Genomic DNA, 60,948 nt, shown 5'->3' on the forward strand with positions numbered 1-60,948 from the left:
GTTACCGGTCGTTTCCTCTATAGATGCCGCCAGAGCTGCTCAGTTTCTCCAGCATATTTCGAATCTCCAACACAACAAGATTGGGCTGGGTGGCTGGGAGGGGAAGGAATGAAGCCAAATCAGTGATACATCCCACTGAAATGTAGCCCGTCATTTTGTCGGTGAGTACACCATAATGGAACACACGTGTAAAGGAGGGCAATTTTGACTTCAACAATAAATGGCACAAAAATCTCACGATTGAGGGTAATTTTATTACACGATACAAGTTGCAAGAAGATACTGTTAGATGAGTAGGTTATCGTGCATTATACACGTGGAATATCCGACTTCAGTGTAACAACGTGTACATATAGAAACACTAAATATATCGTTGACATTTGCTTATTTTGTGCTTTACCAAAGGCTGACTGCATTGCTTATCTCTGAGCAGCTCCTGTCCGGGAATTTCCCGTTCTAAAAATGGTGACAAAGACAGCATCTAAGTCAGAGGACTGCAAACAAAACATGAACCCCTCACAACTCTCAGTGATTTATAATAATATTACTCTTACACCCTTTAATTTCCAAATTGTCAACTTTATTCAATGCTAATGTAAATACACAGGAGAAGTCTGAAGCCCCGAGAACTACGTCACTCGAACAACAATTTGTTCAATTCAAAAGACCGACCTTTTGCGACTATTCGATTTACAACATTTGGAAATTCGCCATAAACGGAATTTTGCTGTGGCCCAATATCCGCGATGGCGTCCTACAGGCAGCATCAAACCTTTTCCCCTTTCATTCCTTCGGCGAAACATCTGTATTGTTTAGCAATACCTCATGAATGTTACCCCATGACACATATAAGGGAGGTCAATTCGTGAAAGAACTACCCTTTGTACTAATATCAATGCCTGAACGCCCAGAAATTTTACAATAAATTTTTGCTGGAAATGTGTGAATTAAAGGAGCATTCCAGCAATGTGACAGCAAGGATAAAAATAGAGTTAATAAATTACATTAGATTAGATTACTTACAGTTTGGAAACAGGCCCTTCGGCCTAACAAGTCCACACCGACCCTCTGAAGAGCAACCCACCCAAACCCATTCCCCTACATTTACCGCTTCATTTAACACTACGGGCAATTTCGCATGGCCAATTCACCTAATCTGCACATTTTTGGACTGTGGTTAATTATTTTTAATCTTGGATATTTCAGATGAGTGAATTCAATCCATCTACCTTTATGCACTAACTGCTTTTTAAAAATGGAAGGTTAGAATTTTATAAATTTTTCAGTAAATGACAGTTGCGGTACCATGCACTTTCCACACGATTAAAACACCTCGGTGCCTCACTCCATATTTTAAGTGTAAAATACACGGTACTAATGTTGATAAGGGACAATCGATTCAAAGTATAAGATATGATCAAATTTTAGGTTTTACAAAATATGAGCTTGGAACTATTTCAGCCTTTGGACTTTTGTTAAAGTCACAGCGATAATGTAACGGGGAACGTCTCAGCGAGGAGGAGGGAGAGTGGACAAGCTGAATTCTATCGTGTGACTTTGCTGTTTGGAATCATTGTGACTGATACAATTGGTTACAAGAACCTGAATGCTGCTCAGGTGGCCAATCGACGCTTTCGGGAAAACACTATATTTGCATATTTAATAAGACGGTGATATTTAAATTGGTCCAACCTTTGATATAAAAGTTTACATTCACTGATCAGAAGCATTGGATATTCATACTTCAACAGCACCGTCACGATGGCCGCTGCTCTTGTTCTGCTTTTGCTCACGATTGGTCTGACCTGTAAGTGTCATCGAAAATTTGTAATTTCTTTAGCGTTAGGATTTTTTTTCAAGTAAAGCCTAGGCCTAATCCACAGTCTGATATGATCTGAATGTAACGTCGTCGATGGATGTTCATTTTTACCGGGGGAATTTTAACCATGAAATGGTTTATCTGTTTTACAGACACGAGCGCGGAGGTCCGCTTGGTCCAACCAGCTTCCGAGTCCACAACACCTGGAGAAACTGTCCGCCTGACCTGTACAGTCCACGGAATCAGCCTTTCAAAGAATTATGTTAATTGGTATCACCAGAAACGGGACAGCGCCCCAAGGTTTATTCTGTATGGGACTGATAACAGAGGTGAGGGGATCTCGGACAGATTTACCGGCTTAGAAGATGAATCAACCAACGTGGGATATTTGACCATCACTAACGTGCAGCCGGAGGACGCTGGCGATTATTACTGTTTATCACAAGACACAAGCGACTTGTGGCACTTCGGGAGCGGAACCAGGCTAAATATTCCGAGTAAGTGACTTATTCTTTACGCCTCTAAATCAAATTGCTTTTCAGCACATAAATGCAAAGTTTGTTTTGTCAATTTCCGACAAAAGTGTTCCTCTGAGACTGAATCTGTTTGGCCCGCTGTTCCAACAAGCAAACTATTGGATCAGTTTTTTTTAAATTTAAAATTACAATGCGATGTCAAAGGAGTAATGTTCCCAGAGGACGGTTCACACATTAACGAGAGAGAGAGGGAAGTGGAACTGGTTTAACCTGAGAGGCATCAGGTGAGGGGAGAGGTCGAAAAGCTGGACCTTTCCTGGTAACCTCAATTGGTCCAAAATTGAACCCCCGCTTAACAGCCATCCAGGCAACTGAATTAACTGACACCCTATATAGAAGTAACTCGATGTTGAATGCATTCTCTGTCTACCTGGTTCCCTTTGGGAGCTCGAGCCTATCACGCAATCAAAGAGGAAGCTTATCGCTGCTTGTAACTGGAGGACACAATGATTAGCATTTGTACTTCGAATTTGCCCTCTTTCCATTACTGCTCCTTCTCCATATTCGGTGATTGTGAGTTGACCTGCACTGTACGAACCAAATATATTGTTTGTACTGGATGAGGTAAGCCTAAACTATATTCAAATCGTCACTTTAGGTAAACAGTCCCATGCTGTTGCTCAGGTTAAAACTGCTATTTTAAGAGCTACTGGTAGTCCAGGAGGAAAAGACGATTTGTCGCTAAAATTGCAATGCCACGTTGAATTGTATGTGAGCAGCAACTCGGAGATAGTGAGGACTGCAGACGCTGAAGAGTCAGAGTCCATAAAATGTGGCGCTGCAAAAAGCACAGCAGGTCAGGCAGCACACGGGGAGTCCTGATGAAGGACTTATGCCCGAAAAGTTGACTGTCCTGCTCCTCAGATGTTTCCTGACCTGCTGTGCTTTTTCCAGCGCCACACTTTATGGACTCTCGATTGTATGTGATAATATTTAATAGATCAGATACTATTATAATATTATGAAGTTTTTTTGAAGTCCCAGCATGTGTTCTCCAAAAACCAATGACATGGACCGGTTTCAATCCAAGTATTTTAAAATGAGGTGAAGGTTGGAAATGGAAACGTATTTTCGCACTGGAACTCGGAATTTCTCTCAACTTAGCGTAAACTAAACGTTCAGTCGTGTTCCAAGCCTCTTCCAATCCTCAATAATTCTCTGCAGTCAGTCACTCAACTAAAGACCACAGATTATTTTAACTTTCCAGGCGAAGGTCGGGAACAGCGCCGGGTCCCGAGCCCGCCTGTTAGAGCCGCACACTCGCTAGGGTATCGTTACGCCAAGCAGCCGCTGAGTGACCCCTCTCTCCAGCCCCTCGGAGTTACCTTCTGTTTGAAGCTATTGGAGTTGGTGGGTGGGGGCAAGGTGGTTTCGGGCGGCCGCCATGGGGGGAGGTGAGAGCTGTGAGGCACATGGAGAGCTGTATTATGAAGCGATCGCCAAAGTTGCTTCGGTCACACAGACGGAGGGGTCTGTTCGCCTCCTGCGTAGAAAAGCACCACAGTGCCGACTAAGAGCTAATTCTCCTCTCCGCTCCGCTCCCCACCACTGCCTGAGCGGACAGCTAATAACGCTGGGGAGCCGTCTGGGAAAAGCCCATGTTGACGGGAACCAGTCAGGGGACCATCCGACACGTTATATTCCGAATGTCCCGGCGTCACTCCCCTCCCCTGCCAAAACCACATCCAAGGGTTAGTAAAATACCAGAGTTAGGCCGATCTCCCCTCAAAACTTCTGGAATACGAAGGGAAGCCATGTAGAAATGGGCTAAACATTGTTTCGTTTTGCATACCATCGGTGTAAATTGTAACATGAGAATTCATGGCAATGTTGCGCATCGGCAGGTAGAATTGGAGTGACTAGTAACCTCCAGATGAATCCCGGAAGGAAACGTGTCCCAGAAACGGCGCCTGGGCTGGCCTTGCTCCAAATTCAACAAAATAGTATCCCACATATTTTGAAACAGGACTAAACTGTTTCTGTTATCAGACAACATATGCTGGCCTTTTGAAAAATCAGGCACCGAGATGATGGGCTTGCCAAAGTGAAACCCATGATCTAAAAGGAATAGCGCGGTCAGGGAGTGGATTGGACGTCAGCCTACTGAGTTCGGGTGAAGGGTTACTTTCTGGGCTACAGGAGTGTATACAGTGCAGTCCCCCTGAGATTGTTGCTTACTGTATCTGTAGGGATAAAGTGGACTTTGGTATACTCGACACATTTTCAACGTTTGGCTGAGGAAAAGGCTTGCGACTGTTGTGAGTTGTGAGGAAGGGAATGAGAAATTCCAAGTCTGACGAGGCTGATGGCCGTGAATGGAGGGAGGTGTGAAGTTTTACATGTGAGGGGGAGTAGGATGAAGCAATACGAAACAGTGGATGTAATTGTACAGTGGGGCATAGAAACAGAGAGAGGCACTGGGAGTTGAGGACACAAGATGGATATTTAAAGACCGGGCAGGCTGAGCATCTTTTTTTTAATAAAAAGAAGTTTTTCGGAATTCTGGGCTTGAAAATCGACAAAAGCAAGGAAATTATGATCAACTTTCATAAAACACTGAACTGGCTACATCAGGTGCTTTTGGATCAAGTTGGCAGGAATGGTGGGGGTTTTAGAGGGTGATAAGCAAAGAAACCTTTCGTGAAAATGGCTCCACTATTAAGGAGGTTTAGTGAGGCAGTTTCATTGAAGCAGCAGAGAGTGTTCTCCTGAAAGAAAATGAGGAGTTGACAGGATTTGATGGGGACGTCGAGAACCATACAATGTCTAGGCTGGATCCATTGGGAGAAATCGTTGCCATTGCTCGAATAATGGCAAACCAGACAACACAGATTTACGGTGAAACGCGAAAGAACCATGGGTGACGCGAGGAGAAACATTGTAGACACGGTGTGTTCAGGGAATATGTGCTGTCTGAGGCTGTAGTGGAGGCATATCCAATTCTGACTTTCTGAGGAATTTGGGGGTGCGTGAGAGTGGGGGGGGCGGGTCTCTCGCAGGGGCATTCCCCCTCTCCCGCTGTAATTTGGGACTTATCTCCGGAAAATCGGGGCCCTCAGCAGAATTTGGCAACATCTGGCCGATTGGAATGGGTATGGTGATGCCAGTAACGTATTTTACTGGTAAAAGTAAGATAAATTGCACAATGTAGTTTGGGATTTACTGAGTCAAAGTCGTGACGCTAGGGAAAACTGATAATTGAAAACATATATTCTTAGTCAACACAAATAATTTAAAAACGTTTCTGCTACAGTTACAGGTGTATGTATGAAAAGGTGTTCAGTAATTTTCTCGTGAAATTCTTAGATAAAGGAATAGCCATACACAACTGATGATTCTCTCTAGATAACTCTGCCCAACTTTGTTCAGTCATTGTTAGTAGTCAAATAGTCAGAAGTTTTCATAGATGTAAACACAATTCAATCGAGTGATGTCTGGGATAATCAATCTAAAATATAACTAAAGCAATTTAAAAGTGCTCGTGAAGGACTATTCATATTGAGAATATTAGGTTGTATTGGATCAAAAGTCGAATTGATGCAATCCGTTGCAGATCATTATTGTTTCGAAGTGTGATTATACACCCCCGGAGTTGGACACAGGCTCAGAGGTCGGGGCACTGCATCACAGAACTCTAGTTGCTACCCTTTACCGCATTTAATTGCCGACATGTGTGAACATCCAGAAACCAAGTCTCCTGTCATTCGAAGTTAATTTGTGATTACATCACCATCCTGAAGCATTATTGTCCAATTATCCTAAAAATTGATTAATGATATCAGTTATCAGCACACATCACAATAGAGTTGAAATAGATATTACAAATGTTTAGTTTCACATCAATTCAGGCTGACCGGACTAAGGGTATGTCAAAAGTACAATGTTGGGGAAAGCTGTCTTTGCTTGATATCAGTGGAAGTCTGTGCACATTACTAGCGCAATGCAAGTCAGTCTCTGTCACGAGCAGTCAAGTTTAAAATAGCATCCTCGTGGTATAGACGTATTTCCTGCTTGAAATTGTCTACACAAATACATAAGGGATGTTTATTAGGAAAGCTGGTGAGTACGAGGGACTCCGAGTGTGAAGTATCTTTGGAAAGAATGCAGAGTGAACGTCCCAATGGCCCTTCTTTGGTTCGGCCAGACCTGCTGAGTTTTCCCAGCAATTTCCGTTTTTGAATTTAAAAAAGGACTTTGCGCTAGCTTTTGTTCCCTGATTGCCAACAAGCAGACTGTCAGTTTATTACATACTACCCGAGTGATTCGGACTTGAAACTGAGTCCCCTAGCCTCAAGAGAGAGGGACACGGCCACTGCGCCATAACCAAGCGGAGCCTTGATGATTTTGGCTTGATTTTGAATTGGCCTCCTTTCACCTCACATGGTGGAAAGTCATGACCACCACTTTAGTGGGACACAGCGTTCAATACTGCAGTGATCTCAACACGCAGCCTCCCAGAATCTGACGCTTTACCAGTGCACATATGTACTTGGATTTTTGAGAGCTAGTTCCCCAAAATGAACTCTTTTTTTTAACCGAAGTATATTTCCAGACCCTCCGGCCTTCTCCAGCAAGACATTAAGTGACAGAAGGCTTCTTTGTCTCTATGCAGTTTAAGGAAATTCGGTTTTCTACATGTTCCTTGAATGTGCTAACAAGTACATTTGTACTCAAGTGAAATTTCTCAGAAACATAAACCTCTGGCGGGTACACGTCTCTGCAGCTCAGAATTAAATACATTTTGGTGTTTCAATGTGAGTGTTTGACACAGTTCATAATTCAAGTGTGTATGTGAACTCATAAGCAGTCTTTCATCTTTCGCTTCTAGGTCGTCAGCCAAACAAGCCCACAGTGTTGCTCCTCCCCCCGTCAGAACAGCAGATTGCAAAAGCCAATGAGGCGACGCTGGTGTGTATGGTCAGTCATTTCTACCCGGAGTCGGTGACGCTGGTGTGGAGTGTGGACGGCAAAGTCAGGCAGACCGGCATCCAGACGAGCTCAACCCTACAGGACTCTGACCAGACATACAGCGTAAGCAGTTACCTCACCCTGTCAGCTTCTGAGTGGACCTCACACGAGCTTTATTCCTGCGGAGTGCAACACCAGACCCTCAGCTCCACACTTGAGCAAAGCATCAGGAAATCAAGCTGCATCTGATGAAGATGTTAAAATGCTTTATTGTTAAAAACGTATTTTCTGTATTATTGTTAAAAAAAACTTTCCATGTTCCTTGATATGAATTTCATGCAATTTTTACAATGTTAACTTTTTGAAAAGGGTGCTTGACCCTCACACCTTAAAGCAAAATAACGTCATTGTATTTCCGTGTACTCTATTAATGTCTTATTTTTGGCCCTGATTAAATAATCAAATACTTGTGAGTACGCAAAATGTTGTATAGCTCGCAACACGAAGGCCAAATTCACCAGGAGGGTTTCAAAGGGAGAGTGTCAGAAAGGGACGGCAGACAGGCAGATACCGAGTGACTTCTGTGTGTACCTCCAACAGTTGCTGCTTTCTTGTTAGCTTATGGATTTGCAAGAGTTTGTTGGATTTGTGATCTAATCCTGGGCATCCTTCTCCATTCCCTGCAAGGGAACCCGTCTGCTGGACAGTTGTGAAAAATACAGAGAAATAAAATCACATATTTAAATATTGACTTCTCGACATTCTAAAAATAAATTGGGTCTCAAGGGAGTTCAAGCAACACAATGAGAGAAGTGAGCAGATGTTATTTTGAGAGGCACATTAAGTGGAGAGAGTGTAAAAATGAGAGGCGAAAATGTGGACTTGTTGTTTTCTCATATTTTTTGGAATTCTCTGCCCCAGACAGCACTGACAGGCTGGATCACTATATATTTTTAAGCATGAGGTAAATAAAGGGGAATGAATAGTTGTCGGGAATAGATGGCAAAGTGGAGTTGAGGCCACAGTTAGACAGTATTTCATTGGCGATGAAACCTGGCCACGTTCCAAAGCTGTGAACAGCGCAAGATAAACATGGGTCATTTCTTTACACTCCCCAATCCCAAAATGGCAATCCTTTTTGATTGCCTTGCTATTTAATCAGAATGACTCAATGGAAAAAGAATATTTTTTAAATATGCTGTAGTTTCTAGTTCAAGACCAAGTGAGTATTCCAAAAGTGTTGAATTTTCCACCAGTGTCAGGCAACTTGCCTTTCAGGGTTTTCACTCCATACAGTTCATTATCAGGCCCATTGACACAAACTTGCCTCCTACTGAAACCCAGCATCAGTTAATACATACCGCACATTTTAAAGCAGAGCAGGGCCATATAAAAGTTTTCTTAGAGGAATGACAGAAGGTTCTCTTCAACTTGTTCAGAATCATGGTTAGACTACACTGACGGAACTATCAACATTTGTGATCTCCAAGTTGATAAAAGAAGTAAAAGGACAGAAGGTGCATGAAAGTTGTCAGTTAAATAGCCCATTAAAAGATGCATGTTGTGTTATTGTATCACACATAAAAGTTTTAAACGAAACACATCAAATTGAAATCACATTTCCAAGGGTAAGCATGCACTGTAGTATCCATCAACCTTGGAAGATCTCGAGCATATCAGGAACTATTTTTTAGTCATTGGATGTGGGTGCCACTAGCTAGGCCAGCATTTATTGCCTATCCCCAATTACCCAGAGGCTAATTAAGAGTCAGCCACATTGCTGTACGCTATTCCAGGTAAGGAAGGCAGTTTCCTTCCCTAAATGATATTTGTGAACTGGATCAGGTTTCCCAGCAATTGACAATGGTTCCATGTTTATCATTAAACCCTTAATTTCAGATTAATATTGAGTTCAAATTCCACCATTTGCCATGTTGAGATTTGAGCCAAGGACCAAAATTGGAGGTATAGTGGACAGCGAAGAGGGTTACCTCAGATTACAACAGGATCTTGACCAGATGGGCTAATGGGCTGAGAAGTGGCAGATGGAGTTTAATTCAGATAAATGTGAGATGCTACATTTTGGGAAAGCAAACCTCAGCAGGGTGAGAAGGAAAAGATATAAAAGTGACCTTTGGAGCAACTTTTTTATACAGAGGATGGTATGTGTATGGAATAAGCTGCCAGAGGAAGTGGCGGAGGCTGGTACAACTGCAACATTGAAGAGGCATTTGGATGGGTATATGAACAGGAAGGGTTTGGAGGGATATGGGCTGGGTGCTGGCAGGTGGGATTAGATTGGGTTGGGATATCTGGTCAGCATGCACTGGTTGGACCGAAGGATCTGTTTCCATGCTGTACATCTCGATGACCCCAGAACATTACTTGGGTCTCTGGATTAATAACACCATTAGACCAACAGCTTCTCAATTTTCCCAGTGTTGGTCAATAGTTGGCAGCCTTTGCATTTGCCAGAGGATAGCAGTCAGCCACAAGAGAGCAAAGAAGGTGTGGGCCAAACACAGGCAAGTGGGACTAGTTTGTTTGGGAAAGAGTTGGCATTAACGAGTTTGAGCAAAGGGTTTGTTTACGTGCTATTTTGATTCTATGACTCTATAATTCTAAGTCAGAGGCATTGAAAGGAGGGCTGGCCATCACTGACCAAGTGGTGGAAATAAAAAAGCTGATAGCTTTTGGAGATGGCAACATAATGATAAGGTCATTGAATTAATAATGTTAAGGCCTCGGCAAAGATGCTGGGGACATGGAATCAAATCTCATCAAATCAAATCAAATAGCAGCTGATGGAATTTGAACTCAATGAATACATTTGAATGTGTGTCTCAACATTGCTGATGATGGATTCTGTCATTCTTTCTCATTAAATCCCATGTGGCTCACTAATGGTCTTAAGGGAAGGAAATCTGCCATCCTTACTCCGTCCTGCCTGACATATAACTGCAAATCTCTGAAACGGTCTCAGAAACCATTCCATTTATGAGGACGATTAATAAACATTGGGCTCACCAGTACTCCCCAGCTGTAATGGCTGATAAACAGTCAGGGCAGGACACTGGAGTCTGTCTCAAATTGAACACCTGGACAGGGCAACAAGCAACTTTGGCCCAACTGACTGAATAAAATAGAAGTGGAACACAAGCTAAGGGAAAGTAAAGGATCAATAAGTGAGAGAAAGTGAGAGGATGAGGCCAAAAGTCTATGCCACACGACGGCAATCTCATGGTAATATTGCTGGGCTAGTCTTCCAAAGGCCCAGAGTAATGCTCTGGGGGGTGTTCACATTCAAATGAAATGGCAGCTTGAGGAATTAAGTGCAGTTTAATTTAAACATCTAGATTATGGATCTGGTCTCAGTAATGGCGACCACAACAACTACTATCAAATGTTTTCAAATTCCTGTGGTTTACTAATATCCCTTAAAGAAGAAAATCTGTGAACCTTTCCTGGTGTGGCCAACAAGTGACACCAGACCAACACCAATGTGATTGAGTCTTGCTGTCCTCTGAAATGGCCCAGTAAGTCATTCAGTTCATGGGCAGTTGGAGATGGGCAGTCATTGCTGGTCTTTTCAGCGAAACCCAGGCATAGACATGAAAGCATAACAAGAAATAAAACCACTTAAAGCATCAATCAGCAAGGCCAATACCTCAAAATGAATGTATTTGCTTCCCGTGTGCTACTTTAGACCGTTACCTTTTTTAAGACTTTATATGATCAGATAATGGCACTCGGATCCACATGCTGCTAGGAAAATGTTGGTTTTTAGTTCCTCAATGGCTCACAATTAGCATCCTACCACTGCCATTTTGTAGCCAGCCCACTCATGGGGAGAATTACAGTTGGAGGTGATAACATGCACCATCCCTTGCCACCACAAGAGGTGAGAAACCTACACCCACACCTCCCCCTCACCTCCATCCAAGCCTCCAAAGGATCCTTCCACATTTGACAGAGATTTTCCTGCACATCCAAACAATTCTGGGTCATCCAAGATGGAGGACCGCAAACATTTCTGGCTATAACAATGGCTCCTTTTTTGAGGTATTTTAGGTGCTGGAGGTGATTTCCTCGAATTGCAGGAGCAATTCTCTAGTCTGAGGAGCAGCATTGTCTTGGAACTTTGGGGAAAAAAATGTCAAAACGACAGGCGTTTTAAAAGGGAGAAGAACAGACAAAGGAAGCACATGGTGAGGTCAGTGCAGGAGGGAGAGAGAGAGAAAAAAAGAAAGAAACTGACACCAGAGTGAACCCGGCACAGTACTGCCTTTGCTGTTTAAATTCATGTATCGCTGGACATCAGAAAGCATCTGAGAAAATTAACAAATTGATCTTGGAGGAATTGTTTGGGTGAAGTTCACAGCACAGATTGGATAAGTTAATTGGTTTAAGTGGCCGACGGAAAGTCTGCAGTAGTGAGTAGAGTGCATTCTTTCTTGATTATATGTTTTTTTGAGATTTGTCTCTTGATTAAACTTAAAATATAAGCTGTAACTATCAATCTAACCTGGGGCAGTGTTTTGTAGAGGAATAAGACGATGTTATTTTCTGGGTCGGTAGATTGTGTAGGAGCAAAAATGGTCTTTAGTAGAGTGATATGTGCTTCTTGTCAGACGTGGGAGTTTAAACAGAGTTTAAGGGTTACTGCAGATTATATCTGCCATAAATGCTGTAGGATGCGAATCTTATCAGATCGAATGGATCGGTTGGAGAGACAGTTAGAAGCAATGAGGAATTTGCAACAGCAACAGTATGTGATGGATGGCAGTTATAGGAAGGGGGACAGTCTCAGATACAGTCACATAGATGGTTTAACTCCAGGAAAGGTAAGAGAGGGAGGCACCTAGCGTAGGTGTATTCTGTGACGATACCCATTTCAAACAAGTATGCAGTTTTGGAAAATGTAGGGGGTGATGGATTCTCAGGGGAACGTAGCATGAACAGCCAAATTTCTAGTATTGAGACTGGCTCTAATGCAACGAGGGGTACGTTGGGTTCCAAGAGATCAATTGTGTTAGGGGATTCTCTAGTCTGAGGTACAGGCAGACTTTTCTGCAGCCAGCAGCAAAAAATCAGAATGGTGTGCTGCTTCCCTGGTGCCAGATCAAGGATGTCTCAGAGAAGGTGGAGAATGTTCTCAAGAGGGAGAGGGGCCAGCAAGAGGTTATTTCCACATTGGAATCAATGACATAGGAAGGGAAAAGGTTGAGATTCTGAAGGGTGATTACAAAGAGTTAGGCAGGACTTTAAAAAGGAGATCCTCAAGAGTAGTAATACCTGGAATACTCCCAGTACTATGAGCTAGTGAGGACAGGAATAGGATGATAGAGCAGATGAATGCATGACTGAGAAGCTAGTGTATGGGAGAAGGATTTATAGTTTTGGATCATTGGAATCACTTTTGGGGTAGAAGTGACCTGTACAAGAAGGATGGATTGCACCTTAATTGGAAGGAGACTAATATATTGGTAGGGAAATTTGCTAGAGCTGCTCAGGAGGATTTAAACTACCAAGGTGTGTGTGTGTGTGTGTGTGTGTGTGTGTGTCGGGGGGGGGGGGGGGGGTGGGGTGGTGCTGGTACAGTTGAGTACAGAAGAGAGTCAAACAGTCAGGGCAGGCAGGGACAAGATAGTAATGATAAATTAAACTGCATTTATTTCAATACAAGGGGCCTAACGGGGAAGGCAGATGAAGTCAGGGCATGGTTAGGAACATGGGACTGGGATATCATAGCAATTACAGAAACATGGCTCAGGGATGGGCAGGACTCGCATCTTAATGTTCCAGGATACAAAAGCTACAGGAAGGACAGAAAAGGTGGCAAGAGAGGAGGGGGAGTAGCATTTTTGATAAGGGATAGCACTACAGCTGTGCTGAGGTAAGGTATTCCCGGAAATACATCCAGGGAAGTTATTTGGATGGAACATGAGAAATAAGAAAGGGATTGATCACCTTATTGGGATTGCATTATAGACCCCCTAATAGTCAGAGGGAAATTGAGAAACAAACTTGTAAGGAGATCTCCGCTATCTGTAAGAATAATAGGGTGGTTATGGTCAGGGATTTTAACTTTCCAAACATAGACTGGGACTGCCATAGTGTTAAGGGTTTAGATGAAGAGGAATTTGTTTAGTATGTACAAGAAAAGTTCCTGATTCAGTACATGGATATACCTATTAGAGAAGATGCAAAACTTGACCTACCCTTGGGAAATAATGCAGAGCAGGTGACTGAGGTGTCAGTGGGAGAGAACTTTGGGGCCAGCAACTATAATTCCATTAGATTTAAAATAGTGATGGAAAAGGATAGACCAGATCTAAACGTTGAAGTACTAAATTAGAGAAAGGCTAATTCTGACAGTATTAGGCAAGAACTTTCAAAAGCTGACTGGAGCAGATGTTCATAGGTAAAGGAACAGCTGGAAAATGTGAAGCCTTCAGGAATGAAGTAATGAGAATCCAGAAAAAGTATATTACTGTCAGGGTGAAAGGAAAGGTTGGGAGGGATAGGGAATGGTGGATGACGAAAGAAATTGAGTGTTTGGTTAAGAAAAAGAAGGAAACATATGTAAGGTATAGACAGGATAGATCGAGTGAATCCTTAGAAGAGTATAAAGGCAGTATGAGTATACTTAAAAGGGAAATCAGGAGGGCAAAAAGGGGAATGAGATAGCTTTGGCAAATAGAGTTAAGGAGAATCCAAAGAGTTTTTACAAATACATTAAGGACAAAAGGGTAACTAGGGAGAGAATAGGGCTCCTCAAAGATCAACAAGGCGGCCTTTGTGTGGAGCGGCAGAAAATGGGGAGATACGAAACGAGTATTTTGCATCAATATTTACTATGGAAAAGGATATGGAAGATATAGAATGTAGGGAAATAGATGGTGACACCTTGCAAAATGTCCATATTACAAAAGAGGAAGTGCTGGATGTCTTGAAACTCATAAAGGTGAATAAATCCCCAGGACCTGATCAGGTGTACCCTAGAACTCTGTGGGAAGATAGAGAAGTGATTGCTGGACCTCCTGCTGAGATATTTGTATCATCGATAGTCACAGGTGAGGTGTTGGAAGACTGGAGGTTGATTAACATGGTGCCACTGTTTAAGAAGGGAAAGCCAGGGAACTATAGACCAGTGAGCATGATGTCAGTGGTGGGTGAGTTGTTGGAGGGAATCCTGAGGGACAGGATGTACATGTATTTGGAAAGGCAAGGTCTGATTAGAGATAGTCAACATGGTTTTGACGTGGAAAATCATGTCTCACAAACTTGATTGGGCTTTTTTAAGAAGTAACAAAGAGGATTGATGAGGGCAGAGCAGTAGATGTGATCTATATGGACTTCAGTAAGGCATTTGACAAGGTTCCCCATTGGAGATTGGTTAGCAAGGGTAGATCTCATGGAATAAAGGGAGAACTAGTCATTTGGATACAGAATTGGCTCAAAGGTAGAAGATGGAGAGTGGTGTTGGAGGGTTGTTTTTCAGACTGGAGGCTTGTGGCAAGTGGAGTGTCACAAAGATTGGTGCTGGGTCCACTACATTTTGTCATTTACATAAATGATTTGGATGCGAGCATAACAGGTTAATAAGTTTGCAGATGACGCCAACATTGGAGGTGTAGTGGACAGTGAAGAAGGTTACCTCAGATTACAACAGGATCTTGATCAGATGGGCCAAATGGGCTGAGAAGGGGCAGGTGGTGTTTAATTCAGCTAAATTTGAGGTGCTGCATTTTGGGAAAGCAAATCTTAGCAGGACCTATGTGCTTAATGGTAAGGTCCTAGGGAATATTGCTGAACAAAGAGACCTTAGAGTGCAGGTTCATATCTCCTTGAAAGTGGAATCACAGGTAGATAGGATTGTAAAGAAGGCGTTTGGGATGGTTTCTTTTATTGGTCAGAATATTGAGTACAGGAGTTGTGGCTGTACAGGATATTGGTTAGGCCACTGTTGGAATATTGTGTGCAATTCTGGTCTCCTTCCTATCGGAAGGATGTTGTGAAACTTGAAAAGGTTCAGAAAAGATTTACAAGGATGTTGCCAGGGTTGGAGGATTTGAGCTATAGGGAGAGGCTGAACAGGCTGGGGCTGTTAGATCTCATGGAATACAGGGAGAACTAGCCATTTGGATACAGAATTGGCTCAAAGGTAGAAGACGGAGAGTGGTGGTGGAGGGTTGTTTTTCAGACTGGAGGCCTGTGACCTGGAGCATCGAAGGTTGAGGGGTGACCTTATAGAGGTTTACAAAATCATGAGGGGCATGGTGTGGGGGGGTTCAGAACTAGAGGGCATAGGTTTAGGATGAGAGCGGAAAGATATAAAAGAGACATAAGGGGCAACATTTTCATACAGAGGGTGTTACTTGTATGGAATGAGCTGCCAGAGGAAGTGATGGAGGCTGATACAATTGCAACATTTAAAAGTCATTTGGATGAGTATACAAATAGGAAGGGTTTGGACGGATATGGGCCAGGTCCTGGCAGGTGGGATTAGATTGGGTTGGAATATCTGGTCGACATGGACAGGTTGGACTGAAGGGTCTGTTTCCATGCTGAACATCTCTATGACTCAATGACCTCATGTATTGTGCCCGTTGTTCTGGATATGGGTTCCTCTACATTGGGGAGACAGGACATCAACTTGCAGAACAGTTCAGGCAACAACTCCAGGATGCATGCACCATATATCCCCTCACCCAGTGGCCAACAACTTTAACTCCCCCTCCCACTCCACCAAGGATATGCAAGTCCTGTGCCTCCTCCACCACCAAATCCTAGCCACCCAATGACTGGAGGAGGAAGTCCTCACCTTCTGCCTTGGGACTGTCTAACTTCATGGCATCAATGTCAATTTCACCAGTTTCTCATCTCCCCTTATCCCAGATCCAAGCCTCCAACTTGGCATTGCCCTCATGAACTGTCCATTTTCCTTCCCACCTATCTGCTCTGACATATCACTATCACGCCTCGAGTTCATCTACCTATTGCTACTCACCCCCAGCCCCAACCCTCTCCCATTTATCTCTCAGCCCCCTTGGGGCTACACCTCCACATTCCTGATGAAGGGCTTATGCCCAAAATGTCAACTGTTTTGCTCCTCGGGTGCTGCCTGACCTGGTGTGCTTTCCTGGCACCACAATTTTTGACAAAATGTCATGGGTTAGCTCTAATGCGTCTCTTTCAGACTCTTTGCATCACATTCTCTTCCTTCACTGCCTTCTTCTCCTCCCAAAACAGCACCTCCATAGGGCTGGAGAAAATCAGGCTATGACACCTTTATTGCAGAAAATTCAAGCTTGTACTGTTTATATTTGTAAATCTAAGTAAGGGATAAATAATATTAATATAAAGAGGTATCAGGAATAAACATTTTATATACATTTCAACTGATTCAAAAAGTTTTCTTATGTGTGATGTGATGATGGAATATGCATCTACTCATTGTAAATTTGTTCACCACCACCAGAGGACACCAAAGCTTTTTGTACGTCTTTGCCACTGGTCCAGCAAACTAAGGCATTGTCAAAAAAAGCATCAACTGTGAGAGCTGTGTTCTTATGACGAAGTGATAATGTCCCTATGTGTAGGTTCAGTCTAATGTGCCATGCAGATAGCCTGTCCAAATAGACTGATTTCTGAAAAAAGCTGTGAAAACTTAAAATGTTAAAGGTGGCACAGTGTCCCTACAGATTTTGGAGGTCTTCCCTCCTTACCTGGTCTGGCCAAATTGTGACTCCAGACCCACAGCAACATGGTTGATTGTTCGGTCCTCAGAAAAGGCGTAAACAGCCTCTCAGCTCAAGGACAATAAGGACATATATCAAAGGCTGGCCTGGCCTTTAACATCCATATTCTACAAAAGTATTTTAAAATATTCAAAGCTGAGAAGAGCAATAGGAGCACTGATAACATGTGACATTTTCAGGTGATTGTAATGCATTTGAAAATGTTTTAAATCTGCAGCAAAAATATTAAGTTTTGTATTTCAGTTGCAATCACACATGAGAAGATTATAATCACTGGCTCTGTCAGTTGATGAGTCAGGAGTTGACTGTTTTTTGAGCAATTACTGCTTGAGACAATGTTTCAACTCCAATAATTTTGAAAAGTATAAATTTTGAAGCTCGTGCATGGCTGACGCCATCAATAAAGAGTTTATAGGCATGGATAGTCATGGATAGGTGTGCAGATGAGTTTATCCTCATATATGAGTTGATGTAGCTTAGACTACCAGCATCCATCACTTACTATTGCTGTTGCAAATTCCTCATCGCTTCTATCTGTCTCTCCAACCAATCCATTCGATCTGATAAGATTCACATCCAAGAGCATTTATGGCAAATATAATCCACAGTAACACTTAAACTCTCTTTAAACTCCCACATCTGACAAGATATACCATTTATTTCAATGCAAGGGGCCTAACAGGGAAGGCAGATGAAGTCAGGGCATGGTTAGGAACATGGGACAGGGATATCATAGCAATTACAGAAACATGGCTCAGGGATGGGCAGGACTCGCAGCTTAATGTTCCAGGATACAAATGCTACAGGAAGGATAGAAAGGGAGGCAAGAGAGGAGGGGGAGCAGTATTTTTGATAAGGGATAGCACTACAGCTGTGCTGAGGGAAGATATTCCCGGAAATACATCCAGGGAAGTTATTTGGGTGGAACTGAGAAATAAGAAAGGGATTGATCACCTTATTGGGATTGCATTATAGACCCCCTAATAGTCAGAGGGAAATTGAGAAACAACCTTGTAAGGAGATCACAGTAAGAATAATAGGGTAGTTATGGTCAGGGATTTTAACTTTCCAAACATTGACTGGGACTGCGTTAAGGGTTTAGATGTAGACAAATTTCTTAAGTCTGTACAAGACAATTTTCTGATTCAGTATGTGGATGGACCTACTAGAGAAGGTGCAAAACTTGACCTACCCTTGGGAAATAAGGCAGGGCAGGTGACTGAGGTGTCAGTGGGGGAGCACTTTGGGGCCAGCGACCATAATTCCAATCGGTTTAAAATAGTGATGGAAAAGGATAGACCAGATCTAAAAGTTGAAGTTCTAAATTGGAGAAAGACCAATTTTGACGGAATTAGGCAAGAATTTTCAAAAGCTGATTAGAGGCAGATGTTCACAGGTAAAGGGACGGCTGGAAAATGGGAAGCCTTCAGAAATGAGATAACAAGAATCCAGAGAAAGTATATTCTTGTCAGGGTGAAAGGGAAGGCTGGTAGGTATAGGGAATGTTGGATGACTAAAGAAATTGAGGGTTTGGTTAAGAAAAGGAAGGAAGCATATGTCAGGTATAGACAGGATAAATCAAGTGAATCCTTAGAAGAGTGTAAAGGAAGTAGGAGTATACTTAAAAGGGAAATCAGGAAGGCAAAAAGGGGACATGAGATAGCTTTGGCAAATAGAATTAAGAAGAATCCAAAGGGTTTTTACAATTACATTAAGGACAAAAGGGTAACTAGGGAGAGAATAGGGCTCCTCAAAGATCAGCAAGACGGCCTTTATGTGGAGCCACAGAAAATGGGGGAGATACTAAATGAATATTTTGCATCATACTGTGGAAAAGGATATGGAAGATATAGAATGTAGGGAAATAGATGGTGACATCTTGCAAAATATCCAGATTACAGAGGAGGAAGTGCTGGGTGTCTTGAAACAGTTAAAAATGGATAAATCCCCAGGACCTGATCAGGTGTACCCGAGAACTCTGTGGGAAGCTAGAGAAGTGATTGCTGGGCCTCTTGCTGAGATATTTGTATCATCGATAGTCACAGGTGAGGTGCCAGAAGATTGGAGGTTGGCAAATGTGGTGTCCTTGTTTAAGAAAGGCGGTAAAGATAAGCCAGGGAACTATAGACCGGTGAGCCTGACCTCGGTGGTGGGCAAGTTGTTGGAGGGAATCCTGAGGGATAGAATGTACATGTATTTGGAAAGGCAAGGACTGATTCGGGATAGTCAACATGGCTTTGTGTGTGGGAAGTCATGTCTCACAAACTTGATTGAGTTTTTTGAAGAAGTAACAAAGATGATTGATGAGGGCAGAGCGGTAGATGTGATCGATGTGGACTTCAGTAAGGCATTCGACAAGGTTCCCCATGGGAGACTGGTTAGCAAGGATAGATCTCATGGAATACAGGGAGAACGAGCCAGTTGGATACAGAACTGGCTCAAAGGTAGAAGACAGAGGGTGGTGGTGGACGGTTGCTTTTCAGACTGGAGGCATGTGACCAGTGGAGTGCCACTAGTATCAGTGCTGGGCCCTCTACGTTTTGTCATTTACCTAAATGATTTGGATGTGAGCATAAGAGGTGTAGTTAGTAAGTTTGCAGATGACACCAAAATTGGAGGTGTAGTGGACAGCAAAGAGGGTTACCTCAGATTGCAACAGGATCTGGACCAGATGGGCCAATGGGCTGAGAAGTGGCAGCTGGAGTTTAATTCAGATAAATGCAAGGTGCTGCATTTTGGGAAAGCAAATCTTAGCAGGACTTATACACTTAATGGTAAGGTCCTAGGGAGTGTTGCTGAACAAAGAGACCTTGGAGTGCAGGTTCATAGCTCCTTGAAAGGAGAGTCGCAGGTAGATATGATAGTGAAGAAGGCGTTTGGTATGCTTTCCTTTATTGGTCAGAGTATTGAGTATAGGAGTTGGGAGGTCATGTTGCGCCTGAACAGGACATTGGTTAGGCCACTGTTCGAATATTGCGTGCAATTCTGGTCTTCGTCCTATCGGAAAGATGTTGTGAAACTTGATAGGGTTCAGACACGATTTACAAGGATGTTGCCAGGGTTGGAGGATCTGAGCTAAAGGGAAAGGCTGAACAGGCTTGGGCTGTTTTCCCTGGAGTGTCGGAGGCTGAGGGGTGACCTTATGGAAGTTTACAAAATTATGAGGAGCATGGATAGGATAAATAGACAAAGTCTTTTCCCTGGGGTCGGGGAGTCCAGAATTAGAAGGCATAGGTTGAGGGTGAGAGGGGAAAGATATAAAAGAGACCTAAGGGGCAACTTTTTCATGCAGAGGGTGCTATATGTATGGAATGAGCTGCCAGAGGATGTGGTGGAGGCTGGTAAATTGCAACATTTAAGAGGCATTTGGATGGGTATATGAATAGGAAGGGTTTGGAGGGGTATGGGCAGGGTGCTGGCAGGTGGGATGAGATTGGGTTGGGATATCTGGTCAGCATGGACGGGTTAGACCAAAGGGTCTGTTTCCATGCTGTACATCTCTGTGACTCTATGACTCTATGACTCAAAGCCTTTGGCAAGATCTTACACAGGATCCAGGCTAACTTTATAAGATGGATAGACCTTTCTGGAAAGAAACAAAAATGCTTATAGAGGCTGCCTTTTTAATTCATTCACAGTATATGGATGTCACTGGCCAGTGTTTATTGTTTATTCTTTAGAATCAACCACATTGCTGTGGGCCTGAAGCCACATGTAGGCCAGACTGGGTAAGGACAGCAGTTTCCTTCCATACATGGCCTAGGTAAACCCGATGGATAATTACGCTGACCATTAAATTCTTAATTCCAGACTTTCATTGAACTCAAATGCCATTATCTACTATGGCAGGATTTGAACCCAGGCTCCAGAACCCTACTAGGATTGCTGCATTAATCATTTAGAGATAGCACTACTAGGCCATTCCCAGTCCTAATTTGACTGGATGCCTGTGTCCAGTGGTATACCACAAGAATTAGTACTGGGTCCCTCTTTGTCCAGGATATACCAACAATACAGAACACAAAGTAGAGGGAGCAAGATAGCATGTAAGGCATGAAAATCGTGGAAGGCATGAAAATTGGCCAGGTCCCTGTCTGTCAAGAAAACCGCCTTAGAGTGCAGGAAGATATAGACAGGTTGGCCAGAAACACGGATAAACAGCAGGTGCAGTTTAACCCTAGAAAGTGACAGAGGATGCAACTTTGAAGAAATAGAAGACAAAGGAGCACTCAGTGAATGACAGGGCACTAGGAAGCTCAGAAAAACAAAGAGATCTTGGGGTGCATCTCCACGCATCCCTAAAGGCAGCAAGGCAGCTTCATAGGGTGGTTAAGAAAGCAGAAAGGCACTTACCTTTATAAATCAAGGCATAGATTATAAGACAGGGAGGTTATGTTGGAGCTGTACAAAACTTTGGTTAGAACAGTCTGTCTAACATCATTAGTAGGGAAACATGTGGAAAAATGTCTGAAAGACAGAAGTAAACTCAACTTGGAAAGGCAAGAATTAATCAAGCACAGTCAGCATGGCTTGACTTGATCGAAGCTTATCAGGACTTATCAACTTTCATCCCATTAGTATCCCCAACATAATTTCCCTACCAACACTTCTTTTTTCCAATTTCTCCTTCCCATTAGTCTTTTCATCCCCCATGATATTGGGAAGTACATGTGTCTTCCGTTGTGAAGACAGAACTGAAGTAAGTATTTAATTACCATCTGCTTGTTCTCCATTATAAATTCCATTGTTTCTGGCTGTAGGGGACTGATATTCATCTTCACCAATCACTTTCTGTTCATGTACCAATTGAGGCTTTTTACTATTGGTCTATATATTACCTGCAAATGCCCACTCTCACATTCTATTTTCTCCTTCTTAATTAGTCTATTTTTTTTCCTTTGCGAGAATTCAAAATCTTCCCAATGTTTAAGTCTGTTGTTCATTTGGTCACTTTTTATGCCTCTTCTTTGAGGTTAATACCATCCCAATTTTCTCTTGCTAGCCATAGTTTGAGGATATTTCCCATTTCATTTGTATGCAGGACTTTTTTTTAAAATTTTTTTTAGATTAGATTACTTACAGTGTGGAAACAGGCCCTTCGGCCCAACAAGTCCACACCGCCCCGCCGAAGCGTACCCACCCATACCCCTACATCTACCCCTTACCTAACACTACGGGCAATTTAGCATGGACAATTCACCTGACCTGCACATCTTTTGGAGTGTGGGAGGAAACTGGAGCACCCGGAGGAAACCCACGCAGACACGGGGAGAACGTGCAAACTCCACACAGTCAGTCGCCTGAGGCGGGAATTGAACCCGGGTCTCCGGCACTGTGAGGCAGCAGTACTAACCACTGTGCCACCGTGCCGCCCACATGAATGAATAACTCTCATAGTTCATCCATGGACTATTTAATTGTTTGCCATTGCCAATCTAGTGACATCCTAACAGTCCCCAATTTATCATGGCCAGCTCACACCATTTACAATCATGGTTTGGTTCCCTTTATTTAAATTCAGGACCCTGGTCTGAGAAACAACCATGTGACTTTTCATGTTAATGAAGCATTTTATCCTTTGTGATCACTCCTCCCTAAGGGCCCACACACAATTAGATTGCCAACTATTCCTTCCACATTGCCTAGTACACAGTTAAGAATGGCCTTTTCTTGAGTTGGTTCGTCAACATATTGACTCATCAAATATACACTTCAACAATTCCTTCCCTACTGTATTGTTACTGATTTAATTTGCCGAATCTAAATGCAGATTGAAGTCACCTGTAATTGCAGCTGTACCTGTATTACTTACATTCTTATTTAATAATTTATTCACTATCACTACTCCAGTTTGGGAGTCTATATTCAACTCCTACTATCCTTTTCCTTAGAGCAAGGAAAGGGGAGGGAAGAACTGATTGAGGTGTACAAAAATATGAGAGGCATGGTTATCACAGATAGGGAAAAGTGTTTTCCATATTCACCAGGTCATTAATCGAGGGCAGGAGAATGTAGAAAATAATTTCTTTTTGCAGACAGTGATGAATATCTAGAGCACAGTGCCAAAAAAGGTGGTAGAAGTGGGAACCATCACAACTTTTAGGGAATATTTTTTGACAATCATTTGAAATGCCAAAGCATTGAAGGCTGCGAGCCAAGTGCTGGAAAATGTAAATGTACGTGTAGCCCAGATTAGGAAAGAATGGCAATTTTGCATTGTTATATTTTCTTTATAGATAAGATCACCACTGAATAGTAACGACCATGATTGCAATGTTAAGGGTGAAGCAGGTTTGCTTACATCTCTCCACAAGGCTCTGAGTAGAAATTTATTTTCACCTTCCTATGGAAGGGGAAGGAAAAGGCCTGTTCCTTGTGAACTCCCACAAAGAAACTCCATTGGTTTGACCAGTCTGCAGAGAAATTAAAGTTCAAAGTTTTGGTGGATTAGGAGCCACTGTAAGTAGAAAGTAAAGGGTAAGTGGGAATTGGTACCAATTGAGTAATCTACAGTAGAGTTTGGGCTTGAAGTTGAAGTTTGTGGAAAACGGAATATGCTAGACTTTGCCAGAGGAATATTGTGCAGCCAATACTGGAGGTAACAACAGCAGGACTGAAAGTTTGGGCAGGAGGGTGCAGGGACTTGAAAGATCTAAGTACTGAACTTTGTGATGGAGACGACTTGGATTCAAGGTGCAGCATAATGATGAGAATACAACTCAAGTGCAAATATAACACCTCCCTGATGCCAGACCTTGATGTCCTCCACTTATTTTTGTAAAATTCACACTTTAATCATGTATAGGCTTTTTAGAAATTGTTCTGATCAGGAAACAGTCTGCATATCACGTTGTGGTTTCTGTTTTGCAATCAGAAGATGCGGCATACAATTGCAGATCAGCAGCTGTGACCTTTAAGATGTGTCTTGCTATTACTAAGCTACCATTGATGGCACAAGCACACCTAAGCCCCATGCTATAATGGGAACTGTGTTGCGGTGAGATGTTGTTATCTTTTCGCCATCGTTATTTCGCCATCGTTATTAAATTCTCAGCTTCGGACGCATATGTAACAATTTATTCCCACCTTAAGCAAAAAATGAAAGTCTTGCCCTGCATTGCAGCATTAATTTGCAGTCCTGCTTCACCCGAAGAAACCACATGTCACCTTTATTCAGCTTTTTAAAATATATATAAATGTAATGTCTCTAATTCTCTACAGCGCCCATATAGTTGCTTTTGCTCCCGATTATCGACATTTACAATGCAAAGTATCATTAACGTGATAACCGTCTTGATTTGATGGAACAAGGCTTTTGGAGAACATAATGAAATACATTTAGATGTGTTTTAGGTTTAAGCTAGTGAGTTGGATGTGGATGCAACAGCAAATTAATGAGTTTTTTGTTTATGAACATAAACTGTTTCCACTGGCAAACTCGGCCTTCAAACGAACCAGTTCGAATGCAAACTATACCATAACTGAGATTGTGACAGTGATATTAGATTAGATTCCCTACAGTGTGGAAACAACCCTTCAGCCCAACTAGTCCACACCGACCCTCCAAAGAGTAACTCACCCAGACCCATTCCCCCTAACTAATGCACCTAACTCTACGGGCAATTTAGTATGACCAATTCATCTAACCTGCACATCTGTTGGAGAACGTGCAAACTCCACACAGACAGTCGCCCGAGGATGGAATCGAATCTGGGGACCCTGGCGCTGCGAAGCAGTGCTAACCACCGAGCCATGTCCCTACGTTATTTGACGCCCTTCGGTTGTTTACCGTCTTTCATTCTCGCATCGATGTTTCCAATGCATAATTTTCCCCGGTCCTCTTCCCCAGCACCGAGATTAAACAACCTTTTACACAGCTTGCCCTGGAGTTCCGCTGAAGTTTTGTAAGGGGTGGGGAGGGGGGGTGATCGGGAAGACCTGTCGAATTTCCGGGGCTGACCGGGTCAAAATTCCCCTTGACCACCGCCAAGGGTGAAGGAGGTGAGAGCTTGTCCATACCCATGAATTGGGGGGGTGTGGGGAGGGATTCAGGTGCCAGCCAGCTGACCTCAATGGGCAAAGGAAACAGGTACAGAACATGGGAAAACCAGGACCTTCATATTCCCCCACAAGCTTCAACCCCCCCATGGAACTATCGCCACTTCACTTCTCTGTGACTGGATTAGAATCTGGCATTCCCTTCCAAACAGCACCGTGGGTTTCCCTGTGCCCCACGGACTTACACGGTTCAAGAGTAGAGTTCACCCTCTGGGGCATTGAAGACAGCTCACTGCCACCTTCTGTAGGGGCAACTAGGGACGGGCAATGCATCTTCAGTATGAATATAAATTAATCAAAAGTTTTACCCAGTGATATTATTCTTTATAATATAAGAACCTTCCTCCATTAATTATGGAGTAAGGGCGATTACACAGTCGGTTCCTTGTGTGTTTGAATAATCGGTGAATGGATATATTTTGAATGCATACAGAAATGGTCCCAGTTCAAAAGGATGTAAAAAGCAATTGAATCCTCTCTTTCTACACGAACATTTAGTAATGAGCATTGATCACTGTTGCTGTTACTATGTAGACAGATAAACTACCTGTAGGTGGTATGTGACAGACAGCGTGGGCAATTTTATTGGTTTCGTTTTTCATGCGAGCGTATATGTGGGTGACTAACCCAGAGTCACGCCGCTGTTTGCACGCAACATTACCGTGTTGTTAGTGAGAACCTGAACTGTTGCTTCCTTTCTAATACAATTAAGTTCCAATACAAACTGATCTTCTTCCAATGGAAGTGGGCCAAAGAGCCATATTCCTTCGGAAACTAAATGGGGGGAGAAAATGAAAGCTTTCAAAGCTGGCGGAGAGGAGGGAGCAGTGAACTATTTTAAATACTGAAGGCGTTTGGAGTTACAGCAAAGTGACGTGGAGTTGGCCCCACGTCGTTAGTTGATTCAGCTTCACTTTTTTTCGCTTAGTAAGCACCTGCGGCTCACCGACTCTGCGTTTTGGTTTGAATGTTTTACGGTAACTCCAAGTCAGGAGTATGCATTCTGTCTAAGCGTGAGAGAACTGGGGTGCGGCGGATGAGTGCTGCACAAATTGCAACTTGCTTGCAAATCTGAGTTGAATGCGCAGTTTAGGTCCTAAATTCCGATGATCATAACTTGTCTGGAGGTGTTGAGCAGACATCTGTAGGTTGAGCATTCAAATTCTGAGTGGACCCGAATGTTGTAGAGCTCCTCACACACGCTCGCACTGAATGTATGGGCTGTTTAGACAAGCGCTATGTTCCAGGACGACCGAGGGACAACCTGCACAAGTCCCGATTATAGATATAGTCCTGTACAAATAAGAAATGCCTTTGGGTTTTTTTTAACTGGACAGTCAAACTCCAATGTGTGCTTGTTCCTTCAGATGCTACTGTACAGAACGGCTTTAGGGTCTAGAATAAAATACATTTTGAAATAAAACAAACGCACTCAGATCCTAAGGGACAGATCAATATGGATGCCTCTATCCGCAGGGAGCAGGGGTTCCCCCTAACCCTCCTGCAGGGGCTGGTGTTGTTCTGCCTCGTCACCTGTCCTCCTTCAGGTGAAAGTGTTGCAGCGAGCACAGCTTCCGCTGGTGAATCCACAGGGTGAAGTTACACGGCTCTTGCACTTTTTCAATTTCGTGTCCTCCGGGGTATTCCAGAGCAAGGTGAGTGTGACTGCAATCTTTGACAAAACTGTCTCGGGAAGTTTGCCGAGGTGATTTAGAGATTTTCTGGACAGCTCCAGCAGCGACGATCTCCAGTGAGATCACTATTCTCCAATGCAAATTCAGCCTCATGTTTACTCCTAAACAACGAGCTGCTCCCAGCAAAGGGAATATTGAAGGGTTGGGCACAAGATGCCAAACAACCCTCTTCAGTAAGCTCCAGCAGGTATGTACAGTAACAATTAATTGGTTCAGGGGTCCCACGTGCCAAATATAGTTTAAACTTCCTTAACCGAGATGGCATGCTATGTTAAACAACGTTTCAGTTCAAGAGCCCATACTGATCATCTCATTTCTGCTTTAAGACCTAAAGTATTCAGTGAAGGGTTATCCCCACAATAGGGATTAATTCCACTCTCAGACGCCGAGTTTTTTTTTCAATTTGAAGCCGCCTGTTGGCAGTCTCGTTTCCTGCAAGATAAAGTGGGATAAAGCGCTGCTGTCTCACAGCGCTGGGGATCTGGGTTCGGGCCACTGACTATGTGAGGTGGGCAAAAGTGAGGAATGCAGATGCTGGAAACCAGAGTTTAGGTCAGAGTGGTGCTGGAAAAGCATAGCAGGTCAGGCAGTATCCGAGGAGCAGGAAAATCGACGTTTCGGGCAAAAGCCCTTCATCAGGAATCTGTGTGAGGTGATTATCTCACAACCTAGAGATATGCAGGTTAGGTGAATTGGCCAAGCCGCACGTGCAGTAGGTGTATTATTCAGGAGAAATGTCGAGTAACAGGGTAGGGGAATGGGATTGGTTGGGTTATTCTTCAGGGTATTTGTGCGGATTTGTTGGGCCAAATGGCCTGTTTCCACACTGTAGGGATTGTGGTGGTTAATTTACACTTTAATAAGTGTATTTAAAAACCATCAAACTTTTTGGGAAAGTTATTATCCTGCATTGATCTGCTTTGTGCTGCTGTCAACAATGAAGAATGGGTATGTTTCACTGATCTGGAAACAAAGAGCCTTTCTTGGGGTTGGGGGATGAACAAATAGTGCAGCTTGGTTTTTCCATTTCCTGGCATTGATTTCAATCTAGCGCCACGTGAAGAGCTTCTCAGGTTTCCAGCAGTGGTGTCACCAAACAGGCTAAACAGCTATTCAGCTTGAAGTGTCCCACCAGACAGGAAAACCAAAATTAAAAACTTTAGAAATACCTTCACTTTTATTTATTTTTTGCAGGTTTTGTACATCAACACAAATGATTCAGGCAGATACATGGGAATTTGTAAAATCGAATTATTATACAAAATGTTTTAAGTATTGTTTTGTTAAGTAATATAAAGTCATGGAGTCAGAGAGACATATAGCATGGAAACAGACCCTTCGGTATAACTCGTCCATGCAGACCAGGTATCCTAACCTAATCTAGTCACATTTGCCAGCAATTGGCCCACATCCTTCGAAAGGAGGAGAAAGTGAGGACTGCAGATGCTGGAGATCAGAGCTGAAGATGTGTTGCTGGAAAAGCGCAGCAGGTCAGGCAGCATCCAAGGAGCAGGAGAATCAACGTTTCGGGCATAAGCCCTTCTTCAGGAATGAGGAAAGTGTGTCCAGCAGGCTGCTCCTTGGATGCTGACTGACCTGCTGCGCTTTTCCAGCAACACATTTTCAGCTCACATCCCTCCAAACCCTTCCTATTCATATACACATCCAGATACCTTTTAATTGTTGTAATTGTACCAGCCTCCACCACTTCCTCTAGCAGCTCATTCCATAAATGCACCACCCTCTGTGTGAAAAGGATGCCCCTTAGGTCCCTTTTGAATCTTTCCCCTCTCAACTTAAGCCTATGCCCTCCAGTTCTGGAGTTCCCCACCTGAGGAAAAGACCTTGTCTATTGACCCCATCCATGTCCCTCATGATTTAATGAACTTCTATTAGATCATCCCTCAGCCTCCGATGCTTTAGGGAAAACTGCTCCAGTCTATTCAGCCTCTCCCTATAGCTCAAACCCTCTAACCATGGCAACATTCTTGTAAATCTTTTCTGAACTCTTTCAGGTTTCACAACATCTTTCATCTAGGAGGGAGACCAAAATTGTACATAATATTCCAAAAGTGGCCCAACCAATGTCCTGCAAGCTGCAACATGTCCTCCCAACTCCTGTACTCAATACTCTGACCAAGTAAAGCACAACAAACACCTTCTTCACTAGCCTATCTACCTGTGACTCCACTTTCAAGAAATGATGAACCTGCACTCCAAGGTCTCTTTGTTCAGCAACACTCCCCAGGACCTTACCATTAATTGCAAAAGTCCTGCCCTGATTTACCTTTTCAAAATTCAGCACCTCACATTTATCTAAATTAAACTCCATCTGCCACTCCTCAGCTCATTGGCCCATCTAATTAAGATCCCATTGTACTCTGAGGTAATCATCTTTGCTCTCCACTCCCCCTCCAATTTTGGTGTAATTTTCAAACTTAGTAACTATTCCTCCTATGTTCACATCCAAATCATTTATGTAGATGATAAAAAGCAGTGGACCCAGCACCAATCCTTGTGGCATACCACTGGTCACAGGCCTCCAGTCTGAAAGTCAACCCTCCATCACCACCCTCTGTCTTCTACCTGTGAGCCAGTTCTGTATCCAAATAGTTAGTTCTTCCTGTATTCCATGTAATCAAACCTTGTTCATTGGCCTATCATGAGTAATCTTGTCTAAGGCCTTACTGAAGTCCGTATGGATCCCATCACCACTCTGCCCTCAGAGACATAGATATCTACAGCACAGAAATAGACCCTTCAGTACAACGCATACATGCTGACCAGATATCCTAACATAATCTAGACCCATTTGCCAGCACATGGCCCACATCCCTCTTAACCCATCTTATTCATATACCCATCCAGATGCCTTTTAAATGCTGTAATTGTACCAGCCTCCACCAATTCCTTTGGCAGCTCATTCCATACATGCACGATCCTCTGTAGGAAAATGTTGCCCTTTAGGTCCTTTTTATATCTTTCCCGTCTCACCCTAAACCTATGCCAACTAGTTCTGGACTCCCTCACTCCAGGGAAATCTATTTATCCTATCCATGCCCCTCATGATTTTATAAACCACTATATGTCACTCCTCAGCCTTCAATGCTCTGGAGAAAACAGACCTAGCCTATTCAACCTCTCCCGACAGCTCAAATCCTCCAACACTGGTGACATCCTTGTAAATCTTTTCTGAACCCATTCAAGTTTCACAACATTCTTTCAATAGAAAGGAGACTCAGTCAAGTTTGTGAGACATGATTTCCCACATAGGAGAAAGTGATGTCGAGCTTATGCTTGAAACATTGACTCTCCTGCTCCTCCTGATCAGCTGTGCTTTACCAGCGACACACATTTTGATTTCCCATGTACAAAGCCATGTTGACCCTCCCTAATCAGGCCTTGTCTTTCCAAACACATGTACATCCTATCCATCCAGATTCCCTCCAACAACTTGCCCACCACTAATGTCAGGATCACCAGTCTATAGTTCCTGCTTTTCCTTACCATCTTTCTTAAAGAGTGGCACCATGCTAGCCAACCTCCAGTCTTCTGGCACCTGTGACTATTGATGAAACAAATACCTCAGCAAGGGGCCCACAATCACTTCCCTAGCTTCCCACAGAATTCTCAGGTACACCTGATTGGGGCCAGGGAATTTATCCACCTTTATGCATTTTAAAACATCCAGCACCTCCTTCCCTGTAATATGGACACTTTACAAGATGCCATCATTTATTTAATTTATTTCCCCTCATTCTATATCTTCCATGTCCTTCTCCACAGTAAACATTGATGCTAAATATTTGTTAAATATCTCCCCCATCTCCAGTGGTTCCACACATAGGCTGCTTTACTGATACTTGCGGGGCCGTAATCTCTCCCAAGTTACTCTTTTATCCTTAATATTTTTTATAAAATCCCTTTAGATTATTCCTAATTCTATTTGCCAAAGCTATCTCATGCTCCCTTTTTGCCCTCCTGACTTCCCCCTTAAATATACACCTACTGCCTTGATACTCTTCTAAGGATTCATTCAATTTCTGCTGTCTATACCTGACATATGCTCCTCCTTTTTCTTGATCAGAACTTCAGTTTCTCCAGTCATCCAGCATTCCCTACACCTACCAGCCTTGCCTTTCCCCCAATTTCTATTATCCCATTTTGAAGGTTTTCTATTTTTGAAGGCTTCCCTTTATCTGTGAACATCTGCCCCCAATCAATGTTTGAAAGTTCCTTCCTTTAATTTACAACTTTAACTTTTAGATCTGGTCTATCTTTTTCCATCACTATTTTAAAACTAATAGAATTATGGTCGCTGGCCCCAAAATGTTCCCCCACTGACACCTCATTACCCTGCTTTATTTCCCAAGAGTAAGTCAAATTTTGCATCTTCTCTAGTAGGTACATCTATATATTGAATCAGAATTTTTTCTGATACATGCTTAACAAATTCCTCTTCATCTAATCCCAATGAGGTTATCATTCCCTTTCTTATTTCTCAGTTCTACCCAAATAACTTCCCTGCATGTATTCCCAGGAATATCCTCCCTAAGGACAGCCGTCCTGTTATCGTTTATCAAAAACACCACCACTCTCCATTCCTTGCTATCCTTCCTATAGCAGTTGTATTCTGGAATATTGAGCTGCCAGTCCTGTCCATCCTTGAGCCATGTCTCTGTAATTGCTATGATATCTCAGTCCCATGCTTCTAACTATGCTCTGACTTCACCTGTCTTATCTGTTAGGCCTCTTGCATTGAAGTAAATGCAGTTCAATTTATCAATCCTACCTCGTTCTCTGCTTTGCTCCTGCCTGCTCTAACTGTTTGACTTGCTCTTTTTCATAACTGCACCCATTTCCCCCACCCTACCATTATAAATTCTGCCCAGCAGCTCTAGCAAACCTCCCTGCCAGTATATTAACTCCCTTCCAATGCAGGTGCAATCTGTCCTTCTTATACAGGTCACTTCTACCCCAGCAGTGATTCCGCTGATCCTTTTCCCCTGCACAAGCTCCTCAGCCAGGCATTCATCTGCTCTATCCTTCAAAACTACCCTCACTAGCTCGTAGCACTGGCAGTAATCCAGATATTACTATCATCGTGGTCCTACCTTTTAAATTCCTGCCTAATTTCCTATATTCTCCCTTCAAAATTTCATCCCTTTTCCTTTCTGTATGATTAGTTCTAATGTGTACAATGTGGAGTTCCACGTCATAATAGAGAAGTTTTATATTCAACATGTAGAAATTTGCTTTTTGCAGATTCAGTGGGCTTTATTTTAGCTAACTATCAATTTACTGTGTTGTTAAAATCTACTTACACTTAATTCAAAAAGGGTTTTGAAGATTTACTATAGGACTGTGTAAAGTAGGATAAAGTAGCTGTCGCCATGCCGGTCCATAGGACTGCTCTCTCATTGGAGAGAGACGATTAGTGGTGGTTTACTCAAGGTCATCAAGCCTCAGGTTAAATACAGTCCTTCACGGTAATTCCTGAGAAAATTACAATTAACTGTCATTATTTCAAAGATTTCTAATGGTTGCTTCAACAGTTTAGAACTATTGGAGAACTTCAATAGTCTACCGCCTGGCCTGAAGAAACTCGAGCACCTGCGGCAGATAAATTTTAAAAGTCCCTCTCGTTTACAAGAAGCCATTGTCCCTCGACTCGCCAAACGTGTGATTCAGCATCTCCCGTTACTCATCTGATTTATGAAGCAAGGGATCTAAGATGAGTATGCAGAATGACCAGACCGCAATAGGAGTAAACACTTCCCAATGTACTGTTAAATACTAACGCAGAACTTCTGCTAATATAAACAGAAAATGCTGCAGAGTGTGACAGAGTCAGGCAGAACTTGTGGAGAGAGGAAACGAGGCGGTAGGACAACAAAAAAAGAGTCTGTATAAAAATGAAGAGCCCAGAAATGATCAAAAGGGTTTTTTTTGTTGTTGCCCAGTGATAGGGGTTAGGCAAGTCTCACCTGTTCCAGAGGTGTGTAATAATATTTCTGAACAGGTTGGTTAGAAAATATCTGAAATGACAGAAAGAGTGATAGTGCTACAAGAGGTTTCTCTCTCCCTGAATGCTGCCTGACGTACTGAACGCCCTCAGTATTTCCTGATTTTAGTTTAGATGTGCAGCTTTTCTTCCAACATAACTGTTTAGTCAGAAACATGAAAGGACTGTGAGTTGCACTCTATTGCATCTCACCCTTTTTAAACTGCAGTTTGGAGTAAACCATTTGCACATCGTGTCCACTTTCTGTCTTGGGTTCTGCTTTGCGCCTGTTCACTGTTGAATACTCCACCTGTAAGTGTCGGACAACGCATTAGTTCTGTGTATTTTGATATATGGAGAATTTAAGCAAACAGCTAAGTACTTTTCTAGATTATATCAGTCTGCATACATTGCAGCAACTCAGCCTTCAAACTGACCGCGGTAAATTCATTCATTTGTTAATTCACGTTCGAAAGATGACTCTCAGCAGCAGGCTGAATAAATATTTCATTATTTTCAATTGCCGTTGCATGATTTTCTAATATTCATTGAGTAACCGGATTGTAGAAATATTCTCCATTTAAATCAAAATCTAAAATCATTGTTTAAGCCAAACATCACAAAACGCTAGGTTATAGTCCAACAGGTCGATTTGGAAATACTAACTTTCGGAGTGCTGCTCCTTCCTCCCCCTGACGAAGGAGCAGCACTCCGAAAGCTAGTTCTTCCAAATAAACCTGCTGGACTATAACCTGGTGTTGTGTGATTTTTTTAACTTTGTCCACCCCAGTCCAACACCGGCGCCTCCACATCATTGTCCATGCCAACATGCCTCTGCTGGTGAGATGTCGGTCGCTTTCTTTTCCACCAGTGGATCAGAATTAACGATCTCCAGATCCTGGGGGTCTTCCCCATTTCTTGCAGAAAACAAGGTCGCGTATATTGTTGTACCTGACCTTGAAGTGTCCTGCAGAGTACACAGAAAGCAATATTAATGGTCCGTGTCACACTGAGCTCTTGGCGAAATGCTCCTGAGATTAATTTTGTTAATGTTATTTTACATGATAAAAGATGACAAAAACCTTGCAGATATATTATTTACGTCATTATGGCACAGGTTCAGTCTACACTGCAGAGAAGTTACAATGGAAACAAAAGCAAGTTAAATCAATTGCGTGACTATCTTCTTTAATCTTTAAGCTGTCATGGGTTGTGGAAACCGCTAGCAAGCCTATCATTTGTTGCCTACGCCTAAATATTACAGAGTGGCATGCAGGGGATTTCAGATGATATTAAAGTGTCAATATCATGTTGTTGGAGTCACAAGTAGGCGACAATGAGTAAGGGTGGCAGATTTACCTCCTTAAAGGATATAAATGTACCACATCGGATTTTATAACAGTGCATGATAATTGTGATAGTGACCATCACTGAGACTCCCTTCAAATTCCATTTTTTCAACATTGAATTTGAACCCATGTTCCGTATTTGCTTCCAGGCCTATGGATTACTGGGTCAGCAGCAATATACATATTGCTGCCGTCTTCAGATGTAAACGTCAGCCCTTAATTCTCTCGTTTTCTCTTGCTGACTCAATTTTTATTTTCTGTAATTTTAGTTTCTGTTTCTATTTCATTCAACGACAACACCAAAGCTTCTATGAAGTTTCCTGAACTCAATCCCCCGGTTGCCAAGCCTATCCGCACCCTGGTGCCCAGCGTCCTGGACTGGCCGTCAGTCCGTTAGCGGCTCTCCATCCGAGGTTACACGCTGGTTGCTGTCAGAGCCTCTGCGGGGTATCATTGGCCCGGAGCTCTCCAACTTCCTTTCCCGAAATAATCTTCAGTTTTTTAGAGCCATATATTTTCCAAGTGACAACGTTTTTCTTCACCTAACGACAATGACCATCTGACCGTGCTAGCATCCGTCCGCCGAGGTAGAGTAAACTGACTCCCACACCAGGCGCTTTTAGAAGTCTTGATGTTTTGAAAAACATTATAGCACTAAACTTTCGTCTAGCCCTCGTTGTGGTCAAACGCCCTATTTACCGTTTCTATCTCGTCTGACAATTGGTTTAAGACCATACGAACCAGGAACGGGAGTAGGCCATTCGGCCTCTCGAACCTGTTCTGCCATTCAACAGGACCAAGGCTGACCTAACACTCTTCACGTCAACTTTCCTGTCCTTTCCGCATAACCTGTGATTCTCCGACTGATCAAGAATCTATCTCAGCCTTAAATATGCGTAAAGACTCTGCCCCCACAATCCTTTGTGGCAAGAATTTTTAAAAATGCATGACTCTCTGAGAGGAGAAATTTCTCTTCAACGCAATCTTAAACTGGCGTCCCTTAATTCTGAGACTATGCCCACTCTACCATGAGGAGAAACATCCTCTCGACATTAACCCTGTCAAGTTAATTAAGAATCCTATATGATTCAATGAGATCATCTCTCATTCTTCTCAACTCCAATGAGTAGAGTCCCAATCTGTTTAATCTTTCCACATAAAGCAATCCGTCCACACCTTGGCGAATCCTTGTGAACCTTTTTGAAACTACTGTCTATGAAAGATTTTTTTTTAGATAAGGGAACTAAAACTGTTCACATTCTCGCATTCTTCAGCACCTTGCACCTTTGCAATGTTCCTCGGTGATAATTCTTCAATCAAAAGATATGGGAAGTTGATACTAAAGACAACTTTGACACATAAATGTGTTAAATTTCAAATCAAAATCTTAAAGACGTTCTCATGCGTATACTTAAGTCACTTGTTCATCAGACTAAATCCTAACATTTACAATGTGTGGGGTATAATCCCACTGTGTTAAACACAACTACAGGTGCAGTACCTCTGGGACAGTCCCGGTAGGTGGAGAGCAGTGTTCAACTCCTTTCTTCCCTGGAATGACAAAACAACCGAAAATAGTTACAAGTCAATCTTACGTGTTGTGCACAGTCTGCGACTGAGTTACATTTATTCGGCTAAGGTCTGTACCGGCCTGCGCGGTGAGAACGTGCCAGTGTCGATATAATCAATAATGAAATCGTTTGAGCACCGGAAGCGCAGAAGCACTTTTTAATCTAGATAAGACATTGAGCAACATTTGCTTTGAGATCTGAACCGTAACAACATATGTCAACTGCAAATTAACTGCTGGGGACAATTAGCTCGGGACACCAGGCATTGAATGATATCAGATTTGTCTTTTGATAGTACGTGCTTCCATGCAGTTTATGAGGCATTAAGATGAAAAATTTTAAATAAACCATTTACGAGAAAAAGATTGAATGGGCTTTCAGATTTTTACGGTAGTGGTATAAATTTAATTGGACCAGAGTCAGTATTGTGTAGCCTTTCAATAGAATAGCTTATCCAGACAATATGTTAAACAAGGCCCTTCAGAGACAAGGCAATAACAGCAAAGTTAAATCACAGCTTCTATAATGCGGTTCACATTGAACAGCCTAACTCTGCCGGACTGCAATGATGTACATAACTTGAATCGAGGGTGAATTGACATTTCTCACCATTACCACTATTAGAATTATCAAAGTCAACAAAATGTAATATGGAACCGAAAACAGGAAATGCGTGGCTCACTAATCGGCCTGAATTTATCGGGACAGCAAGAATTCTGGACTGAAAACAAACAAAAAAAATGCTGGAAATCACAGGGGATCAAGCAGCATCCGTGGAGAGAGAGCAAGCTAACATTCCGAGTCTAGATTACTCTTCACCAGCCCGCTCTGGTGAACAATTATCTAGACTCGAAACGTTCGCTTGCTCTGTCTCCACCGATGCTGCCTGACCTGCTGTGATTTCCAGCATTTTTTCGTTTTCACTACAGATAGCAGCAACAGCAGTAATTTGCTACTAGTGAGAATTCCAAGGGATACAATAACACAATTGCAAACGCGTTAAACGAGGAAACAGCTCACTAAATGAACAGGTACTCTCAATGAAAAAAAACGTGTTTGAACGTGAAATATGTTCTCGCTCTGAAGAGGCTGACTTTAGCGTTAAGTGACATCCAGAGATATTTAATCATCCAGCAAAGGAAGCTGCTCTCAGCCTGTGTGTAGTACTATTGAGGCCAGTTGGTGCTCTGTACTAAACTGAGAGCAGGGGACACTTGGCTTGTCTCAGAATGGTAGGTTTTGGAGAGCTCAGTAGATTTTAATGCAGAAAATGACCCCAAATCAAAGTCTAGACGAAAACAGCCAATGGACAAATAAAGTTAATGTAAGGTGGCTTGTACTGAGTCAGGACACACGAACAATGCATACCGCCCAGTAGCCAAAGAACTCCGGGAGAGGACAACAGGATTCTTTTTTTTAGAAAAGCGACGAACATCTGCTGAGGATATAGGTAACAGTTACATTCGAATGAGGGCACCTCGTTCCCTGATTCATAATGATGCGTTTTTGTAGGCAGGAAAAAAAGTCATAATTGGCCAAAACACACAGGGTACAGGTCAAGTGCTGAAAATGGGATTGGAATAGTTAGATTCTTGTTTTTAACGGGGCAGTTCGATGGGCTGAAGGGCCCTTTTCTGCCTAGTAGAACCCTATAACTCTGTGGTTAAATAGTGGATACTAATAAGAAGTCTGAAAATATAATTTTCTCAAGAATTGTCGAAGACGTGGCCTTCATATGTGACATTAACCTCTTCCCTAGAGGTTCAATACTATACGGAGGCTGAGAGAAGCTTCCCTTGCCGGATGATCAAATATCTCTGGGTGTCACCTAATGCTAACGTCGGCCTGTTCAGAAATAGAACATACCTCACGTTCAACATGTGCGACAATTACATACGCTAATACGTTCTAGTTATCGTACATAAAGAGCTTGAACAATGTACTTCGACTGTTTTATTTCGTGATTCTATCCCACGTTGTGTACAAAAGAAACGAGAGAGTCGCCGTTTTCGGTCAAGCATCTGTTATATTCTAGCGTTGTATTAAGTTCCGACAATGGTATATTAAATCGTGGTAATATTTGATATGTTTGAGAAAAGTATGAGATCCGCACCTAAAATTTCCAATAAAGGTGTAATACTCACGTTTCGCTTTCTTGTTGAAAACCACAGAGAGGAAAATAACGCATAAAATCAGCGGTATGCATAGCAACTGGTAAGGGAACAGATTTCTGCATTGATCGCGCTCTTAAAAAGAAAGTGACATGTATCTAAAGTGAAAATCTGTGCCGAATATCGTTCAACTATTTTAATTAAAACCACGTAAGAAATCATTATTATCATTGCACCCTCCGTCTATGAGGTGACCTCAAAATTGTACCTATGTTTTATGAGTTTCCTTCAAGTAATAACTTTTATTTGCATGCGTCAAGGGTGCAAGAGAAACCCGCTGCTACTTCTCCTGCATCTCTCCTCTTGAGATGCTTTGGGAAACGTGTTCTCTCAGTTAAACGTAAAACAACAAAAAAGTTAAAATTACATCCAAAACAGCCGCTGGACAAAATCCCAGAGAATTTACAATTATTCACCCAATGTCCTGACTGGACATTCGGTCATTTTTTTCCCCCAGAAACATGAGTGTCCTGTAGACTGTTCGCCCCGAGGTTGGAAATTGAGGATATTGTGCAAGATTTCTGCGGCATGATTTAGTCGGAATTTTCATTGCGTTTGGTTTAAGGTTGGTTTCTTTTTACCGATTTTGCTTTTCCCGAGTTTAAAAAGAAACTCCATGCAGCAACAAGCAGCGAACATCAACTTAAAACTGAGTCCAGTAAAACCTAACATTCGGGTAAAGTCAATAAAATTCGGGATTCGTTATATTTCCGCTTGTTGACTGCCATTTATTTGTACGGGAAGGGTTCAATATTCACCTGACCGAAAATCTGGAGGTCACAACATCCTCCTGACACATACAGAGGTGTTAATGTCGATTAATAGCATTCACCAACACCCGCCAAATGGGTGCAATTCACACCCTGCGGTCCTCATGTTTTCAAATGGGAAGTGGAGATGGTCCAAATCCTCGTTGTGAAATACTAACGAGGGGAACAGAATGAGAGTTGGGAAGCGGTTTCCTGGACTACTTACAATTTTTTACTTGGAAACATTGAACTGCACCATAACCAGAAAAGAATCTTCGCTGGAAATGCTAACACGCTAACCGCACCGCGGTGCCAATTACTGACGGTGCTGAAGTGAAGTTGTGCTCAGGTTGGGCTTATTGATTCACTGAAACCAGTATCTACATTTTACACCCATTTTCTTCCTTCTCCAAGTGGCCTTGCTTTATGATTGGGCTGAGGGTTCAAAAGTTATCCAATTCTCTTCGCCCGAGTGACAGTTATCAGCGGGAATTGCTCAATTTCCCTCCCGCCTACGCTTCCCAACAAGAAGCGCAGCAATCCTGGGGTTTAGCACTCTGTTTTAACATCCACAGCTCAAATAAACACTTGTCCTGAAGGCAATGCTGTGACTGGGTGCGTTGCTAATGCTGGGACTTACCCATTACTGTCAAAATGCTTCCTTTCCCCACCAACTCTTTGGTAGACGGGGGATTCAAAACCATTAATTCACAATAATATGTGCCGCTGTCTCCCATCTGAAGGTCGCTTATTGATAATTGGGAAATATTTCGTTCTCGGTCTATTGTATGGACCAGTCGGACTGACTTATTTCCATTGTGCTTATCCATATAAATAATTACTTCGGTCTGATTACTTCGGTCCGCTGGTCGATGAAGCCAGTTGATTGCATAGTCCTGAATTCCGTCAGCTGCATATTGACAGCTCAGATTCGCTGTCGCGCCTTCAGTCACCAGGAGAGTTCCTGGAGTCTGCTCAACCCGAATCCCTTCGGCAGCCCCCTGGCTCCAGTCTGGGCAGAAATTGGACATCGGTATCCATATCAACACCAGGAGGTTCATGTTAACAGGCGGCTCTGGAGGAGGTGAGTGTGAAGGCTAGCAGAGGTTGAGGCACTCGCTCCGTGTTTACCTGGACAGGGGCTAAGGCGCGGATGTGGGGCGTGGGGAGTCTGCAGGGAACCAACCGCGTGTGGGCGAGAAAGCTCGGCAGCTCAGTCTTCTCAGGCAAGTGGTCGCTCCCCACAAATAGCTCCGGCGACTTGAGCGTGCGGAAACAGCAACTGAAGGCTTTGATGCAGTTTCCTCCCACCTCCTTGCTGTTCACATGTAGCCCTGGGTTATTGTCAGTTAAAACGAAATCTATATCAGCCTGTTGCGGAGATGCTATTGCAGATCCTTCGAGCACTTGGGATTTGATTCCAGGTCTCCTGGTCCCGATAGGCATACTACCCCTGCACCACAAGAGCCGCTTTATGCTACTCTCATAGAATTACATAAGGGCTAGGAGCAGGAGTAGGCAATTCACACCCAGGGCCTTCTCCGTCATTTAATCCGATCGTGGTTGATCTCACCTCCGCCTCAACTCCCCACTCCTGGGCGCTCCCCATACCCCTTCAAACCCCTTACTCGTCAAACATTTCCCCATCTGTCTCTTTCTTAAACTTACTCAATGCCCCACATCCGCCGTATACTGGTCTACTGGATTCCACAGATTCATGACCCTTTGAGAGAAGCAATTCCTACTCATCTCTGTTTTAAATCTACTCCCCTTCAGCCTAAAACTGCGAGCTCTCGTTCTAAATTGTCTCACAGGGTGAAACATTTAATTTGTCAATCCTTTTAATATTTCACATATCTTCATTTGATCTCCTCGCATTCTTATCAAAACCGAGCAGTGTAGGCCTAAACCGCTCAGCCACTCCTCGCAAGACAAGCCTTTCATCTCTGGATTAATCGAGTAGACCTTCTTTGAACTTCCTCCAATGTAATTACATCCTTCCTCAAGCAACTCTGCGCAGTACTCTAGATGGTGTCTCGTCAGTACCTTGTACAATTGCGCTAATTGATCCAACCGAGCTTGAAAATAAATCGAATAAACGTTTAAACTAAATTCAGCTCAACTGCAAATTGGAATTCTCAGTAATTGTCAGCAAATGCAGGATCAATAGTTGCCTTGAATGAAAACTGCAAAGTCCTCCCTATGTGAACGGATGAATGAATGCACTTTGCTACAAGATACGGCAGGAAATACGCCCGGGGAAGCGATTTGAAGTTCTCAGTGCAATGCCAATACTGTTGTACTCTCAGTTTCTGCCAGTCAAACAGACATCAATGAAGGGTTAGTGCCGATAGCACGGTCACAGAGTAGCGGCTGGAGGAGGTGAAGCTCAAGAACAGATTCATCTTCTTGATAATTGAGTGAAAAAAATTACCTTTAAGTGGTTTGGGTTCTCTGCATGGCTGTGCTCCCCTGGTCCCTAAACTCCTGATTCCTCTCTAGTTCGCGGTGAGAACCATAATTTTGATTTCTAATTAGAAAACATTCAACAGACTGTGGCTTATGTCACTTTGCCAGTAAACGCGAGGCTTGCTCTACTAAACTGTAAGTCATGGCAGCTTCAGAATTTGAATTCAGTCAAGGAAATATAGGAATTAAAAGAAACTGGTGTCAATAAATGTGATATGATGGAATTGGACTGAAGAGCTGGTTAAACAACGGGACGTAACCAAATTTGCTTACCAAATTTGCTAACGACACAGAAAGTGAGATGTGAAAAAGGCGCAAGTAAGCTACAAATAGGTCGAGTGACTGGGCAAAGATCTTATAAATGGAGTTTAATGTGGGAAAGTTGAAATTATTCATCTTGGCAGAAAGAATTAAAACAAAGCTTATTAGCTAAATGGTGAGACATTATAGAGTTCTAAAGTGCAGAGGGATCTGGAGGTTTAATGCATAATGGCAAAAAAGTTACTATGCAGGTACAGCAAATAATCAAGAAAGCTAATAGAGTGTTACTATATATTACAAGGGAAAATAGTATCAGAAAATTAGAAAGGCAATGTTTCAGTTACATAGGACACCATGGGACAACATCAGGGGAATGGTGTACAGCGTTGGTTACCTTATTTAAGTAAGAATGGAAATATGTGCAAAGTAGGCCAGAGAAGGTTTACCAGACTAATACCTGGAAAGGACGGGGTTATTTCATAAGGAAAGATTGGACAGACTGGGCTTGTATCCATAGGGATTTGGAAAACCAAGAGGTGACTTGATTGAAAAATAATATCCTGAGATGTTTTGACAGGGTAAGTATGGAAAGGATGGTTAGCTCTGTGGGAGAATCTGGAACTAACCAACACTGTTTAAAAATGAAGACTGCCCATTTGAAATGGAGACGAGGTAACTTGTTTTCTCATAGAAGGTTGTGAGTCTATGGAACTCTTCTTCCTGAAGAAGCTAAATAATCAGACTCTTTGAATACTTTAAAAACAGTTCACAATGTGGTCGGGGTGTGTACATTGACTGTATGAGGAGTTATTAAGACAAAGTGAGTAACATTCTTTGACTCTGGGACAGAAGCTCCTGGTTTAAGAGTCACCTCCTCACTTGATGACCAAGGAAGGTACATTGATAATGCGGCCAAACAGGTTGAGCAGCAACCTGCAATACATCCAACACACACCAATGGCAGTCAGTAGTGCAGAAGAGAACCCTGTTCAGCCGTTTGATTGAAAGAATGTTGGAGCCTCTATCACTATCCTTATTTTAAGACTTCCTACAAAAGTGCATGTCCTCATGCTTTCCCACACTGTATTCCGTCTGCTACCTCTTTGCCCACTCACCTAACATGTCTAAATCTTTTTGCAGCCTTCCCACATCCACAATACTACCTATCCCTCCACTTACCTTTATATCATCTACAAACGTAGCTGGAATACTCTCAGTTCCTTCATCTAGATCATTAAAGTATAAAGTGAAAAGTTGTAGTCCCCACACTGACCTTTGTGGAACACCACTAGTTACCAGTTTCCATACTGAGAAGGGCCCTTTCATTACCACTCTCTCCTTTCTACCAAACAGCCAATCTTCTATGCATGCTAGCACGTTACCTCCAACACCGTGGGCCCTTACCTTACTCAGTAGCCTCCTGTGCAGTACCTTTCCAAAGGCCTTCTTGAAGTCCAGGTCAATAACATTCATTGGTCTAACCCGCTTATTAACTCCTCAAAGAATTCTAGCAGATATGTGAGTCATGACCTCCCCTTGATGAAACCATGCTGACTTTGCCCTATTTTCCAATATACTTCCAAGTGTTCAGAAATCTCATTCTTCACGATGGATTCCAGGATCTTTACCCGCAACCAAGGTTAGGCTAATCGGTTTGTAATTTTCCATCTTTTATCTCACTCCCTTTTTAAAAAGGGGTGTCAAGTTGGCACATTTCCAGTCCTCTGGGACCTTTTGTGATTCTAGCAATTCCTAAAAGATCATCACTAACACCTTCACTATCTCTTCAGTTGTCTCCCTTAGAGCAGCAACTCCAACTCCCTGAGTAAACTGTAACCCACCGCTACTTTTGCTGTATCTTTCATTGAACCCAATAGTGGCAACCTCCCCAAGCGAAAACCAAATTTTAATCTTGTAAATTTTGTTTTGCAAATTTAATTAGAAAAACGGAACTGTAATTCATAGATGTGACAATAATTGAGTCGAATAATTGCTATTTTGCTAAATGTCAGTTTTCAAGAGCCCTCCCTCATGCATAATATGTTCCCATTGATCTCTATTTCTGTAACTTGGCTTAATTCTTAATTCTCATTTTTCAGTAGCACGACTCCAATAGTCCTTTTTGCTCTTTCTGAGCTCATCATGTCCTTGAGAATCAATTTCTGTTTCCTTGATCTCATCTCCATAAAATTGCTGATCACTTAGCTTTTAATTGTGTTCCCCACATTATTGTTAAACATTCATTCTCTTCAGGTAAGTGTCCTCTTTCTCCATATCCTTACTCCTCAAAAATCCAGACACCCACATCTTTGCACATTATTGCTTCATGTTCAACCATCCTTTCTTTCCCAAACCCTTTGAATGTGCTTTAATCTCTAACTATACATGTATGTTCCCGAGGAACTCCATTTTTGAATCTCTTCAATCAGGTTTCTGGCCTGTTAAATATCAAAACAGTTTTTATCAAATTCTAAATAGCATCTGAGTTGAGTGTGGTAAAAATTAAAACTAGCAATCCTATTTAATCCTTTATGATTGATCTCCAGCCTTTTATATTATTCACCTCCTCCAGTGCCACTCCAATCATCCAGCTCTGTGAGGCTATATTTGCCAGTTTCATTGTTAATTATCAGATCATAGCTCTGAGAATCATTTGCAATGCCTCCACTTCCTGCTTTTCCAACATTACATATGGCATCACCCACCATTCTATACCTGGGCTCATTTTACTTCCAATGCTGTCCATCATCAACATTATCCAGCTTTCATAAATGCACTGAGAACCACCAGTTCAGCAGCTACACAACCTCTATCAACCCATTCACTATTATTAACCTCTCCGATAGCTATCACTGAAAGAACTGAACTTTCTTGCAGAATTAACTACTGAGAAAGATTGAAGTTATTGGTCCCCAATTTGGTGCCCATCTAAAACCATCTTCCTGTTAAATGTCTGAAGGGAACTAAATATTTTGCAATGTTGGTTTCACATTTGACACCAGAAACACCACTAATCATGTATCCATAATGTCACCAAGGCCACCTATTGGTTTAACATCACCTGATTTGATGTTCACCTTAGCTCATCAGATGCTGTGCATTTACTGTATCTCAGCATAACTATTCCAGTGGACTCTTGGCTAACCTCCTACATTTTCCTCCTGTAAACATGATGTTGTTAACTTAACCTCATGTCAGGTGGTGAAGGATGAAACGAGAAACCAATCCATTTCTTCATGACAAGTTTATTTACAGAGTGCAACATTGCAAACATTTGAACACTACCAATTACCAGTGCCCCTCGATTTCTCTTCATAAGTACTTGAGGTACTTAATTAAAATATCCACTACATATACATCAAGGCATCATTTTCTATATTTCATATGATCCACCACCATATAATACAACACTCTTCCAGAACCTGTGCAAATATTTTGAGGGAACATTCATTTTTAGAAAGCTGCCCAAGAATTGTTGACTGCATCAGTCCACCTGCTCCTCTTGTACTAGCAAGGTCAATCTGTAAAATGTTGTTTGTTTATATTCTTTGTCAACTGGGCATCCTTGCAGAAATCATTGGGCTAATTCTTCTCAGAATTCCCTTAATTGCACTCGAAATGCTCAATCATCAAAAACCTACATCTATTGCTTCTATTTGTGTTTTTGCATCTGAGGTACTTTTAACCACTCTTTTAAATTTGCTGGTTCAAGAAACAACATTTTAAATTTTCACCATCAAAATGGAACAACCCAGCTGTCCTAAAATGTCCAGGCCTAAGATTGGCATTGGAGGCATCATCAAAAAAGGACTAATATTATGTTTTTCAGGTCACCGACTGTTAGAACTTACTTTCTTTAATGTTTTATTCATCTTCAAAATGTCCTCAGTTGTACATTCAGCATTTTCTAAGTTCATAAATGTCATCTGGTCTTTTCTGTGTACAGGGTATATAACCGATTAAACTGTCAATTTAAGCTTTTAATTCTTTTATTCATTTTAATATGTAAGATCAAGGCCAGCTTTTCACTACATTGGAACTCTCCATCATGGCTAACATTATGGAAAGTGCTCTGAAATTGCAAGTCCTGCTCCTAGCATGCTATTCTGTGTTGCCTCTAAACATGTAGATATGAGAGTAAATCAGCCTGCGTTCCAGGCTTGTTTCATGGAGACCATTGGCCATTTAAATCAACACCTGCCTTCATTGAAGTAAAGGTTTGGCATCCCCATAGTGTAGAACTTAACGTACATATATTAGACTTGCTAAGTGCACATCTAAACTTGGCAAAATCAAATACAAAGTAAATCCTTTCGTTAGTAGGGTATATCTATGAATATGATCCTGGGAGATCTTTGGGATGTTTAGGTACCTTTGGGGGTGGTGGTTAAAGGGTGGCATAGGAATACAGTGTATAAGACAACATTGCGTATAGGTAAAGGTCAATAGGTGGCATGGATTGGCATGAATGAATGTGTCAGTAAGGGACAGATTGCTGAAGCCTTGAGACACGTTTTACACAGAATCCATCACAGACATCCTGTTCAACATTCATATCAGCGAATTGGATGAGAATATAGGATGTACGGTTATTAAGTTGCGGGTGACACCAAAATTGGTGCTATAGAGGACCGTGAAGAAGGTTATCTACGAATACAACGAGATCTTGATCAGATGGGCTGAGAAGTGGCAGATCAAGTTTAATTTAGATAAATGTGAGGTATTGCATTTTGGTAAGACAAACAAGGGCAGGAATTATGCAGTTAATGGTAGCACCCTGGGGTGTGTTATTGAACAGAGGGGCACAGGAACACAGGTACATCATTCCTTGAAAGGCATCACAGGTTAACAGGGTGGTGAAGGCGGCATTTGGTGCACTTGCCTTCATTGGTCAGAGCATGGAGTATAGTAGTTGTGATGTCATGTTGTGGCTGTGCAATACATTGGTGGTGCCACTTTTAGAATACTATGCATAATTCCAGTTGTCCTACTATAGTCGTTAAACTAGAAAGGGTACAGAAAAAATTACAAGGATGTTGCCAGAGGAAAGGTTGGATAGGCCAGGACTTCTTTCATTAGAGCATTGGAAACTGAGGGATGAACTTACAAAGGTTTATAAAATCATGAGGGGGATAGGTAAGGCGAATAGCCAAGGTTTTTTTTCCCAAGGGTAGGGGAGTGCAAGACTAGAGGGCATTGGTTTAAAGTGAGAGGGGGAATATTTAAGGTCAGTTCAGGTTTCCTGGTTGACATGGACAAGTTGGGCCAAAAGGTCGGTTTCCGTGCTGTCTAACTCTGTGACTCTTTAACTTCTCTGTTCTTCCTGGTCACCCAGCCTGACTTCTTTTCCACCCAGCTCCCCAAAAACTCCCCAAGGGCTAAAAATGGTTTTCATCCACCTGTTGGCTCTGTCAGTTACTAAGAACTACCTGAGGGTGGAAGAAGTCACTTTGGGAGCATTACAGAACGCGAGCAAGACAAAGCTCCTGGAATTAGCAGACAAGCTGGAGCTGGGGGTGCTTTTGTCCACATGATAACAGGAGGTAATTGTAGCAATGCCAATTGCCAGAAATGCCACCAGAATCACTGGAAATGGCTAAAATTCAATTGAAAATTAAGCAGCTTGAAGATGAAATGGAAATGAAACAGTTTGAATTATGATTGAAAGCAGAACAAAAGCAGTAAGAGCGAATTGTCCGAGCAGAAGACAGGGAGAAAAGAGAGTTGATGAACTTCGTAAGTTGGAATTGAAAACTCAAAGTCAACTTAAAATGGCAGAGGTAGAAATGAAAGGTAGGGGTAGTGATGAGAACAGTTATGGAGTACAATCCCTATTGCAGCCAAAGGCCTGGTGGGGATCTGTTTAAATATGTTCAAGTGTTATCAAAGTTCAATAAAAAGGATGTAGAAGGCTTTTCATTTCATTTGAGAAAATGGATAAACAAATGAAATGGCTGGTAAGAACTAGTGAGGTATTTGCATCACTATTAAAGGAGGTATCTGGGGAATATAATGTACAGGGAAAAAAAGCTATCTTATGTGCATATGAGCTAGGACCAGAAGCCTACAGACAATGTTTTAGGAATCTAAGAAGGGAACCTTCATTGAGTTTAAAAGGATCAAACAAAGTAACTTTGAAAGGTTGATAAGGGCATTGAAATAGATCAAATACATGATACACATAGACATGTTAGGTGCTTTTCCCGAGGTTTCAGTTTGCACACACCAACTTTTGCAAACAGTTAAAGTTCAATCAAGCTTGTTCAAGCTGGGTGACCCCTCTGATACTCTTTGCAAGCATGCAAAGTCAAGTCAAAAGAGAGACCCTGAACAAAGAAAACCCATCCCCTTTATCCAGCTCAATTGGCAATGCTTACTGATGCTCTAACCACACCCCCACAGTCACGTGCCATTCAAGACGGGTTGGTGACGATTTACCATGGCAGATTCGCCGCCGATGATTAGCCACTGCCAGTTCTCCACCAGCGTTTCTCCATTGGGGTCGTTTGACCTCTGGAGACTATTCACCACCGGAAATGTATATACGTACCGATTGTTTCGCTCTCACCTGTTCTTTCATACTTCTCATTCCCCTTTATTTATACAACTATATATTGATTAAAAAAAAGGTAAAATAAATATCATTTTATTGGTTTATATATAGAAATGAGTTACAGACTTTAACCAGAAAAAGGAAAATATTTTTAAAATCTTTATAATGGCAGTAAAATCTCGCATTAATATTAAACAATGAAATTTTAGCTTATTTGATAGTTATGCGCTATTCCTCTAAGATATTCCAAATAATCTCTTTCACCGTATTCAAGGACAATTTTGGTATTCTATCGTCTGCGTCTCCTATCATTCCTTTTTCGTTGAATTATTTTCTTCATGCTACTTGTCCCCGGTAAAGATGCTAGGACTGACTGAAGGACATCAGCTACACATTCGTTAATAAGAACACTATAAGAATGTTCACATCGCAAAAACTTAATACTTGAATCATTCTTGGACAGTTTATCAAAAACATATACAAAACCATCGTGGTAAAACTTCTTATTTTCACGTTTACTAATAATTGCTGGTTCCATTTTGAAGACTTGAGGGTAAATGGGGAAAAAAAATACAAGCTTAAAAAAAACTCTCCTGTAACGAAAATAAGTTGTTACTGAAACAACGCAAACACTACCTTAACCAATATAACGACAATTTTATATAGTTTAGATATGCCTGTTCTCTAACAATTTAAACTTGTTTGCGGTGGCGAATCGTCCTCGGTGCGTCCTCGGTGGTCAAAGGACTAATCGTCAGCAGCGAATCTGCTGTGGCGAATGGTCCCATCCCGCTCAAGACAACCCCCAGTCACTTGCAGTCACATGTTACCTCAGATACAACGGCAGTTTGAGATTATTCTCGGAGGTAATGCAAATACTAATACCCTAGTCCTGGGGACTCATTGTGCAGATGACTTCCTGACTTAGTGATTCCCCCAAGATAATGCAGGTTCGCCACACTTAGTTTCAGAGGATGACCAGAAAGCAATTCTGGATGGAAGAGAATGAGTGGTAGTTTAACCCGGCAATAGCAGAGGGAGTAATAGTAGATGACTGCCTAAATGAAGTGTAGGTTAAAATGGATGGTCATCCACACTCCTGCATGCTATGCGTGAGACAGAATGTTGCTCCCCACCCACTTCCAGAATGGTCAGCTTTGCAGTTTAACTCTTTAATATTACATTAATGTCCAGAGAGATATTCCCATTTGAACTTTTAACGTTACATTCCTCCCGTTTATCACTTAACAATAACTCCCCTAAATGGGGGCTGAGAAGGGTCTTAGTAGTTTATTTATAATGATCCCGCAACCAGTGATTAAACATGTCAGTGAGACACAGCATGCAGTAAATAGGGCAGCAAAAATTACTGGCCTGTGAAGGAAATATGATCCTCAGGATCCCCCAAACAGCCACCTGAGCCAGGCTTGTGCATTCTGAGGGCCCTGTCTGAAATCCTCTTACTGGTGCTGAATGGATTGAATGGCATGTGTTATGTTATAAGGTGCAGATGCCTCCTTGTTGAGCCAGTAAACAGTCAATGGCATATCCAATTTGTTGTGTGTAGAACCTTAGTTCTGCCAATTTGTGATTGACTGCATTTAATCCCTTCATGGTACTGTTTCCAAGAACGGTCAACCACAAATTAGGTCATTTCTGTTCTATGCTGTGATTGTCCTTGCTGATTCCCCTAGGGACAATGTTTCCAGAAACCCATAGCCTAGGGAGGATCCCGGAGTGACTGCATCCCTCCAGTCCGCACAGAATCTCTCACGAACTGATTGGACTACGATCCTGCAGCGGGTACGGACATTTTTTGGGCACAGGACAGTGAGTAGTCCTACTGTCCCTACAGTAAATAGGATAGGGAGAGTCAGGGTGGCTGATGTGACGGTCCTGTTGAGAAGAGTCACAAACCCTCTTTTGGCTCGGTAGCCCTTAATTGCTAGTGGCTGTCAGCCGCAAACCGTATGTACTGCAACCTCCTGTGCTGGTTGGAGCTTCCCCCAATCCGATCAACTGGTAATCAGAAAAACAGTATGACCAAAAGGCCAAGCTGACATGGGTACCATTGCAATGCCTGCAAATGAACTGCCATCCTGCAGTAACATTTAAGCACCTCTGATCATCATAGGTGCAGGTGAGCGTTCCACAGCTGACCTGGCAATACCTGCGGGTACATTGCTCTGGACACAAGAGGTATTCGTGGGGACCAAGGCATGGGTAAAACCCCATCCCGAGAAACAAAGCAGATAGCTGGTGGGGTCGTGGAAAGCAGTACCTTCTTTTTCCTGGGCTACTGTGTAGTTGGGGGTACAGAAGGTTATGTGAATTTATCTGCTCTACGCACCATCCTTCTAAGCCTCCTGCTCTGGCCTCTGCAGGGGGCATCTGAGGTATCTACCATGTATAGGTTAAGAGGATCTCACCTGGGAATGGCAACAAACAGCATATCGACCAACTTGGGGGTGGTATGGGGGTGGGAGGGGGGGTGATTACATGGTTGGGTAACGCACAGTCGAAGTACCGTACATACGAGCCTTACAAAACAAACTGTCCTCTAGGCCGAATGCAGCAACAGTGGCTATGATGCTGTCGACTGTGAGTACAGTTGTCAGGCTGCTTAATGGGACCATTGTTTACAGTCACTTAAATGGACCCAGCTGTTTTGTCCTTGGACTTTGACCGCAGTCACCTCTCATAGGAATACCTCCTTTCCACCTGTGGCCGAGTTTGGGACAGTCCCAGTTTTTGGTCAGCACAAGCTCTCCGATCTGCAGGTTGGGGAGTTCACTTGAGTCATTCGAATCCTGGTTCACTGTTTGTGGTGGTGATCCGAAGGTGTTCCTGTCCTGTGAGTGAAGCAACTTTAGAGACAAGGTTAGCTGCTGAACGTATGCCTGCATTTCCTCTCCCATGATATTTAGGTCCATGTGGGTGGGGGGTTTTATATCTGCATCCCAAGGGGCCCTATGTGGTCTGCCGTAGATTATCTCAGCTGTCAGCAGCCCAGTGGTCGAGTGTGGAGTAATCCTCATGTGATACAGGGCCAAAGGCAAGACTTGCAACCACTTCAGACCCATTTCACATATTAGCTTAGTTCGTTTGGTTTTAAGGGTCCACTATGCCTGATGCCTGGGGGTGATAGGCACAATGGAATTGCTGGTGTATATGTTGTGCTTCACACAGCTCTGTGTTGACTTTCCCTACAAAGTGGGGTCATTGTCTGAACTAAGCTGTTGGGACACCCCAAACCTCAGTATGATCCCTGTTAGGAGTAAGCGTACCACCGTTTTGGCCAAGTTATTAGTACAGTGGGAAAAGCCTCAATCCGTCCACTGAAAACATCAATAACAACAACGCAATAGTTATAGCAACGTACATGCAGAAGTTCAATAAAATCAAGTTGAATACATTCAAATGGACCCACTAGCAAGGGAGGTTTTCTTGTTACACACCGCACCCCTTGACCTGCATTATTTTGCTGACATATCAACATGATCTGATGCACCGTTGAACTGCCTTGGCCAGTTGGGAGTGCCACCAGTTCCACAACATGATACTACTCATCCCCCCCTTGCCAGTGTGTGTATCAGTATGAAAGAAATCGATAAGCATTGGTAACAAGGTATCAGATATACACACTTGACTGACTGGAGTGATCCAGACGCGTCTTGATGCAAATTGCAAGCACCCATGCGTCTTCCATATCTGCTTTACTGAATCAGGGGCATTCCACTGTAAATGCTGCACCATGACAATGTCTGGAATGCCTTTTGTTTTTGAGGCAGGTTTTTGGTTGGGTGCTTGCTGTTAATACTGGAGGCGATTGAATTGTGAGCCCTTGCTGTATCCTTGGCAGCTCAGTCAGCTCTGGCATTGCCATAGCTGACATCGGTATTGTCTGTGACACGGGCAGCATATTTGATCATGGCCAATTGTTTGAGGAGGAGGATGGCCTTAAGAAGATTTTAGACATACAGTGTATTATGAATAGGGGTACCTGAGGAGGTCAGGAATCGTTGCTAGGACCGAAGCTGGCCAAAGTCATGGGCCACGCCAAAGGCGTACCACGAATCTGTGTATAGATTGACCATTTTCCCTGTGGGAGAAAGTGAGGACTGCAGATGCTGGAGATCAGAGCTGAAAATGTGTTGCTGGAAAAGTGCAGCAGGTCAGGCAGCATCCAAGGAGCAGGAGATTCGACGTTTCGGGCATGAGTCCTGAAGAAGGGCTCACGCCCGAAACGTCGATTCTCCTGCTCCTTGGATGCTGCCTGACCTGCTGCGCTTTTCCAGCAACACATTTTCAGCTCATTTTCCCTGTGGACAGGATACATGTTCATATCAGCGCAAAGAGTTCTGCTTTCTGAGAGGAAATGGAGAGGGGGGGGGGGGGGCAAGGGAGGCTGTCCCTAATGTGTCCGTGAGGGTAACGATTGCATATCCTGAAAGAGGCACTCCTAAGGGTGATATTGGTGACCTACCATCTACAAACCGGGATGGGACCATTCGCTGCCGCCGATTTGCCACTGTCCTTTCACCGCTGAGGACGATTTGCCACCGCAAGTGATTGTTACTCATTTTTATATATAAACCAATAAAATGATATTTATTTCACATTTTTTATCATTATGTACTATGTTGTTGTATAAATAAAGGGGACTGAGAAGTATGAAAGAACAGGCAAGAGGGAAAACAATCAGTACATATATATACTTCCGGTGGCCGAATAGTCTCCAGGGGTCAAACGATCCCAGTGGAGAAACGCTGGTGGAGAACTGGCAGTGACTAATCAGCGACGGCGAATGTGCCATGGCGAATCGTCACCAGTCCCTACAAAAAGGGTTAAATCCGGTGTGGACAATGGAGCGTATGAGAGTTCTGGTCAAGGGATTTAAAGAAGTGATAGTGCAAAAGGCAGTCATGGGGAGGATGGGGAAGTTCCTCTGGAAGGGCACTGAAGAAAGTCGCCGGGTTAACGGTCGAGCAGTCGGAGAAGGTCAGAAGGGGGTTGTTAAGAAGGGCAACCTCATAACAGCTGAGTTGAGCTCATGTACGGTGTTGGGTCTGGTGGGAAGGGAGGAGGGTTGCAACTATGTTTGACGAATAGATGGTCAAGGGTTTCTGCGAGGTTATAATGGTCGTGACTGTCACAAGGGAGTAGATAGCCGCCAGAATTTGTGAGCAAGGTGGGAGGCCCATGGTGACAGGGTCAAGGTGAGTTGAGTAATAGGCCACTGGCCTCTTACGATCTCCGTGGGTCTGTGTTAAAACTGGTTGTACAGTCCTCTAGTATACTGGTATACAGCTGCAAGGGTTTGTCATACAGTGGCCCCCGAGGGCTGGGCAACTGGCAAGGGCTGCTTTTAACTCATTGAAAGCTGACTTCTGGTCTTCCATTAGGGTGAAAGTCCCTGGGCCTTACTGGAGGCTAAAGGGGTTAGCTGCTTGGTAAGTAATGTTACTTTGGGGAGCCACTGCTGACAGGAGTTAACAAGCCTAAAAAGGCATGCATCTGCTCAGCGCTTGTGGCTGGAGAGGTTAGGATGGGCGTGATGCAGTCCAGAGTCAACTGCCATTCTGAAGTCCTGAGCAATGTCTCCAAGAACATAACTTGTTGCTGGGTGCATTGAATCTTGTTGGAGGGTATAATGTATTCCAAGAGTGGAGGGCATTTAGGAGATGGTTGGTATCTGCAATGTTAGCTGATTCCGAGGGGCGAGCTAGGAGTTGGTCATCCACATACTGGATGATTGTGGAGCTATCCAAGAGCTGAAGCTCAGAGAGCTGCCGGTGCAATACCTGGGAGAATAGAGTGGGAGAATGGACAAATCCGTGGGAGAGCCATGTCCAAATGTAGTGCTGACCCTGAAAGGTGAAAGCAAATAAACATTGAGTCTCAGATGCTGGGGGAGAGTAAAGAAGGTATGCTGCAGGTCAACTATGATGAAAACACAGGTGCTGGCAGGGATATTGCTGAGAATGGTGGCAGGATTTGGTATGACCAGGTGTAGTGGCTGCACTATTCTGTTGGTCCTTTGGAGATCCTGTACTAACCTCCACTCTGGGTGTCCTGGCTTTGGGATGGGTAGAATGGGGGTGTTAGAGGGTGATTGGCAGGGACTAGAACTCCCTGTTGGAGGAACAGGTCTATCAAAGCTGGTTTCCCCTCTGTGGCTTCTGGTCTTAGGGAGTATTGGGGTATCGAAGGCAGTTCAGATCCTGGTGTAATTTTGATCTTGATTTGATCCACAGAGATGCATCTTACTTCATGCTTAGAGGCCAAGGGTTCTTCTGAGGGGTCAATTCGGGGTTGGTAGTGGTGAAGTAAACCCGCCACACTGTAAGGGCTAGAGAAATAAGTTAACTTCCCGTTGGTCAGCATTTGGGTCTGGTCAGGATACCGGGGTCTAACTGTTGCTGTAACTGGTGTGCCAAAATTCCCAGGGCCTTGACTTTGTAGCCTTTGTTTACAGGTGAGGTAATATGGGGTGAAATCAACCCTGGTTTGTTCCAGAAATGGACAGGAACATCTAATAAGAGGGCCGATCCCTGTTCACCTTCAATGTGTCCTGTTACCGTAACAGTGACGGTGGACTGTAGCAAGGGGGCAAAGGTGGCTGCCAGCTCAGTGGAGACTCCAGTGGAATCATAACAAAGGGATACATGGGGATTAGGGACTTGTAGAGAAGGTGTAAAATCCTTTGGCTGTAATTTGACAGCTCACCAACAGATCCAGAACTGTCTTTTGGTAGAATTATGTCTAATTGTAATGCTCTCATCAAGGCAGAGAATGTCAACCTGAAGGGCACACAACAAATCTCTACCTGCTAGGTTAATGCCTAAATTAGGGGTTTGAGCCAATTGAACTGTACAGGTAGGGGGGCCAAACTGAACCGTGAGTGGTTCTGTTAGAGGATACTGCCTCTCCTGTCCAGTTAGACCACTAAGGTATATAGTGCTGTGTGAGAGCCCAAAGCCATGTTGGTGCACACAGGAGGTTTCAAGTGTCGAGGCAGTGGCACAGGTATCAATCACGAAGGGGATTTCTTTACCTTCAGCAGTCAAGCGGACTACCAGTTCTGCCTCAGTCTTTAGTCAGGACAGGGTAAAATGGAAGGGAGGTTGGTCAGGCTGGGAAGGGGTGTCCAGTGTATCAAACTCACCCTTTGCCTGGGATTCCATATTGCAGGTGCAACAGTGGGCAGTTTCACTGCCAATGATCATCTGCACCACACTGAAAACAGGTTGGCATTGGCCTTGCCATTGTCCGTGGGCGTGGACCACCACGGGGTTGAGGGCAACTGTGGTAGTTGCAGAAAAGGGATGGAGGGGTGTAAGGGGAATGATGAAAAGGTGCACTGAGTGGCATATACATGGTCATATCCATCGACCCATCCCTGGGGACAATGGTGGGGTTCCATTGGGTGGTCCCTGAAGACATCAGGGCCTACAACAGGGAAATTAGAATCTTTGTGAGCGGGTGATCAGGGATGGGAGCGTTGTAACCTTTCATACTTGACTGTTGCCTGTTTAGAGTCTTTAGGACTACGCCAGTAATAAATGAGCATTTTCTCATTTGTGGATGGATGTTATCCGGCTAATCCAGATTGTTGCTCCTAATAGCAGTAGTTACCCTCTCTGGGATACATTCTAATAGTAGAACATTAAACTGGGGCGAGGGATTTCCTGCATTATAAGCAGTGTCCCCTCCATAGGTGGAGTATGTGGAGCAAAACCTGTTTGGTCACCTTCTCAAAGAACTCAATAAGGTTTGTGAGGTACGACCTACCCTTCACAAAACCATGCTGACTCTCCCTAATCAAATTATTCTTATCCAGATGATTATAAATCCTATCTCTTATAACCTTTTCCAACACTTTACTAACAACTGAAGTAAGGCTCACTGGTCTATAATTATCTAGGTTGTCTCTACTCCCCTTCTTGAACAGGGGAACCACATTTGCTATCCTCCAGTCTGCTGGCACTATTCCTGTAGCCAATGACGATTTAAAGATCAATGCCAAAGGCTCAGCAATCTCCTCCCTGGCTTCCCAGAGGATCCTAGGATAAATCCCATCCGGCCCAGGCGACTTAGCTATTTTCACACTCTGCAGGATTTCTAATACCTCTTCCTTGTGAACCTCAATCCCACCTAGTCTAGTAGCCTGTATCTCAGTATTCTCCTCGACAACATTGTTGTTTTCTAGAGTGAATACTGTTGAAAAATATTCATTTAGTGCTTCCCCTATCTCTTCTGACTCCACGCACAACTTCCCAATACTATCATTGATTGGCCCTAATCTTACTCTCGTCATTCTTTTATTCCTTAAATACCTATAGAAAGCCTTAGGGTTTATCCTGATTCTCTCTGCCAACAACTTCTCATGTCTCCTCCTGGCTTTTCTGAGCTCTCTCTTTAGGTCTTTCCTGGCTACCTTGTAACCCTCAAGCGCCCTAACTGAGCCTTCACATCTTATCCTAACATAAGCCATCTTCTTCCTCTTGACCAGAGATTCCACTTCCTTCGTAAACCACAGCTCCCGTGCTCTACAGCTTCCTCCCTGCCTGACAGGTACATACTTATCTAGGACACACAGGAGCTTTTCCTTGTATAAGCTCAACATTTCTAATGTGCCCATCCCTGCAGTTTCCTTCCCCATCCTATGCTTCCTAAATCTTGCCTAATCGCATCGTACTTGCCTTTCCCCCAGCTGTAACTCTTGCCCAGTGGTGTACACCTATCCCTTTATATCGCTGAAGTAAACATAACAGAATTGTGATCGCTATCACCAAAGTGCTCACCTACTTCCAAGTCTAACACCTGGCCGGGCTCATTACCCAGTATCAAATCTAATGTGGCTTCGCCCCTTGTTGGCCTGTCTACATACTGTGTCAGGAAGCCCTCCTGCACACACTGGACAAAAACTGACACATCTATAGTACTCGTACTATAGTGTTCCCAGTCAATATTTGGAAAGTTGAAGTCTCCTATGACAACTACCCTGTCTCTCTCACTCCTATCGAGAATCATCTTGCTATCCTTTCCTCTAAATCTCTGGAACTATTCGGAGGCCTATAGAAAACTCCCGACAGGGTGACCTTTCCTTTCCTGTTTCTAACCTCAGCCCATACTACCTCAGTTGACGTGTCCCCAAACATCCTTTCTGCAACTGTAATACTGTCCTTAACCAACAATGCCACACACCCCCTTCTTTTACCATCTTCTATGTTCTTACTGAAATATTTAAATTCTGGAGCCTACAACAACCATTCTTGTCCCTGCTCTATCCATGTCTCTGAAATGGCCACAACATCAAAGTCCCAGGTACCAACCCATGCTGCAAGTTCACCCACCTTATTCCAGATGCTCCTGGTATTGAAGTAGACACACTTCAAACCAACTTCTTGCTTGCCGGTGCCATCTTGCGTCCCTGAAACTTGATTTTGGACTTCACTACTCTCAACATTTTCTATACTCGAACTACAAGTTTGGTTCCCATCCCCCTGCTGGATTAGTTTAAACCCACTCCAATAGCCTTAGCGAATTTCCCCCCCCAGGATATTGGTACCCCTCTGCTTCAGATGAAGACCATCCTGCTTTTAGAGGTCCCACCTACCCCAGAAAAAGCCCCAATTATCCAAGAATCCAAAACCCTCCCTCGTGCATCATCCCTGTAGCCACGTGTTCAACTCCTCTCTCTCCCTATTCCTCACCTCACTCGCACGTGGCACGGGCAACAAATCAGAGACAACAGCTCTGTTCATCTCAGCTCCCTGAATTTCTGCATTAAAATCCTATCTCTCTTCCTACCTATGTTGTTGGTGCCTATGTGGACCACGACTTGGGGCTGCTCCTCCTCCCCCTTAAGGATCCCAAAAACACGATCAGAGACATCACAAACCCTGGCACCTGGGAGGCAACACACCAACCATGAGTCTCCCTCATCCCCACAGAACCTCCTATCTGTCCCCCTAACTATGGAGTCCCCAATGACTACTGCTCTGCTCCTCTTCGCCCTTCCCTTCTGAGCAGCAAGGACAGACTCTGTGCCAGAGCCCTGTACCCCACTGCTTTCCCCTGGAAGTCATCCCCCCCCCCCCAACAGTATCCAAAACGGTATACTTATTGTTGAGGGGAATGGCCACAGGGAATCCCAGCACTGCCTGCCGGTTCCCTTTCCATCCCCTGACTGTCACCCATATGCCTTTTTCTTGTACCTTAGGAGTGACTACTTCCCTGTAACTCCTCTCAATGACTCCCTCTGCCTCGCGAATTATCCGAAGTTCATCCATCTCCTGCTCCAGTCCCCTAACGCGGTTTTCGAGGAGCTGGAGTTGGGTGCACTTCCACAGATGTAGTCAGCAGGGACACTAGTGGTGACCCTTACCTCCCACATTCTGCAGGAGGAGCATTCAACTGCCCTAACCTCCAATCCCACTATTCTAAATTCCCAAAGAGAGTGTTGAAAAAATAAGGAATAAAAAATAAACTCGTTACCTTACCAATCTGGCGCACAGAACCTTTTTTTTTCAGTTAGAGGAGGAGGATGGCTGGGAGACACTACCCGAGAAGTGTTTCGTGTAATGTAACCACACAAATATATGACTCCCCTGAAGTCCTTCGCTCCTCCCTCGCACCTCTCGGCAAATGGAGGCCCGACTCCCGAGGTAAATCCCTTTTAATGTGGGAAAACTCACCCTTCCCGGCAGCCCTCACTTCACCACTCCTTCTCCCTCGCCACTCTGGTAAAATGCTGTACTCTTGCAAGAAGATGCTGGGAAGATAGAAAGACCTACAGTATTGGATATTTTCTTCCAGAAAATTGAATAACGGTCAACAGAAATATTCCAAAATTGAGAAGGAGATATTGAGTTTGGTGTTGGTGTTGCAACAATTTAACATGTCTACTGCCATTATTGTATCTGAGACAATTGTATATAGTGATCCTAACCCCTTAGAGATTTTTGGGAAAAATGTCAGGATAAAAATTCTAGACTGTGTAAATGGAGCTTATTTTTGCACCCATTCAATTTGAAAAGTATACACATGGCAGGACAGTAGAATGTCATTGCTGATGTGTTGTCGCAACTTTGATGAAGGAAGATGGAGGTGTTTGGGAAAAATTAATGGAAATGGATCATAGTAGTGAATGTTTGCATGCTTGGAGTCAATGTAATATATATATATATATTGCAGTGTACTAACAACTTAAGACTGCAGGTTTTTAAAAATGAAGCCATCTTTGTATATTGATGGTTCATCTTTTCAATGGGGAGAGGTGTGACAGTACTCTGGCTTTAAGAGGTGTATTTTGTTTCTTTTTGTGAAGTAAGGTTGAGTCAGATGTACTAATCGATCTACTCAAAGCCAATAAAGTAAATAGCTTCTGAGGCCTCGGGTACTTTTTTAAAGTTGGAACAATAGCAGCAGCCTGAATGGTTAGAGTGAAGCTCCCACAGAGTTAGGATTTTTAATTTTAGCTTTCAACGGTTGTTGGAGTCTTGAAGCAACGTGTGGAAGCTTTTATTCCTCTCTCTATTACAGCTAAAAGCTGGGATTCTCTTCCTGCTGCTAGAATTGCATGTGGGACAATCTATTTTACTGGGTTTGCCTTTGCCAGAGGTGTATTTATGGAATGTTATTGTATTGGAACAGTTAATTGGCAGTAGTTATTTCATATGTTATTTTGTTATTTTGATGGCGTTACAGTTAAGCCAATACTTTTATTTTGTCTGTGATTAACTGCGGTGTAACAAAGTGTGTTTTGCTTGAAGTTGAGTAGTTTGACCAATCCAATTGTGTCTGAAATGCAACATCTTATACATACCTCTAAAATAAGAAAAAGGCAAGGGTGTAGGCTATACTCGTGATATAGTTTGAGGGGCCCAGACTGGTCCATAACAATAGAGATACAGGGGGAACAGAGGTAGTTGATGTGTGGAAGAGGTTGTTTTTATTATTTTTAAAAATGAATCATTAATACATCTATTCAGAAAGAAAACATCTTAGTTTCTGTCTCACTGACTTGCTTAGACCCAAATCGACAGGAAGTTTTAGTATTTTGATGCAGGGATAGGAAAGGATGGTGCCAGCTTTGGAGAAGCACGTGTTGTTGGTTCTCCCTGTGCTTATCTTTCTGCATGGTAGAAATTGTGGGTTTAGAAAGTGTTATTGAACAAAATCTGGTGAGTTGCTGTAGTGAATCTTGTAGCAACATTGCAGCCGATACAAGAGGTGGAGGGAGTGAATGTTTGTGGAAGTGGTGACAATTAACTGGGCTGCTTTGTCCTGGATAGTGTCAATCTTCTTGCCCTGCACTCGTTCAGAGTATTCCAACACATTTCGGTCGAGGAGAATGGAGGTCTCTCTGTATTGTGCTTAATTTCATTCATTCCTCATTCCAAACTCAGTATAATTCACAACACTGGATGTTTCAAACAGATTTTCCCATGTGCCATTTTGCCTTACAACAAAATCAGGTGGTGTATGTATGTAGCTCGTCATGACATTCATACGAATCGCACGATTCCTGCAAACACAGATTTCTCTTTGTTCCTAATGATAGTACCTAGCACAATTATTATTAAGTATGCGTGATCTTGTTACGTAGTGAGTTCAGCTGGTAAATCACTTCAAGTGAGTTTAATTTCTCTGCTGCATTGTTTTTATCATATTAACAATTGCTCTACATTTTTCGATAATGTATAAATTATTCAGGGCATTGCCAATCGCACAAATTGGTTGAAGTGCACAACGGTCATCCTTCTGTCCGTTCAAAAGAAGAAACTAACCAGCTCATTTTCACAAATGAGGAATTTTTATATGTTTTCCCTATGCAATCTGAAGGTGGGATTTTCTTATTTTTGTCTTTCTAAACTGTGCATTATTTTTCTCCATATAATATACTTTATTCATAAATTATCTAAAAGTATATTATATAGAAAGTGTAAATCGGATGTTACAGAGAGGCAAGGAAAAGATCAGGTGTCATTTGAGTATTTGCACTGTTAGCTGCCTCAAACGTTAATTTTATTGT

The 60,948-nt window shown here is 42.9% G+C and overlaps 2 protein-coding genes across 2 annotated transcripts; one reads left to right on the forward strand and one right to left on the reverse strand.

Moving 5' to 3' along the window:
• Window positions 1–1,718: 1,718 nt before the first annotated feature.
• On the forward strand, window positions 1,719–7,770 carry LOC140487695 (immunoglobulin lambda-1 light chain-like). Its single transcript, XM_072586965.1, has 3 exons — window positions 1,719–1,807; window positions 1,972–2,316; window positions 7,184–7,770. Exons 1-3 carry the CDS (start codon window positions 1,762–1,764, stop codon window positions 7,510–7,512), a joined length of 720 nt encoding a protein of 239 aa, XP_072443066.1. The 5' UTR covers window positions 1,719–1,761; the 3' UTR covers window positions 7,513–7,770.
• Window positions 7,771–32,982: 25,212 nt separating this feature from the next.
• On the reverse strand, window positions 32,983–39,654 carry LOC140487648 (uncharacterized). Its single transcript, XM_072586932.1, has 5 exons — window positions 39,264–39,654; window positions 37,848–37,949; window positions 35,634–35,683; window positions 33,616–33,750; window positions 32,983–33,093 (listed from the first exon to the last, which is right to left on the reverse strand). Exons 1-5 carry the CDS (start codon window positions 39,652–39,654, stop codon window positions 32,983–32,985), a joined length of 789 nt encoding a protein of 262 aa, XP_072443033.1.
• Between the last annotated feature and the right edge of the window lie 21,294 nt (window positions 39,655–60,948).

This window comes from Chiloscyllium punctatum, chromosome 17 (genome assembly GCF_047496795.1).
Source record: "Chiloscyllium punctatum isolate Juve2018m chromosome 17, sChiPun1.3, whole genome shotgun sequence".
Taxonomy (NCBI): Eukaryota; Metazoa; Chordata; class Chondrichthyes; order Orectolobiformes; family Hemiscylliidae; genus Chiloscyllium; species Chiloscyllium punctatum.

What these genes read in the sequence shown, in the direction of transcription:
- LOC140487695 (XM_072586965.1), top strand. Translation starts at nt 1,762, where the DNA reads ATGGCCGCTGCTCTTGTTCTGCTTTTGCTCACGATTGGTCTGACCT. An exon ending in GCTCACGATTGGTCTGACCT is followed by an intron (nt 1,808 to 1,971) that starts GTAAGTGTCATC and finishes TCTGTTTTACAG; the next exon opens with ACACGAGCGCGGAGGTCCGC. An exon ending in AACCAGGCTAAATATTCCGA is followed by an intron (nt 2,317 to 7,183) that starts GTAAGTGACTTA and finishes TTTCGCTTCTAG; the next exon opens with GTCGTCAGCCAAACAAGCCC.
- LOC140487648 (XM_072586932.1), bottom strand. Translation starts at nt 39,654, where the DNA reads ATGTCCAATTTCTGCCCAGACTGGAGCCAGGGGGCTGCCGAAGGGATT. An exon ending in AAGCATTTTGACAGTAATGG is followed by an intron (nt 37,950 to 39,263) that starts GTAAGTCCCAGC and finishes TTTCTTTTTAAG; the next exon opens with AGCGCGATCAATGCAGAAAT. An exon ending in CCGACATCTCACCAGCAGAG is followed by an intron (nt 33,094 to 33,615) that starts GCATGTTGGCAT and finishes CGACACTTACAG; the next exon opens with GTGGAGTATTCAACAGTGAA.